This window comes from Apium graveolens, chromosome 10 (genome assembly GCF_009905375.1).
Source record: "Apium graveolens cultivar Ventura chromosome 10, ASM990537v1, whole genome shotgun sequence".
In the NCBI taxonomy this organism is placed as follows: Eukaryota; Viridiplantae; Streptophyta; class Magnoliopsida; order Apiales; family Apiaceae; genus Apium; species Apium graveolens.
The window spans coordinates 110,717,278-110,789,366 of NC_133656.1; the positions used below are offsets into that span (position 1 = coordinate 110,717,278).

At 35.7% G+C, this 72,089-nt stretch overlaps 2 protein-coding genes and 1 non-coding gene across 18 annotated transcripts; 1 reads left to right on the forward strand and 2 right to left on the reverse strand.

Annotated features, from left to right (window-relative positions):
• Positions 1-15,162: 15,162 nt before the first annotated feature.
• LOC141694593 (small nucleolar RNA R71) lies at positions 15,163-15,269 on the forward strand. Its single transcript, XR_012563883.1, has one exon. It is a non-coding gene; the product is annotated as a small nucleolar RNA R71 (small nucleolar RNA).
• Positions 15,270-17,171: 1,902 nt separating this feature from the next.
• Positions 17,172-22,120, reverse strand: LOC141692326 (uncharacterized). Of its 16 annotated transcripts, none has more exons than XR_012562800.1 (10): positions 21,579-22,113; positions 20,856-20,925; positions 20,668-20,759; positions 20,282-20,562; positions 19,717-19,810; positions 19,548-19,617; positions 19,021-19,069; positions 18,779-18,912; positions 17,791-18,137; positions 17,172-17,596 (listed from the first exon to the last, which is right to left on the reverse strand). XR_012562800.1 is itself a non-coding variant. In XM_074497112.1 (9 exons), exons 3-6 carry the CDS (start codon positions 20,904-20,906, stop codon positions 19,467-19,469), a joined length of 354 nt encoding a protein of 117 aa, XP_074353213.1. In that variant the 5' UTR covers positions 20,907-20,925; positions 21,579-21,690; positions 21,832-22,120; the 3' UTR covers positions 17,172-17,596; positions 17,791-18,137; positions 18,779-18,912; positions 19,021-19,466. The 16 variants fall into 16 exon arrangements, 11 of the variants coding, with proteins under 11 accessions (XP_074353213.1, XP_074353212.1, XP_074353221.1 ...); XR_012562802.1 differs by having other exon boundaries at positions 20,482-20,562; positions 21,579-22,111; XR_012562801.1 differs by lacking the exon at positions 20,282-20,562 and having other exon boundaries at positions 21,579-22,110.
• Positions 22,121-57,792: 35,672 nt separating this feature from the next.
• LOC141690855 (secreted RxLR effector protein 161-like) lies at positions 57,793-59,645 on the reverse strand. Its single transcript, XM_074495611.1, has 2 exons — positions 59,146-59,645; positions 57,793-57,883 (listed from the first exon to the last, which is right to left on the reverse strand). Exons 1-2 carry the CDS (start codon positions 59,643-59,645, stop codon positions 57,793-57,795), a joined length of 591 nt encoding a protein of 196 aa, XP_074351712.1.
• Between the last annotated feature and the right edge of the window lie 12,444 nt (positions 59,646-72,089).

Here is a 72,089-nt window from a genome sequence, read left to right on the forward strand (position 1 = left end):
ATTGTTGCCTAGACTTATCGACAACTCTGAGTTCTCTAGTGAATTTTGGTGTATCGATAACTCAGAGTTCTCTAATGGACTTTGGCTTATCGATAACTCAGAGTTCTCTAATGAATGTATACTTGTCGATATCTCTGAGTTCTCGACAGACAATTCCTGAGTTCTATATACGCAGTGGATGTTGTTTATCCATCGAGTAGTGATGGTTTATCCGTCGAGTAGACATTTCTCATCCGGCGAGTGGATATTGTTCATAGGTCGGGTAGATGTTACTCATCCATCGGTACTCTCTGGAGTTTAAATGACTTCTCGATAAGTCATTCTGGAGTTCTCGAATGATTTCTCTATAATACTAATTTTGTGACTTGTAGAGATCTTGACTTAAAATGTTTTACACCAAACAGATTTATTCAACTCCAAGCTTCTTCATAATTCTTCTGAGGCATGATCTTCTTGATCTTCTTCCAGATAAAATTTTTAGGCTTGACACTGTTTAGAGAAAAATGCTCCAGTCTGCTCCATTTACATTTTACAGACATTAAGTGTTACAAGTATGAATTACAGATTAAGGTTACAATACAACTAATCTTAGGGTTGTCAGTATGACTTAGTCTTGTTATGATACAGGCATGTCTTGCACAACAATAAGTCCTCGAATGAATATTCAAATAATATTCATTTATAATATAAAACTATCGAATAAACATTATTCGTTTAATAGTTTTGAAAACTATATATATATATAATATACTCGGGAACATCGCCTCCCGGTTTAGGAAAATGTTCAACTCTGGGTCCCCTATACTAAGGGTATACGCAAGTATTGCTTATCTCTAGCATTGGTATTATGCAGTTTATAAACAATTGAATCAATAACAAGATATCAAGATTACAAAACAGGCATGCATATATATATATATATATCATATCAACTTGCTCCAATATATCGTAAGACTTTGCTAATAATAATCATGCACTTATCACAAGATAATGTATATATATACATTACAACAACAGTTATATGGGTAGAAAACTTGCCTGAGTGTTCGGGGATAGACTTAAGCTTAGAGTGGGTCCAGTAACCTATGAACAATAACATAATCCGGCATTAGACCACGGTCGCTTAAGAAACTAGTCAAAACTCACTCATACCCTAACGGTCGCTTACGGTCGCTTACACGCTTAACGATTTACGTTAATCGCTTGTGTACCCTCGGCTCCACCAATTTTAATAAATTAACCATTACGAATTTTAAGACGACTCTTTCGCGAATACTCTACCAACTAACCTGCCTTACATAATTGTTTTGTAATCCAATTAGTCTTTTAAGGGCCTTAAACAAGGTCTCAAAGTAAAGCGAGGGGTAAAGGTTCGTTCGCGAAACGCCGTTACTTAAAACGGTCATTTCTCCTAAACCGTACATCGGAACCAAGCGATCCATATATCAAAACAAAGCTTACGACACGCTCTAGATAAAATGGCAATGTTACAGATTGGTTGTTGAGTTTTCTGTCCTGAATACTAAGAACAAGCAGTTGAATAAAAATGGGCATTACGACAGCTATGTTTACGCGATTACCAATGTTTAAACTACTCCAATTAACCACCAACCAACTCATAACCATCAATACAATAAAACTTCACCTAAATCGTACCACATCAGTCTATAATCTCCAAGGTTTTCAACTCAAACAACCATAATCAATACCTATGAACTATAATCAAGCTTCAATTACCAAACCACTTCCAAATCAAACCAAACTACTAATAATCACAATCCATGCTTCTCATTTCACAAAACCAACCATTAAACTTACTAACAAATAAAGTAAAGGCTAGGGTTTGAAGTTTATACCTTCCTTGGTAGGTGTTAAGTTGCTAGGAAGCCTTAGGAAGCCTTAAACTAACCTCCTACAAGCTTGATCTTTCCAAAGAAATCAAGAACACAAAGTTAGGTTTTGAAGTTTCTAAAAGTCTGATTGAAATGACTGTAAAACTGAGGGTCTTAACCTGCTTATTTGGACGAGACTTGTGAACAAGAGTTGTAGGCCATCGCAATACCTTTCCAACGAGCTATAGAACACAACATTTGAGTGAGTATTGAAGGCGATATGGCAGTTTGAAGTTGCTGGTATTGTTTTGGCCGAGAGCTTTTGTTCTTGGAACCAAAAGTCAACTTCTAATTTTTTTGTTTTATGATATTTGCTTGGTTGCTTTTCCTTTTTGTCGTGGCAAATTTTTTAGCTTTTTACCATGGTCAAGTTTACATGGCCCAAAATCAACCAACAAAACAAAACCCCTTGTCATGCTTATGTCATCCTTCTTGTGTCATCGATTTGCCACATATCTTTGTCTTGTGGTTTGATGATGTCATAATATCTTGGATTCTTGTACAAGCTTATCTCTTGGTTGCGTATTTGTTTTACGGTTCGCGTAACTTTTGTTCTCGTTCGCCGTTTGAGGGATCATATCCGGGATCTTATTACTTGGGTTCCCCTAAACCTTTCTCAATATTTTATGTTCTTTTTATGATCCTCTCTTATAATCCTTGAATTTAAATCATTTTAATCATGTTACCTTATACTCAATTCTTTCGATATCTGGTGGATTTTCGGAAAAAATCAAAGTGTTCGAATTTTGATTTTGACGATCTTTACATACACCCATTTACTTTATGGAATGCTAAGAACGATCTTAGAATTTCCATAACAGTACTCCTATATAGCATGGTCTGATAATTTTCCTTAATCAGCATCATCTACAAAAAGTTACTATTCATCAGTGTTTCAAAAATTCCAAAAATTGGGGTTATTACATGAAGCATTTAAATTTTGACTTGTCAACCATGTTTCTGTTTGGCTTGGATGCTCCAAAATTCTTCTTGAATTTGAGCTCGGCAAACCTTCTGGATAGAAAAGCTAAATGCTCATCTATGGCATCCATATCATCTTGACTCAGATGGACTTCATGTTCAGCTACTAACCCTTTTCCTTTGCCTTCACAAACACTAGGGTTTTGTGCAGAGTCAACAGCTTCAAACTTTATCTCCTTCTCTTTCTCTTGCTCAGCAACTAATGCAATGGATCCTCCTTTATTTCTTCCTTTCTCTACCTTCTCATCTTGCTCTATTTCAAGATCATAGGTCTTTAGTGTAGCGCCCTCCAAACCCGGGTCAAAAGTTTGGGGTCTACAACACACATACACACCATATATATACCTGTTTCTGAAATAATATGTATGCAATTACCCTACTTACCATAATCCATGGATCACAACAGTTTAAAGTATGCCCACAAGCCACAACCTTATTTTATTACAACGTACCAAATCCCAATTTTTTTATCTTACAACTGAAGTATAACTTTATTACAAACTTCCAACACAAACTAAGTCAAATATCTTCTGCTAGCTTATTCTATCTCAACCTGGAAACCTAGCTCGCACACTTGTCTGGGGATCCTCGCTACCACCAATTTCCTATATAATTGGAAAAGAACATAAACAAATTTTGCAAGGGTGAGCTAACAAGCTCAGCAAGTCATAATGACAACACTAAGATTAAACAATGATCAACTGAAATGATATAATGAATCAAGTTTCCTGATAAACAATGATTAGAATTGGATATTCACTTTCATTTTTAAAAACCAAGGTTATGTTGTTGATCAGTCACGCACTAACCCCGAGCAAGGCTCACAACTTTGCTCTATATATTGGATCCAAGGCACACATTGGTCTATCATGACCACGAATTTGGTCCGACCACGAATCTGGCTCATATTTAAAAACAATACAATTCTATAATAACAACATGATAAAAATGTAAATCAAAAAGTTGAACCATAAATAATATTGATTTTGAAACATAAGGTGACTCATAATACCATGAAGGTATAACAAGGTAATCATAAAGATTGACTTTCAATCAAGGAAAGAATCAGGAAAGAGAAGACCAAGGGTTCAATGGTTACAAGGATTGGTGTTCTGTCATACAAGGCATAAAGGTTCGTATGTTAAGCAATTCCATATCAAGAATCAGTATGTGGTATATATGTATTTGTGGAGTAGTATCGTATATGTGCGGTTCCTATCTGAGAATTCAACAATCAATGATTTATGAAAAATAAGGCTTATGGCTCAAGATCAATAACAATAATCAAGGTTTAGGGTTAAGTACTTCAAAGTACTTGCAATATAGAACAAGAACTAATTAGAATACTTGCAATTATACTACAAGGAAGAGCAGAAGCACTTGGCTTATCAATTCACTTTTACTTTACTTGCACCTGTCAATTAGTTCTCACTCACTGACCACTGCTTTCCATTTCTATGTCTTGCTTCCTCTGTTAAACATCACATATATTTGTCAATACTCATTCCCATCTCGTTCTATTTGTTACTAGCTTTTATCTACCCTTCGTTTCACCCAAATCCAACGTACGGATTGAAAGTTACCATAAAAATCGTCAAACAACACACATACAAGAATATTATACTTGAATCAGATCACATATAGCACGTAGCACGTAGGATATTCAATCAACATAATTAGTCAAAGAAGATTCGAGGTTAAAATGATTTTCCAAGTATTTGATACAAATTTTTGAATATTTTTCGGAATTAAAACGGGATTTTCGAATTATTTTATAATTAAATATTAGGGTTCGAACACCCAAATCTGACTTTAAAATAATTTAATAATAATTATCGAGCCTTAAAAATATTTAAAATAATATTTTAAAACTCGAAACTATTTTTCAGAAATTTTAAATCAAAATAAATAATTAAATCTAATTATTAAATCAATTAAAATCAATTAATAATTAATAAAATTAATTAATCAATTAATATTAAATTAATTGATTAATTAAAATAATTAAAATAATTAAAATTAATTAAAATTAATTAATAAAATAAATCAGATTTATTTGTAAATAAATAAATAATTAAAAATAATTTTTGAAATGATATTAAAATAGATAAATAAACATTTTTCTGATTTTTAAAATAATAAATAAATCATTTTTAAAATAATTTTAAACAACAGGGGTCAAACTGCAAGTTTTTAAAACTAAAATAATGAAAATGCAAAGTTTGCAAAAATTAGGGGACTAAACTGTAAATGTTACATTCGTCTCCCCTGTTCGCTAGAGAAGCCATGGACGCTGTCCTGAAGCTTTTCCGGCGACCTGATATCAGCCCAGAAACATGCCAAAATAACAGCGTATGATCCCCTTGCCATCAAGAACAAATCTGCAATCTCAAAACAATCAAACACTTATTGAATCGAGCGGAAAATCAATCTGAAAATCCCGCCGCCGTTTCGACCCGTTTACTGATCATCCTCTTCTAGTTATCGTTTGTTCATTATGTATATACCATTCGAATTGTCTCTGGACGATCTACAAGTTGGTAACATCAATTTTATCTAATAACCCCTAACAAAGAAACGCCTAATTTTCAATAAGAACATTCAAACACATAAATCCTAATTTTAATATTTCGAGAATTAAACCCCTTTTTCTACATGTTATTGAACTCCAAATTCGTCATATAATATATCAAAATGACTAGAACAAAATTATCTACAAGATTAAGCCCTCAAATCACACAAACAACATCAACATCAAAAATTCATATTTTAATCATTAATTAATTCGAAATAAAATAAATAATTAAGATATTAACCTTGATTTCTGCACTGAAATTGAAGATTGATTCTGATAGAACTTTTCGAGAGTTTCGATTCGGTATATGGAACGCTTGATTCCGAGTTCGATAACGATTTCGTTTTAAAGTGTGATTCTCGAGAACGCAAAGATTTTACGGGTTTTTCTCTTAAATTCTAGGGTTTAACTGTTCGATTATGATTATACGAATAACATGAAGTAAGAAAAAGGCTATTTCTATTTATATAATATTAATACTCGTTGAATCGTATTGGATCGAAAAATATGTTACTTAGCCGCTAAGTAACTGCAAAAATGATCCAATTTGGATAATTATCAAAACCGGGCTTCTTACAAAATATGTTATACGAAAATAATGTAATATTATCCCGTCTTCCGAGAATACGGGTTTTGTTAATTTATCGAAATGATTATCGAATCGAAAATTTTGCGCCCCGACTCGTACGGGTCAAACCGTACTCCGGATAGAAAAAGTCAAAACACAAAAAATGTCTGGAATAATCAGATTAGGTTAGTGTTCGCTGTAATTTTAACGCGAAAATACATGCAAGCGTACGCGATCACAAGTAGTATTAGATGTAAGTCAAGTTTGTTCCCACATGGACTGGTTTAGGTTAAGTTCAGATTATGCACTTATGCAACAATGTATGGTTATCGTTCAATACTCAGATAAATAGCAAATCAATTTTTGATTTAACTAAGAGATTATACTGAATAACATTAACTAAGAGAATTAAGATTAAATTACTTATATGAAATAAACATGAGATTCTAACTTCATTAAATACTTAATTCAAAGTTATGTTCTTTTACCCTAGCATGTGATGGTGATGACAACTAATAAGATAACACGAAACTAGTATACGCTAACTTTCGTTATACATATACCCTACTATCAAACATCCACAATTAAGATAGAAGTTGAATAAACACCAATTATGCTTAGTCCCTATATGTCTATAAAGATTGAAAACATAATGGTTTAAGAACAAGTTATCTATCATGATTACATAGGCTGAATAAAATGGTTAAAATTACCCACGAATTATGCATGTCAATTCATACATAAACCTATGCTAGCATGGAAAGTTTTAAACCTTTATATTCAATGTCGCTTCAATAGAGATTAACAAACAATCTTAGATGTTAGTTACGCATCAAAGACGAATAAGCACAACCAAACTAGGAAATCATAAATCACCACACACAAAAGATTTATAAAATAATTAACTATTGAAATATATAAATAAATCCGTTAGAACCCCATGACAACGATTAGTTTATAATCGAACTCATCGTCACCATGGGTTCCAATGAAAACATGATAATAAACAATAAAAGAATACTAGGGCTCAAAGACAAATCGAAAACAAGCATCCGAAGTATCAACTATATTGAAGAATATAAAAGTCTTTTTCTCCGTAGCCATCTTATGTTCTCTAGGTCTTCTCAATGCTCTCCATTGGCTCCTTGTAATTAAAATGAATTATTATTGGCTTATATATGCTTCTGGATGACCCGAGCCCTTAAAATCATCAAATTCAAGTCAAATCAGGATTCTGGTTCAGGACTCTGGTGCAGCCGCCACACAATCCGCGCGGGCACGCGGCCTTTCTGTCAATCTGGAGCAGCGGCGCCACTTCCCGTGCGAGCGCGCCGTGCCTCTGAATTTTTCTTTATTTTCTTGTTTCTGCTGTAACTTGAGCTCCGTTCATCCAATTTCAGCGAATCAATAGTCCACGCGAAGCTATCGAGATGCTCTTCAACATGAACATGGCCTAGGCTTTCAATTCTGATCTCTTTTCAGTATATTTCTTTGAAAAGCTCTTTTATTCATCCAACTAAAGCCTATAATGCAAAAACACAAATATACATCAAAAATACCAATAACTTGAGTCCAAAACACCAACTTAAGCCTGTAATGAAGCATTCCAAGAAGATATGAAATCCACTTATCACACCCCCAAACTTGAATCGATGCTTGTCCTCAAGCATAAACAAACTCAAAAACTATAAAACATCCTTATGCATGAATACAACTACGTGAATGCAACTAAAAGATAATGCAATTGATCCCCTCAGAATAACCATAACCAACCAACAAGCCAATGCCTCTAAGAATGCAATGACTCTAAACAGAGTTCAACCAAATCCCACAAACTAACTTACAACCCAGAAATGTGCCTGTGTGGATGCTTAACAGATATACTCTCGATACTAGATCAATAACATAACTTATCTATCATCAAAACAATCACAAGTTTATAAACAAAATACACGTTAAACGCATAATGACTCACAACACCTCCTTTCTACTAGAGTTATACAAGGATTCATGCTATTATTGAAAACATAACAAAGATGCTTATTTGACCTTGCAATGAATGAGGTCTCACAAGACTTATACAATAATACCCATATAGCGAGCGTTAGGTTAGCAGATCTCAGACTAAAAAAGCCTTAGGTCACTAGGCACAAAGTCCCCTAGAACTTAATAACTCGAGTATTAAAGAGTTCACTCTTAATCAATTATGCATAAACACATACTTTTTTTCTCTTTTTTCAATAATTTCTGAATGAGCGTGTTTCGCTCCATCTCATTCAACCCTAGACTACTCATAAAAATATGAGCTGGCTACTAGCCATTTGACGCCTAGCCTTATTCACAACTAGCAATGAAATCCTAGCTTTTCTCTAGATTAAAATTCAGCATTCTTTTTCCATTAAGATAATACCAAAAATTCTAAATACAACCAAGTGATTAAATCTCAACAAATAAACAAGTATGATCATGATATAGATCAAAAGCAATTTTATAAGACTTGTGGATTTTTTTTCTGGGCATGCAAATTAATTTATTAGGACTTAAACATCCCTCTATTTGTCATCACTACACTCAAATGACCATCAACTTATCAATCAGAAATAGCTCAACCTAAGGGATCATGTTATATGCATGCAGATGCACTATATGAACTTACATAAAAACACAAACAATATGTCCTATATGAACAATCATTCAAAAATATGAATGAAATACAACTAAACATGCAACATGAATCACCCTCCTCGGGTGGAGTATTAGGTGGCGGATACACAAAATCAGCACCAAACACCGGCCAATCAACCTCAACACCAGTGGCTCGGAAAGTAGCGCCCAAAACTTGTGTCAAGTCGGCCATAAAATGACTGTGCATATCGTGCATCGCATCCATTCGTCTGGTCAATCTCTTGAACTGCGTATCGCCAAGCCCAGAACCATGCCCTTCCTCCTGCTGAGCATGCGAAGAAGTAGCCTATACACGAGCGGCTCTCCAAGCTACACACCTAGTCGGAGAAGATCCACTAGCATATGTCTGATCGGCAGGCTGGCCACCGGGCAAATGATCATAACTGTAACCCAGACCCTTCTTATCAGCCTTTCCACCATACCATTCCTGCATGACTGAGATCGTCGAGCTACCAATAGGAGCACTCGGCATCTGCAACTGCTCCAACTCGGGCCAAAGAACACCCACCGAAACACAAAGCTTCGTCATAATAGAGGCATGATGAATCACCTCCGATGTCCTACTTTGCAAAAATTGCAGCATATTCTGATATATCACCTAGCCGAGATCCACATACTCCTCATTTAAGATCCCCCAAAGTAAAATAGCATGATCAACAGTAACATCATGTTGATACGAAGAAGGAATAATATTTGCACACATAAAAGCATTCCATGCCCGAGCAAACCTATTTATGCATACTGCCGGAAAAGTGAGTGGCTCATTTGTGCCCCTCTTGTACTTCCACTGTGTTCCCGGAACACACAACTCAGCCACAATATAATCAAGATCAAACTCCTCCCTGACTTGTTCACCCATTCCTCCTGCGTCTGCTTTCTCGCGGGTTGATTAATAACCCTACGAATAGCCACCGACGTGTAATCCACCGTCAAACCACGTACCACAGAAAACGCATTCTTATCGGCCCTTGCATTCGCATAAAACTCCCGAACAGTGCTCCTCGGGACTGCGGTGGGTACCTCGCATAAAGTCTACCAACCCATCCCCGTAATCATCTCCAAGAGCTTTCCATCCCTCGCCGTGGGTAAGAAACCCCTCTCATTCACAATTAATTTGGACATCAATCGATTAAACTCAGCTTGTGCATCCGGAGAAGAAAATGTAGCCACCGTGCCACCAGCACTCGAATCCGACGTGGGACTAGAGCTGCTACTCACCATGACTCTCGATCTTTTGGGTGCCATTAGAACAATAGAGATTTTGTATGTATGTAGTGTATAGGAGAAGCTAGGGTTTTGGAATTAGAATAGATGTGATAGAGATGTATGTAGGATGTATATATATATTGAATAGAGATGGGTTTGGGTTAGGAGTGTTTAGGAATAGGAATTAGGGTAGAAAAAGGGTTAAAAATGGGCTGGGTTTTTGTTTTTGTTTTGTTTTTTTCCTTTTCTCCAGAACTACCGCACGGCCGCCCCGCATCTTCGCGCGGCCGCGCCAACTTTCTGCCAACCGCGCACGACCGCCCCGCTTCTGGCGCGGGCGCGCCGTGCTCCTGGAAAATCAGAATTTTTTTTGTTTTTTCATTTTTTTTCTTGACAAACCTACTATACAACAAACATGGGTTGCCTCCCACGAAGCACTTTGTTTACGTCGCTAGCTTGACGTGAATCTTCGAATCAAGTTGTTGATAGAATGGTGCTCACCACCTCGCGGTTCACCGTATCTCCATAGTAATGCTTCAATCTCTGCCCATTCACCTTGAACGCTTGAGCTGGGTGCGTATCAAAAATCTCTAGAGCTCCATTTGGAAACACAATTTTGACCGTGAATGGCCCTGACCACCTGGACTTAAGTTTTCCAGGAAAAATTTGGATACGAGAGTTGTATAATGGAACCTTTTGACCGGGCACAAAAGACTTGCGCACTTATCTCCAATCATGCCATCTCTTGACTTTCTCCTTGTACACTTTGTTATTCTCATAAGCTTGTAGTCGAAACTCCTCGAGCTCATTTAGTTAAAGCATTCTTTTCTCTTCAGCAGATTCCATGTCAAGAATTAGCTTCTTCAAAGTCCAATATATTTTATGCTCTAATTTCGCAGGCAAATGACACACATTTTCATACATGAACTGGAAAGGAGACATACCAAGAGGAGTCTGGAATGCTGTTCTATATGCCCAAAAAGCTTCATCTAGCTTTAAAGACCAATGTTTTCTTGATGGACTCGCCACTTTCTCCAAGATACGTTTAATCTCCCGATTAGACACTTCAGCTTGCCCATTAGTTTGAGGATGGTAAGCTGTGGCAATACGATGATTCATGTTATACTTTTCGATCACTACAGTGAACTTACGATTCAATAAATGCGATCCCTCATCACTGATTATGACTCTTAGAGTACCGAAACACGTGAATATCTGCTTATGAAGGAAGTTAATCACCACCTTAGCATCATTGGTTGGTAACGCTTTCACCTCAACCCATTTGGACACATAATCAACCGCCAACAGAATATACTAATTGTTGCAGGATGAGACAAATGGCCTCATAAAGTCGATTCCCCTAACATCAAAAATCTCAACTTCGAGCATCACATTAAGATGCATCTCGTCTCTCTTGGATATATTACCAACTCGTTGGCAGCGATCATATCTCGAAATGAACTGATGAGCATCCTTAAACAAAATAGGCCAGGAGAATCCTGCTTGAAGGATATGAACAGCTGTCTTCTCTCCACCATAATGTCCACCATACACAGTAGAATGACACTCATAAGATTCCCTCAGTCTCACTATACGGAATGCATCTTCTGATAATCTGGTCAGCTCCCTGTCTAAATAAGAAAGGCTCATCCCATTGATACCACTTCACCTCATATAGAAACTTCTTCCTTTGAGCATGAGAGAGTTCTAAGGGAATGATATTACTCACAAAATAGTTTACAATATCTGCAAACCATGGTTCTTCTTCTTGCAACACAAAAAGTTGCTCATCAAGAAAAGATTCATTGATCAATATCTTGTTCAGTGAAGCTTTGCCTTAATCTTGCAAGCGTGATAGATGATCTGCTACTTGATTTTCTGTACCTTTCCTATCCTTGATTTTCAACTCGAATTCCTGAAGTAAGAGAATCCATCGAATCACCGAGGTTTTGAATCTTTCTTCAAAACCAGATATCGAATAGCAGAATGATCTGTGTAAACTGTCACCTTTGTCCCAAGCAAATAAGATCGAAATTTCTCAAAACCATAGACAATTTCCAGAAACTCCTTCTCTGTAGTAGTGTAATTCAGCTGAGCACCATTAGGGGTCTTACTAGCATAGTAAACCACATGGAAAATGTTTTGCTTCCTCTGGCCAAGAACTGCTCCAACTGCATAGTCACTAGAATCATACATCATCTCGAAGGGCTCATTCCAATCAAGTGCAGTAATCACAGGTGCTGTAGTCAAACTCTTTTTCAAGATCTTAAAAGAAGCTAGACATTCTTCATCTAAATTGAAGAGAACATCCTTTTCCAGCAAATTGCACAAAGGCTTAGAGATTTTGGAGAAATCTTTAATGAATCGCCTATAAAAACCCGCATGACCAAGAAAACTGCGGACTCCTTTAACTGAGATTGGCGGAAGAAGATTTTCAATGACCCCCACATTGGCCTTATCCACCTCCAGACCCTTGCTAGATACCTTGTGCCCAAGAATGATACCATGTTGCACCATGAATTGACATTTTTCCCAACTGAGCACCAGATTGGTCTCAACACATCTTTTCAGCACCAACCCAAGATTTTGCAAATCATAAGAAGTACCGAACATAAAAAAGTCATTCATGAACACCTCCACATTAGTGCCAATCATGTATGAGAAAATGGCCATCATGCATCTCTGAAAAGTAGCATGCACACCACAAAGTCCGAATGAGACTAGACGGAAAGCAAAAGTGCCAAATAGACAAGTAAACATGGTCTTCTCTTGCTCTTCTAGAGCAATACAAATCTGATTATATCTCAAATATTCATCTAGAAGACAATGGTACTCATGATCAGCCAACCTGTCAAGCATCTGATCAGTGAATGGAAGCGGGAAGTGATATTTCCTTGTGGCTTTATTCAACTTTCGATAATCCATGCAAACTCTCCATCCGGTGACTGTCTGAGTAGGGATGAGCTCATTCTTCTCATTAGTTACAACGGTCATGCCTCCTTTCTTAGGCACACACTGCACCGGGCTCACCCACGAACTGTCAGATTAGGATAAATGATTCCTGCATCTATCCATTTAAGAAATTCCTTCTTCACAACCTCATTCATGATAGGATTTAGCCTTCTTTGTTGCTCAACAGTTGGCTTACTTTCTTCCTCAAGCAAAATTTTATACATGCAATAAGAAGGGATGATTCCCTTAATATCTGCTATAATCCATCCAATTGCTGATTAAACTCTCTCAAAATTCTCAAGCGCTTATCTTCATCACTTCCTGAAAGGTCAGATGGAATAATAACAGGCAAAGTAGATGCATCACCTAAAAATGCATACCTCAAGTGATCAGGCAGTGGCTTGAGCTCAAGTGTAGGAGCTTCTTCAATAGATGGCTTGAGACGCTTTGGAGAATTTTTTAGCTCTTTCAATCCAAGAGACTCGATCCGTAAATCCAACTTCCTCTTCTATGGGAATGCATTCAAATTATGCATCTGCTCTTCCCCTTCTTCATCTTCACTATCAGATTCCCCTGTTAAGGCTCTTTCTAAAGCGTCAGTCCTTAGCAATTGATCAAGCTCTGAAGTCACTACGGAATCGACCAACTCCACTTTAAAGCACTTTTCTTCATCAGTGGAGAATTTCATTACATTGAAGATATTGAACGTGACATCCTAACCTTGAACTCTCATGGTTAGTTCACCATTTTGCACATCGATAAGAGTTTGGCCCGTAGCTAAGAATGGTCTTCCCAAGATAGTGGGAATCTTTTTATCTTCCTCAAAGTCTAGAATGATGAAATCAGCAGGGAAGATGAGATTATCCACCTTAACCAATAAATCCTCCACTACTCCTCGTAGATAAGTGATAGAACAATCAACCAACTACAATGACATGTTCACGGGTTTTGGATCAGGTAGACCAAGTTTCATGAAAACGGATAAGGGCATCAGATTGATGCTAGCTCCCAAGTCACACAAATACTTGTCGAACGACAGATTGCCAATGGTGCAAGGTATCATGAAGCTTCCTGGATCTTTAAGCTTAGGAGGTAGTTTCTGTTGCAGCACAGCACTGCACTCTTCCGTTAGAGCAACGGTTTCCAACTCCTCAAGTTTTAACTTCCGAGATAGAATACCCTTCATAAACTTAGCATAGCTCGACATCTGTTCTAGAGCTTCACCAAAAGGTATGTTAATGTGCAACTTCTTGAAAACCTCCAAAAACTTGGCAAACTGCTTATCAAACTTCTGCTTTTGAAGTCTTTTAGGATATGGCGGAGGTGGGTAGACTTGTTTATCCCCTGTATTACCCTCAGGAGGATTGCTTTCAACAGCTTTCTTCTTTGGTTCCACCTCGGCATCGTTCTGCATCACGTTTTCAGCTTCAATCTCATTTTTTGGAATTGGAAAAGGTGCAGATGCACCTACATTCTGAACAGATTCTTCAGACTCTTCATCTTGCTAAATTTGGGGGCTCGTGACCTTTCTCGACCTCAATATGATTTCCTTCAACTGCTCCTTTACTTCCATCTTGCCTGGATTAGCTTCTGTATCATTAGGAAGAGTTCCTGGTTGATGGTTCAACAAAGCATTGGCAATTTGCTCTATTTGATTCTCCAAAGTCTTGATAGAAACCGCTTGGCTTTTGCACATAAGCCTCAACTCCTCCAATTCAGATTTTTCATTAGTAGATTGACATGCACTTCCATGCGGTTATTGTTTTTTTCTTGGTACATACTGTTGTTGAAAACCAGGAGGCTTGAATTGCTTTGCTCCAAATTGTTGATAAGGTTGTTGCACCACATTCTGATTGTTGCTCCAGCTGAAGTTAGGATGATTACGGTTGTTAGGATGATAAGTGGCAGGAACTGGTTGCTGCAACCTCTGAAAGTTGTTCACGAACTGAGATGATTCACTAGATATAGCACAATGCTCCGTTTCGTGTGCACCTGCACAAAGCTCACAAACACTAATGATCTGATTAACTCCGTAATTAGCCAAAGAATCGACTTTCATCGTTAACGCCTTTAGCTGAGCAGCTATAGCCGTAGCTGTATCCACCTCAAGAATTCCTGCTACCTTACCTTGAGGTAGTCTCTGAGTTAGTTTCTGATATTCATTAGCAGCCATCAATTTAATTAGCTCATGAGCTTCTTCATAACTCTTAGCCCATAAGGATCCACCTGATGATGCATCGAGCATGGATCTTGACTGTGCTCCTAAACCATTATAAAAGTAATTGATGATCATACAATCAGGCATTCCATAATGAGGACACTTCCTAAGCATCTCCTTGTAGCGCTCCCAAGATTCACATAAAGATTCTCCTGATTGCTGCGCAAATTGAGTAAGATCATTTCTGATTGCAGCTGTCTTCTCCATAGGGAAGAATTTAGTAAGAAACTTTTGAGCAAGATCCTCCCAAGTAGTGAAGGAACCTAGTGGTAGAGAATGCAACCATCACTTAGCTTTATCCCTCAGAGAGAATGGGAAAAGCCTTAGCTTCACATCATCTTCAGAAATATTGTTGAACTTGAAAGTATCGCGGATCTCTATGAAATCTCTAATATGCATGTTGGGATCTTCCGTTGAAGAACCCCCAAACTGGACTAAATTCTACACCATCTAAATCATGCTAGACTTGATTTCAAAAGTATTAGCCGCAATGGCTGGTCTGACAATGCTAGACTGAATGTCATTGATCTTCGGTTGAGAGTAATCCATCAAAGCTTTCAGATTTGCTATTGGTTCTCCCATTGCAATAATAATTTCTTCTTCAACTTTCTCAACTTCTTCAAAAACTTCTTCAACTACTTCAATTTCATCCAATGTTACCTTATGAGATTAAGAATGCGTTCGCATACACGCTTCCTAGAGTACCTGAAACACCAACAAAGTAAACAAATAAGTAAAATATCTAAGTCAGTGAACTTTAACGACCAATGATGTCAAGTACATAAACTAAATTTAACACCGATTTCCCCGGAAGCGGCGCCAAAAACTTATTCGCTGTAATTCTAACACGAAAATACACACAAGCGTAAGCGATCACAAGTATTATAAGATGTAAGTCAAGTTCGTTCCCACAAGGACTAGTTTAGGTTAAGTTTAGATTATGCACTTATGCGACAATGAATGGTTATCGTTCAAAGCTAAGACAAATAACAAACTGAGTTTTGATTTAACTAAGAGATTATACTAAATAACATTAACTAAGAGAATTAAGATTGAATTACTTATACGAGAATAAATATGGGATTCTAACTTCATTAAATACTTCATTCAAAGTTATGTTCTTTTACCCTTGCATGTGATGGTGATGACAACTAATCAGATAACACGAAACTAGTATATGCTAACTTTCGTTATACGTATACCCTACTATCAAACATCCACAATTAAGATAGAAGTTGAGTAGACACCAACTATGCTTAGTCCCTATATGTCTATAAAGATTGAAAACATAATGGTTGAAGAAGAAGTTATCTATCATGATTACATAGGGTGAATAAGATGGTTAAAATTACCCACGAATTATGCATGTCAATTCATACATAAACCTATACTAGCATGGCAAGTTCTAAACCTCTATATTCATTGTCGCTTCAATAGAGATTAACAAACAATCTTAGATGTTAGCTACGCATCAAAGACGAATAAGCACAACTAAACTAGGAAATCATAAATCACCACACACAAAGGATTATAAGACAATTAACTATTGAAATCCATAAATAAATCCGTTGGAATCCCATGACAACGATTAATTCATAATCGAACTCATCATCACCATGGGTTCCAATGAAAACATGTTAATAAACAATATAAGAGTACTAGGCACTACGCCATAGATTGGATTCTGCAACCCCAAGAAACCATTACTAAAGGCCAAAAAAGCGTTGCTAAAGGCCAAAAAAAGGCTATGATGACTCTTTTTCGGGGTTGCAATTTTAGACTTTGCAATAGAGTTTTTTGCAACCCGGTAACACCCTATTACAACCCTTGGTTATCCGTTACAGAAACGTGCTATTGTAACACCAATGGGGTTGCAATAGGTCTTAAAAAGTGTTATAGTAGATTTTGAGCTATCAGTGTAATATTTGTGGGCCTATAATGGGGCTCACATGTGGGATATTGATGCAACCTTTTTGCAACGGTTTTTAGTGTTTTTTGCAATGATTTTAGTGTTTTTTACAATATTTTACACTGATTATTAGCAACACTATAAAGACATATTGCAACACTTTTACAAAAAAAAATGCTAGGAACTATTTGTAAATTAGCATGCCCATAAATAAGACATTGTCTTAAAACCAACACAATCCACAAACCATAACATCAATCCACCAACCATAACATCAGTTACCCCATAATACCACTACCTTCACCATCACCATACTACCATCCTTATATAAATAAACTTAAACCAATAAGACTACATTTTGCCTTTTGATAGGATTATTATAATGCTATATGAACATTCTCATGCAGCTGTTTATATTTGCTCCCAATATCCCCAAAAAATTCATTTACTTCTTCTTCAGCTAGGTAACACAATGAGGCAGAGCAATGTATAAAGCTTTGTTAACCAGATGCACCAGCTGCATTCCTTTTCTCATCTGTTTTATCATCTTCGCCATGCTCATCTTTTGAGAACTGATCTCCAAATGAGAAAGAATTCCTTGTTTTGATCCCTACAGAAGTACATCAAGTCAGAAAATTCCTTGTTTTGATCCCTACAGAAGTACATCAATTTAGAAAGTTACACAAACAAGATGCAGTGACTGCCATATGAACATAGGCATTCCATACGAACATAGGCATGCGGTAGGTATAGAAATATATAAAGTGAGGAACCAAATATACCAATTACATTATGTATATCTACCTCATCCACACTATACAAGTCCAATTCCAGGGACACGGACCAGTCCTAAACTTGGACCAAGACCAAGAATCCATGCCATTGAAACTTTACTATACATTTCAAACTCATAACATTTTACTGTACCATAGTGCCAGACATACATCACCAAAAGGAAGGTTGCTGCAATCACGAGCGGAACCAACCCCCCTGATCAACCTTCAGAAGTACAGCTGAAAAATAAGTTAACTCCACCAGCAGAGAGAAAACTGTATATACAAGGACAAGAATCCAGTGGCACCGCCATAGTAATAACATAATTAAAGTCATGAGAAATGTGGTTTCCTGCATGATAATTACAACTGCCATTCCTGTCGAAAGACGAGATTTAATCATATTAGAGATTTGAGAAAAAGAGTCTCCAGTGATAGTCATACTTGATGGGAGAAATATCTAAATCAACCTGCTAATAAAATTTGAGTCCTTGCTTACTGATTAAAGGAATCACAAGAAGGCAACACTATCACAAGAAGCTGGTTGATTCATAGCCAACACTAGACATACATTCAGTTTAACTCAGATCTATTTCAGTCCTTCCAAGCTGGTTGATTTATAACCAACACAAGACATAAATTTAGTTCAACTCAAATCTATTTTAGTCCTTGCATGTTAATTATGAAATGGAAAACACTTTTGCTTGATCAAAGTCAAGATTATCTAGCCTCAAAATAACTACATGGATTATACATAATGAAATTTATTGTAAAGTCAACAGCTCGACACTCTCAAGTTTGTCAAGTATTCTATTTTCATTTTATACAAAATCCAAGAGTTTTCCTACCATAATCTTCAACTGACCACTCATCGTATTAGATATTGCACTTATCCTTTAGGATATATGCAAAGGGATATGAAATTACGTATTAACATTGATTTCTTAGTAATCTACACTTCTCAGGTAAAAAACATGCAAACTCTGTTTGCTGAAAAAATATGATAGTGATATGCTCACCATAGGCATTTCCAATCTGACTTTAATTTTGGAATCCAACTGTAACAGCAATGCAAAGGACCATCAGGATCCAATTAATATCTGGAATGTATATCTGTCCGAGAAACTTCTTTGATGTATGTACAACCTTGACTCTAGGGAAACAACCAAATGCAAAGGATCATACACTAGTGTAATTGTTCGAATATTTTACATGATTCTGGATAAGAATATTAAAATAGAAGTTGAACGCAAGATTGAACCTAGAATAGAATGATAGAAGGCGTCCCTGACATGCTCCAATTAATGCTCCTGAAGTAATATGAAAACATAGTCTTTAGTTACATCATATGACTTGATATACTTGGTGAGGCTGACCATTTTGATTCGTCCCTGACATGCTCCAATTAATGCTACTAAGTTGCCTTCACTTTTTAAAGATATAATATTACTTAATGTGAGGCATAAGTACAATTCACGAATTACTGTGGATAACATCTCATTCAGGGACTAAGGTTTCACCTCTTTCCTCTGCAGAATCTTGGATTAGTAAGAAACAAGATTTTAAAGTGAAGTTCTCCCTTCATATAAAATATAATAAAATAAAGGTGAATCCTGTATTCATTGGTTGGCTATTGAAAAGGCTCCTTTCCCCTACCCCCATGACTCCATGACCAAGGTTATGTTTTCAATTACACTACCCCCTCCCTCAATATTTATAACTAATATAACGAAAAATATATAATATGCCCCCAAAAAGGAAGAAAATAATTAAGGTGAAGCATACTACCTGTCTTGATAGCCTCCTGATTTCTTGATTAAGGATTATATTCAAAAGATTTAGATCTTCACTACTTGTCCTACTCAGAGATTAAAGTATAATTAGACAGATAACAGCAAGGAAACCAGGCAAGGAAGTATAATATGTACGAAAGATAGGTAGATGTACAAGCAATTACCTATTTATAAACTTCAGTTTCACTTCATCAGCTGTCCCAAAAATAGATTTCCGGAATAATCTAAGAATAAGAGACAATTTAGTAAGACCAGTTCCTGAGATAATTCAAAAATGAAAACACTTTAAACTGAAGTTAAATACTTACAAACACTAAAAGAATTCCAATAATAGACCTATATATCAAGTATAATTAGGAACAACAACCTAAAGAAACCTTTTTAGTCTTTCAACAATTGTTAGTTGTTCTACACTTCTACATAATCAACTTTACTACCAAATCTCACAAGAAATGATAAATAGATAGAACATAAATGCAACAATAATTAGGTTTGCTAATGTGTGATATTACCATCCTCAATTAGTAAAGATATTCTTGTTTAGCCTGAATTGCATTAAAGTACGCTGTGAACAGTGAAGAGATCTGGAATATTACTTAATAGTAAAGATTAGATCAAATTTCCTTTTGTATCACAGTTAGCTTTTTCAACTTTTTTTGAAGGGGGGGAACCCAAAGCACAAAGAATAGTATCCATAAATGCAGTATATGCTATAGCACTTATACTCACTTGGCATCGCAGAATAAAAGGTCAGAAGCAAAGGGATTTTTCGTGTGAAAGACCATGACAAAGCGAAACAAATCAGAATATTTTAAGAGAGAATTACAATCCCAAATATTCTCAACTATTCAGCATGAAGCTTTTTCAAGGGTCTACGGATAAAAATTGACAGTTTTTAGTTACAAAAATAACTTTATCCTCGTGCCAACCATTTCGCCGATTCATACCAAAGGTCTTCCAGTCTAGTGGTATCTCCCTCACTTCTTTTACAGAAGGTTGAAGGTTCAAACCTTGTCAAAGACAAGGTGGGCGTGTGAGTGTGTTGATTATCCAATAATAAATGAATTACTAATTCATAACCTATATCAATTCGCAACTTAGAAACATGAGTTCACCTATCATCCCATCGAGCCAGGCGGCTGGCTAGCTGTGCAGTAACTCCATGTGCTGTTCTCGGTATATTATTACCGCCAACAAAAAGAAGTTCCTATAACAGAGTATGACAATAATTATTGCAAAACAAGCAGAAGCAGAAATCTAGTAATTCGGACTACTTAAATAACTTATCTGGCTATGAGCAAACCTGAACTTCTGTAATGCCCATTACATTTACGTTTGATGCAGATCTTTTCATATGTACTGAAGATCCTGAACTGTCAAAAGTACAAGGGCTTATTACTGTAGTGTAAACCTTACAAAAAGAAATTGTAACTTTAATAAGACAATGAAATAATATATAACTGCACATTTTTAATCAACATGCAACTTGAGTAGAGTTAAAAATAAGATTCTCATACAATTTGATATAATGTAAGATGGAAGATGCAATATATAGTCATATATCAAAGACGGAGTCAGACTTTAACTCTGAAAGACGGAGTGATATGAAGATTACAAAATAACTCTGAAAATTAAACTAAACGACCAAATCCCTCCGACGAAATCATTATGACTAACTCGAAAAAAATATTAGGAGAAAACACTGATCCAGTTTAGAGGCAATATCGCATTTGGAGATGAATAATCTTACCTCAATATGCTTAAAAGAGTAAAACAATAAGGAAAAGTTGAAAATCGAAGAGACATACACTCACACAAAACATTATTTTCCAGCAATATAAACAAAGATATATATTATAACAACACAACTACATACCCAAAATTAGATTAGCATCAAATGGAAGTGTAATATAATGCACAACCAAAAATTTAATGAACATTACAAAAATAGAACACAACTTAAAATAAAGCCAGATGTTAATTAACTTAAAAGACAAATAGAATTAAGAGAGAAGAAAGTGATTACTGTAATAAAACTGAGAAAAACAGAGCTGGCGGTGTGGCTTTGTAGTTTGGCGGCGAGACAAACTACATATATTATTTTTGGAAGGCTGGAGCTGGAAGTCTCAAAAGCACACCTGAATTACACAATCAAACAACAAACCAAATTAGAGAGAGAGAGAGAGAGAGAGCGTAACTGAAATATAATCAAATACTAGAAACCCAAATAAAGAATCTATAAATAATAGCGCAATAAAGCCTGGTAAGATTAAAACTGCCCTAATTCAACTCGATTTGTAAAACTCAATTGATTCGAAACCCCCAATCAACCCCTAATTAATAATGCTCACAAATATTGAACCACCAAAGCTTGAAGCCATATAATTTCTTGAAGAACCCAGTTTTGAAAACCCCTAAATTTTAAAGAAGCATCGAATGTATGTTTCAGAGAGAGCGATGTGTCGTGTTTTTGGAAGGAAAAGAGTGAAGCCGCTGTGTGTGTTTCTTTTCTGAATTTTGTTAAAGTCCAGCTCCAAAAACAAAGCGGCAATTTTCCCTCTTCACCAAATTTTCAATGTCCACCTTTTTTATATTATTTTTACATATATATATATATATATTGATATTAAAATTGTCTAAAATATAGTTTTCATAAATTCTATCCTTTCCAATTTAAATTATCAAAAATAAATTACTTTTGCTATCATTAATCACTCCGTCAATAAATTATTAATTTTTAGAAATTATAATATTTTTTCCCATTATATATTCATTTTTTGTAAAATAATTTTTAATTTATAAAATTTTATTATAATTCATTATTATTGAATTTAATAACATATTATCAAGTTCAACAAAGTTAAATAAATAATATCTTGATTATTAATTCATTTTTATGAAAATAATTATTTATTTAAATTATAAAATATATAAATTCATCTTTTTAGTATGCTACGGTAACATATTATGACTATACCGCAACATCAAAAAAGAGGGGTTGCGATAGACATTTGTTTAGAAGGCTACTATTACACTTTTCTTTGCAACCCAGGATGAAGGGTTGTAGCATGCAATTTATGGCGTACTGAGGGTTCAAAGACAAATCGAAAACAAGCATCCGAAGTATCAACTATATTGAAGAATACAAAAGTCTTCTTCTCCGTAGCCGTCTTGTGCACTCTAGGTCTTCTCAATGCTCTATCTTGGCTCCTTGTTATTAAAAATGAATTATTATTGGCTTATATATGCTTTGGAAGACCCGGGCCCTCAAAATCATCAAATTCAAGTCAAATCAGGATTCTGGCTCAGGACTCTAGCGCGGCCGCCCCACAGTCGGTGCGGCCGCGCGGCCTTTCTGTCAATCTGGCGCAGCCGCCCCGCTTCCCGCGCGGACGCGCCGTGCCTCTGGATTTCTCTTCATTTTCTTATTTCTGCTGTAACTTGAGCTCCGTTCATCCAATTTCAGCGAATCAATAGTCCACGCGAAGTTATCGAGATGCTCTTCAACATGAACATGGCCTAGGCTTTCAATTCTGATCTCTTTTCAACATATTTCTTTGAAAAGCTATTTTATTCATCCAACTAAAGCCTGTAATACAAAAACACAAAAATACATCAAAAATACCAATAACTTGAGTCCAAAACACCAACTTAAGCCTGTAATGAGGCGTTCCAAGTAGATATGAAATCCACTTATCAGTTAGGAATGAGTTTTCGGAAGAGTTTCGGGTTATAAAAATGCAAAAACGGTTGAAGTTGGACGGTACCCGGTTTTATAAAACAGTTTTGTAATTATACAGAAAATAATTAACAAATTCATAAATCATTTTAAAATCATATAAAAATCCAAAAATTACTAGAAAATATCACAATTATCTATATAATATTCTAGACATATTACAATTAGAATACTTATCATATATACACATTTAGATATCAACATCAAACATCATATAATTCACCAAAATTCATATAATAATCACATAATAATCATTTATGGATAAAAATAATTACACGCTATATCCCGGATATTACATCCCCCCTTAAAAGGATTTCGTCCTCAAAATCTCCTAAGTAAACAAATGAGGGTACTTTTCTCACATATCACTTTCTAGTTCCCAGGTTGACTCTTCAACCTTTAGGTTTCTCCAGAGTACTCTTACTAAATTTACAACTTTATTCCTTAATACCTTCTTTTTCTTTTCTAGAATCTCTATTGGATTCTCTACATACGATAAATCTGCCTAAAGTTCTATTGGCTCATACTTGATTACATGCCTAGTGTATGGATTGTACTTCTTAAGCATTGATACGTGAAATACATTATAATTTTTTCTCTATATGCGGAGGTAATTCCAATTCGTATGCTACCTTACCGACATGTTTCAAGATCTCAAAAGGTCCAACATATCTAGGACTCAGCTTTCCTTTTTTTCCGAATCTTGACAATCCTTTCCATGGTGACACTTTTAGTAACACTAGATCTCCTTCTTTGAATTCTATATCCTTTTTGGATTGATCTGCATATTTCCTTTGACGATCTTGTATTGCAATTAATCTTTTCTGAATGACCTCAACAACTTCTTTTGTCTGTTGCACCAATTCGGGTCCAAGTATCTTACGTTCTCCGACTTCGTCCCAATATACTGGTGATCAACATTTGTGTCCATAAAGAGCTTCGTAGGAAGGCATTCTGATACTGGCGTGATAATTGTTATTGTAAGCAAACTCCACTAAGGGAAAATGTTCATCCCAATTTTCTTTGAAATCAATGACACAAACATGTAACATATCTTCAATTGCTTGGATCATTCTTTCACTTTGACCGTCAGTCTGTGGATGATAAGTTGTACTCATGTTCAACTTGATTCCCAAACATTCCTGAAAACTTCTCCAAAATTTTAAATTGAATTGTGGATCTTGATCTGATACAATAGACATAGGCACTCTATGATGAACTACTATTTCCTTCAAATACATGTGAACCAACTTGTCCAATGAAAATCTTTCATTAATAGGCAGGAAATGAACTGATTTAGTTAGTCTGTCCACTATAACCCATATGGCATCGTGGTTCGCTTTCATCCTTGGTAATAAGAATATAAAATCCATTGCAATGTGCTCCCACTTCCATTCTAGAATCTCTAGTTGCTGTAACAATCTGTTTGGTCTCTGGTGCTCTACCTTAACTCTTTGACACGTATAACATTTGTTAACCCATTCAACAATTTCTCTTTTCATGTCTAGCCACGAGTAATTTTCTTTTAAATCTCTGTACATCTTGGTACTTCCTGGATGGATGGAATACTTTGAGTTGTGAGCTTCCGGTAGAATTTCATTTTTCAACTCTGTTACTGGTGGAATCCAAATTCTGGAAGAAAATCTGAGGATACCTTGATTATCCTTTTGAGTGCATAATTCTTCTCCTACTAAATGGTTGATATCCTGATCCATTATTTCCTCTTGGCATTTTCTTATTTTCTTTAACAATTCTGGCTGAAAAGTCATACTATACATCTTTGCTTCATTAGGCTTACAAATTCTGACTTCCAATTCCAATTTCTGAAATATCTTGTATAACTCTTCTGGTATTGTTAACGCGTTCAGTCTTTCCTTTCTGCTTAACGTATCTGCCACCATATTTGCTTTTCCTGGGTGATAGTTAATCATGCAATCATAGTCTTTGATCAGTTCTAACCATCTTCTCTGTCTCATATTGAGTTCCTTTTGCGTGAATATGTATTTTAAACTCTTGTGATTCGTATATATCTCACATTTTTCTTCATATAGATAATGTCACCAAATTTTCAAGGCGAATACTATTGCTGCTAATTCTAAGTCATGAGTAGGATAATTCTTCTCACAAGGTTTCAATTATCTAGACGCATATGTAATAACTTTATCATACTGCATCAAAACACAACCTAATTCCTTATGAGAAGCTTCACTATAGATTATAAAATTTCCTTGATCATCTGGAAGTGACAAAATAGGTGTCGTGATCAATTTCTTCTTCAATTCCTAGAAACTTTCTTCACATTTCTCGTTCCTTATAAACTTCTCATTTTCCTGGTAAGCTTCGTCAAAGGCGTCGTAATATTTGAGAAATCTTTAACAAATCTTTGATAGTATCCTGCCAATGTTAAGAAACTTCTTACTTCTATTATTGTTTTTGGCCTTTCCCAATTCATAAAAGCTTCAATCTTTGTTGGGTCTACTTTGATTCCTTCATTACTGACTACATGCCCTAAAAATTGAACTTCTTGTAACCAAAACTCACACTTTGAAAACTTGGCATACAATTTCTCTTTTCTCAAAATTTCTAAAGATATCCTTAAATGCTCCGCATGGTCTTCCGTTCTCTTGGAGTAGATCAAAATATCATCGATAAATACAATGACAAACTTGTCCAAATATTCCTAAAAAATTCTGTTCATCAAGTCCATAGATGTTGCTAGGGCATGGGTCAATCCAAAAGACTTCACCAAAAATTCATAATGACCGTACCTTGTTCTAAAAGCTGTCTTTGGTATATCTTCAGGTTTGATCTTCAATTGGTGATATCCAAATCTCAAATCAAACTTAGAGAAATACTTGGCTCCTTTCAGTTGATCAAACAAATCATCGAATCGAGGTAATGGGTACTTGTTCTTGATCGTAAGCTTATTGATTTCTCGATAGTCGATGCATAACCTCATGCTTCCATCCTTTTTCTTAACAAATAGTACCGGTGCACCCCATGGGGATATATTGGGCCTAATCACTCCTTTTTCCAATAACTCTTGTAATTGTTTTGCTAGTTCCTTCATTTTGACTGGCGCCATTCTGTACGGGGCCTTAGATACTGGTTCCGTTCCAGGTGCTAAGTCGATCAAAACTCAATTTCTTTAGTCCTGGTAATTCATCTAGAAACATGTCTGGAAATTCATTTACCATATGAATGTCTTGTAGTTTTGTTGGCTCCTGACTTCTATCTGTCACATAAGCAATCAAATGCTCGCATCCTTGTCGTAGTAACTTCTTGACTTGAATCATCATCAAGAACTTCTTTGCTTGTTTCTGACCTTTAAACGTTACCAGTTTCTCGTTTGGCATCTTCAAAATTACCTTTTTGTTATGACAGTCTATCTGAGCATCATGCTTAGATAGCCAGTCCAATCCTAAAATAACGTCAAACTCTCCTAAGTTAAATGGTATCAAGTCAGCCCCAAACTTAATACCAGAAATCTCAATCTCACAATTCGTACACATTTGATTAACAGATACATGATCTTGATTTGCTAATTCTAATGTCATAATCTCACTTAGCAGTTCAATTAGACAATTCAACTTATCAACAAAATCTTGAGAAATAAACGATCGAGTTGCTCTCGAATCTAATAGCACTTTAGCACATAAATAATTCACAGTAAGCGTACCTGCCACAACATCAGTGTCCATGATAGTATCCTTCACAGACATATCATAAACTCTAGCTCTGGGAGGTTCATTCACTGTTGGAGTAACTCCCATGATTCTCAGCGTATTATTTACTGGAGTTGGTGTCTTGCAATTTCTTGCTGTATACTGGCTTTCCACACTTGAAACATGTAAACCCAATTACTGAACTTTACCTTCCTGATTCCTGGTAGGCTGATCCTTGTTTGTTGGCTCTCTGGCTGGTTGGTTATAGCACTCCCTTGAATAGTGCCCCTCTGGTTGCATCTATAACAAACCACATTCAACTTGTTGCAAACTCCACCATGTTTCTTTCCACATACTTGGCAGTCTGGTAGAGATGATCTCTGCAGGGTTGGCTGGTTTCCAGTGGTTAGACGGTTGACTTGTCCTCCATTTCCTGCATTCTTCCTTCTAAAATCAAGATTTCTGCCGGGCTAAAACTTGTCTTTCCTCTGATTAAAATTTGGAAACTTCCCTGCTTGGGACTGTCCTTCACTTCCCTCAAATTTCCTCTTCTTACTATCTTTCTCCATCTGAGACATTTCACTCTCTGTCTCCGCAATCATTGTTTTCTACACAACTCCCGCATACGTATCCAATTCAAGTATGGCCATTTTCCCTCAGATCCAAGGCTTAAGATCTTGATGAAACCTCTTAGCTTTCTTTCTATCAGTGTCCACATATGATGGTACAAACCTGAACAATTCCTCAAACTTACTTTCATAATCTGCCACTGACATATTTCCCAGTTTTAACTCCAGAAACTTCAATTCCATTTGATCCTGAACAAACTGAGGGAAATACTTCTCTAAAAACAACTCTTTGAATCTATCCCACGCAACATAATCTGAACCTGATAAGTGGCATTTTATACCACTTAGAACGTCTTTTAATGGCTTGAATTGATGTCTTGAAATCAGGTATTTTGTGTATTTGATGCGTTTTTCTAGTCTTTTTGCATTTCAGGGTATAACTTGCGTATGTAGGAAGAATTCATCAGAAATAAGCCTAGGGAAGTGTGTGGCATTGGTTGTGGAAAGTTGGGGGCAGAACGCAGCAAAATCAGGAGCAGAATTCAAAATTTTCCAGAAGGTGCTTGGGCGCCCACTCAGGATGCTGGGCGGCCGCTTGGGAGCTTGGGCACCCGCTCAGGAATCTGGGGCGGCCGCTCAGGGATGAGAATTTTAATACTGAATTTTATAATCCTTATTCTCATGGACTTCTGAGACGGCTGGTTCTTGTGGGCTTCTATATAAGTAGTTCTCAGAGACGTTTCACAAAAAGGGTGGTATCAAACAAGGAGCAAGGAGAGAAGGAAGAAGACCGTTTTAGCACATCACAACGAAGAAGAGGAAGCATACATTTTCTTGTGATTCTTTTATTCGTTGTAACAGTGGATGCTAGTTTTTTTTACTTTGAACCTTATTACTCTTGTGACGTACTCTGGTTTTAATAAGTATTTTTATTAGTTTATATTATGTGTTATTATCATGTTTTCATATGAACCCATGGTGACGATGAGTTCTATCATGGGCTAATCGTGATCATGGGGTCATAACAGATTTACTATGGATTTCTTTAGTTAGTTGTTTAATACCTTTGTGTGTGATGATTGTATGATATCTAGCATATGTTGTGTTTATTCGTCTTATGTGTGTCACGAATATATAAGATAGTCTGTTAATCTCCTGTAAAGCGACGGTGGATCTTGAGGTTTAAAACTTGCCATGCTAGAATAGGTTCATGTATGTGTATGCATGATTAGTGGGTAACTCTAACCGTTTTACTTGCCCTCTGTAATCATAAAGAACAACTTGTGCTTAAATCATTATGTTGTCAAATTCTGTAGACATATGGCATCTCAACATAGTTGATGCCTATTCAACTTCTATCTTGATTGTGGATGTTTGGTAGAATGGTATTAGTACAACGAAAGTTGGCTTTTATCAGTTTCGTGTTGTTCGATTAATATTATTACCGTTATATGCTAAGGGTAATAACGATAACTATTGAATGAAGTAGTAATGAAGTTATGATCTCATGTGTGTTTAATATTGTTAATTCAAGTGTCAATTAAGTGTTGAATTCTCGTAGTTAATTGTAGTTAATAATTAGTTAATCAAATTTAAGTGTTATTGCCTTGACATTGAGAAGTAATAATACATTGGTGAGTAAGTGTTAATTGAACATAATTAGTATGAGTCTCTGTGGGAACGAACTAGAATTTATTCTATATTACTTGCAAACGCGTATACTTGCGTGAATTATTAGCGTGTATTTTGTGCCCTAACAAGTTTTTGGCGCCGTTGCCGGGGACTCGGCGTATTTGTTTAGTTTATGTACTTGCCATCAGTGGTCATTAGGACTCATTGATTAAAATGTGTTACTTATTGTTTCCGGTTGTGTTTCAGGTACTCTAGCGAGCGTTTATGCAAACATGTTCTCGCACTCGCAAGAGAACTTTAGATACGGCTGAGGAGACATACTCAGTTCTTGATATTCCGGAGAAGATAGATTTTGAAGATTCGGATAAAGAGAGTGAGCAGAAAGAACCAGTAATCATGGGTGATCGTATAGTTCCAGCAGCAGATCCAGCTCTTATGGACTTTTCTCGGCCTAAAATTGATGACATTCAGTCAAGCATCCTTCATCCGGCTATTCAGGCTAATACTTATAAATCAAGTCGGGCACTATTCAGATGGTGCAGAATTATGTTTCTTTCGGAGGTGCTGCGACTGAAGACCCCAACAGGCATATCAGGAATTTTGTCGAGATCTATAGTACTTTCAAATATAATGGTGTGACTGATGAGGCTATCAAGCTGAGGCTTTTCCCATTCTCTCTGAGGGATAAAGCCAAGGACTGGTTACATTATGAACCAGCTGGGTCCATCACTACTTGGCAAGATCTTGCGCAAAAGTTTCTGGTAAAGTTCTACCCAATGGCGAAGACTGCATCTATGAGGAGTGCTCTTACTCAGTTTGCGCAGCAACCAACAGAATCTATGTGCGAAGCTTGGGAGCGCTACAAGGAGATGTTGAGAAAGTGTCCACATCATGGTATGCCTGACTGGATAGTGATCACTGGTTTCTATAAGGGGGGGGGCCAATCTCGGCCCATGCTCGATGCAGCAGCTGGAGGCGCCTTGTGAGCCAAAAGTAATACTGAGGCTTATAATCTTATTGAAACTATGGCTGCAAATGAGCATCAAAATCCAACTCAAAGGATGATGCCTGGGAAGGTAGCAGGTATTCTGGAAGTCGACGCAGCTACAGCTATTGCAGCGCAGCTCCAAGCGCTGTCTTTGAAGGTCGATTTTTTAGCCAACTACGGAGTCAAACATATAGCTATGGTATGTGTGCTTTGTGCAGGCTCTCATGCTACGGATCAGTGTTCTCTTGTGAATGAATCTGTTCAGTATGTGAACAATTATCAGCGACCGCAACAGCCTGTGCCAGCTACTTATCATCCTAACAACAGAAATCATCCAAATTTCAGCTGGAGCAGTAATCAGAATGTTGTTCAGCAACCATATCAGCAGCCTATCAGTAAGCAGTTTAATCCACCTGGATCCCAGCAACCATAACATTATGCTCAAAGGCAATCATATCCTCAACAAGGAGGTGCTGCTCCACCTTCTAGTGTTGATTTCGAGGAGCTCAAGCTGTTGTGCAAAAGTCAGGCTATTTCTATCAAGACCTTGGAGAATCAAATTGGTCAATTAGCCAATGTTGTGCTCCATCGTTAACCTGGCACACTTCCCAGCGATACTGAAATGCCAGGAAGGAAGGAAGCTAAGGAGCAAGTAAAGGCTGTCACCTTAAGGTCTGGAAAAGTTGATGATGCTAAAAAAGCGAAAGATGGAGAAGCTGAAGTTATGGATGAAGAAGAGAAGCAAAAGGAGAAAGCGGCGAAACCAAGGAAGACTACTGTTGAACACACTCTGCCTGAGGGTAATACAGGGGAGAAACAACTCTATCCTCCACCACCTTTCCCTAAGATATTGCAACAACAAAAGCTGGATAAGTAGTTCAGTAAGTTTCTGGAGGTGTTCAAGAAACTTCACATCAACATACCTTTCGCTGAGGCTCTGGAGCAAATGCCTTGTTATGCGAAATTTATGAAGAGTATTCTTTTGAGGAAGGTGAAACTAGATGACCTTGATACCGTTGCTCTAACGGAAGAGGGTAGTGCTGTGCTGCAACAAAAATTACCTCCAAAGCTTAAAGATCCAGGTAGCTTCACTATTCTTTGAACCATCGGCAAGTTGTCTTTCGACAAATGCCTGTACGATTTGGGAGCAAGCATCAATCTGATGCCATTGTCTATCTTCAAAAAGTTAAATTTTCCTGATCCAAAGCCCACCTACATGTCTCTACAATTGGCTGATCGTTCTATTACATACCCATGAGGCATCATGGACGATGTGTTAGTAAAGGTGGATAAGCTCTTCTTCCCTGTAGACTTTGTCATTTTGGATTTCGAGGAAGATAAGAAGATTCCCATAATCTTGGGAAGACCTTTCTTGGCTACAGGCCATACCTTGATAGATGTGTAGAAAGGTGAACTTACTATGAGGGTGCAGGATCAGGATGTGACATTCAATGTATTTAAGGTGATGAAATTCCCTACAGAAGACGAGGAGTGCTTAAAGGTGGATTTGATTGATTTTTTTGATAACTTCAGAACTTGATCACATGCTAATGTCTGATGCCTTAGAGAAAGCCTTAGTGGGGGAATTTGACAGTGACGATGAGGATGGCAATGAGCAACTACAATATCTAAATGCTTCTCCTTGGAGGCGAAAGCTAGACATGTCATTTGAATCTCTTGGTAACACTGATCTCAAGAATGCTGAAGGAAAGCTCAAACCATCTATTGAGGAAGCACCTACTTCGGAGCTTAAACAATTGCCTGAACACTTGAGGTATGCTTTTTTAGGTGAAGCATCTACTTTACCTGTTATTATTGCATCTGACCTTTTAGGTAGTGAGGAGGACAAGCTCTTGAGGATTTTGAGAGAATTCAAATCGACCATCGGATGGACTATAGCAGATATAAAAAGGGATCAGCTCTTCGTACTGTATGCATAAAATTTGCGGAGGAAGGTAGTAAGCTGACTGTTGAGAAACAACGAAGACTTAATCCTATCATGAAAGAAGTGGTGAAGAAAGAAATTCTGAAGTGGCTGGATGCAGGAATCATATATCCTATTTCTGACAGTTGTTGGGTGAGCCCCGTGCAATGTGTACCTAAGAAAGAAGGTATAACTGTGGTAGCAAATGAGAAGAACGAGCTCATCCCCACTCGAACAGTCACAGGATGGAGGGTATGAATGGATTACAGAAAGTTGAACAAAGCCACGAGAAAGGATCACTTCCCTATTCCATTTATTGATCAGATGCTTGACAGGTTGGCTGGTCATGAGTATTATTATCTTCTGGATGGCTATTCGGGGTATAATCAGATTTGCATTGCACCAGAAGATCAAGAAAAGACTACCTTCACTTGTCTATTTGGCACGTTTGCTTTTCACAGAGTTTCATTTGGCTTATGTGGTCTGGACCTTTTATTGTCAAAACTGTGTTTCCAAATGGAGCGGTGGAGATTTTTGAGAATGACCTGGACCAAGCATTCAAGGTTAATGGTCAGCGATTGAAGCATTACTATGGGGACACGGCAAACCGGGAAGTGGTTAGTGTCATTTTATTGTCAACTTGATCGGAGTACTCTACGTCAAGCTAATGACGTAAAGAAGCGCTTCTTGGGAGGCAACCCAAGACTTTAACCTTTAGGAACCTTTAGAAGTTAGTACCATATCCAAAAAACACAAAAAAATCAGAAAATTGGGCAGAAAAAAAAGTTTTTCCCAACAACCCCTTGGGCGCCCGCTCAAGAATCTTGGGCGGCCGCTCGGAGTCTGGGGCGCCCGCCTGGAAATCCTGGGCGGCCGCTCAGGACCCTACTGTTAGAATTTTTTGCCTTATAAAAAAAATAAAAAAATCAGAAAAAACCAAAAATAAAATACAAACTCACAGCCCACGATTTCTCTCCCACAATTCCACGTTTTCTCTCCCACAAACCCTACTCCTACTCTAATTCTAACCCTAAATCTTACCCTATATATACACACAACTCCTCCATATACACTCCCATATACTTTCAACTTTAAAACTCTCTCTTACACTCAAAACTCAACTCTTAAACACTTTTTCTCAGTTTCAGTGACACCCAAGAGATCCCGAACTATTGATAGCAGTAGCACAGTTCCAACTGCTGTTTCTTCGAGGGGAACTGCTGCGAGACCCCGTTTGATGGATAAGGCTGCTGAGGAGGAGTATACTAGGCTTCTGACTAAGCCGATTTTGAAGGAGAGGGGATTTTTACCATCGGGGAGGGATGGTGAGTTGTTACCGATGATTGCGGAGAAAGGGTGGATTTCTTTTTATGAGTCGCCAGAGGCGGTTCCAATGAATGTGGTTCGCGAATTTTATGCGAACGCCAAGGCTAAAAAAGAATGGGTTTACTGTTGTTCGAGGGCTTACTATGGATTATCAGCCGGAGGCAATTCACCGTGTTATTGGGCAGCGACAACAGAAGCCCACGAGGAGAATTAGAATGAGAAGACCCCCGAGGATTTTGATTTTGATTTGATTGTGGCTACCCTCTGTCAGCCGGGCACGGTGTGGAAGTTTAAGACGGGATCTAACGAGTATCGTTCTTTTCCGGCGGTTGCGATGAATAGGTATGCCCGTGCATGGAATGCCTTTATTTGTGCTAATAGTTTGCCTACTTCACATGCACATGAGGTTACAGTTGAGAGAGTAAGGTTGTTAATGGGGATCTTGAATGAGGAGTATTATGTGGACCTTGGTAAGTTCATCTACCAAGGGATTTTGAAGTTTTTGAGGGGGGCGAAACACAGCAACATCCCTTATGCATCTACTGTCACGAAGCTGTGCAGAGCAGTGAGAGTTCATTGGCCTTCTCATGAGCAGCTGCAGATGCCAGCTACTCCTATTGACTCAGCGACTCTGAATGCGATGCAGGAGTGGACGGGTGGAGAGCTCGAGGAGCATGGTTTGAAATATCGTCTTCCAGGAGGACGTCCGGCAGCTGATGCTACCATGGCTAGGCCCAGTTAGGTTCGTGATGAGGCAGGCTCTTCTAGAGCCCAGGAAGGTGCTGGGATGGCTAATGCCCAGTATAGGAGGCTGTCGAGGAGGATGGATGCGATGTATGAGTCACATAGTAGGTTCGCTCAAGAGCTCACCCTTGCACTCGGGAATGCTTTTAGAGGCCTTGGAGCTGACATCCAGTGGCCCATTTTTGGTGAGGACTCTGCTTATCCGCCTCCTGGCACTCCACCCTCTAAGGGTGATGATGATGATTTCTCCGAGTAGGTATACCCTGTGTTCCTTTCTACTACCTTCACCGGGGACAGTGAAGATTTTAAGTTTGGGGTGGTAGTTAAGAAATATTTTTGTGTGTGTGTCATGTAGTTACATATTCATGATAGTTTAGTTCATATAGTTGCATATTTCTACCATATATAGTTTTTTTTTATTTTATTTTATAGCTTTATTTATCATGTAATTTTGCTCATACATATACCATGATCCCTTTTGCGTTGCTTTACCGATTGATTTGTGATATTGATACAAGTGTAGTGATAGCGTTAGAGTGATGATTGACTCTTGTAGGTTGACATACATGCTAGAAACACTTGTAATCTCACTAAGTCTTAGAGTATGCTTAAGGACTAGATGTTTGTCATGGTTTGATGGTTTTTGAGGTTAATCTATTGATTATGATTAGAATTTATGATAGGCTCTTAATGATAAAAGGCATGAAAAGAAAAAAATTGGAGTAAAAATTGGAATTCATTGCTAATTGTGGCTAGGCGTCAAATGGTTAGTAGCCGGCTCGTATTTTTATGCGAGTAGTCTAGAGTTGAGCAAGATGGAGCGAAATGCACTTGCTCAGAAATTTGAAAAAAAAAGAAAAATAAAAAAAAAGAAAAAAAGAAAAAAAGGGAAAAAATGAAGAGTTAATGCATAATTGATCACGAGTGGGCTCTTTGGTATTCGAGTTATTAAGTTCTTAGGGGACTTTATGCCTAGTGACCTAAGGCTTTTATAGTCTGGGATCCGCTAACCTAACGCTCGCTAAATGGATGCCATTGCATAAGTCTTTTGTGGACCTCACTCATTGCACGGTCAAATAAGCATTTGTTGTTTTGTTGAATAAAAGCATGATTCCGTAATAAGCTCCAGTGATCTTGAAGTGTTATAAGTCATTGTATATCTAGAATTTATTCTTCATATAATCATGTGATTGCCTTGAGGATAATCGAGTTATGATAATTGATCTAGTTTCGAAGCATATCTGTTAAGCATCCGCACACACCACGTTTCTGGTTGTATGTTAGTTTGCATGATTTGATTGATCTTTATTCGTCTAATTGCATTTGTTGAGATGTCATGAGTTGGTTGGTTTAGTCAATGTGAGGGGGATTGCTGCATTTCATGTAGATTGCATTCATGCATGTTTTTGTTTTGTTTTTGAGTCTGTGACGCTTGAGGACAAGCATCGATTTAAGTTTGGAGGTGTGATAAGTGGCATTTTATAACACTTAGAACGTCTTTTAATGGCTTGAATTGATGTCTTGAAATAAGGTATTTTGTGTATTTGATACATTTTTCTAGTGGTTTTGCATTTCAGGGTATAACTTGCGTATGTAGGAAGAATTCATCAGAAATAAGCCTAGGGAAGTGCGTGGCATTGGTTATGGAAAGTTGGGGGCAGAACGCAGCAAAATCAGGAGCAGAATTCAGAATTTTCCAGAAGGTGCTTGGGCGCCCACTCAGGATGCTAGGCGGCCGCTTGGGAGCTTGGGCGCCCGCTCAAGGACGAGAATTTTAATACTGAATTTTATAATCCTTATTCTGATGGACTTCTGAGATGGCTGGTTCTTGTGGGCTTCTATATAAGTAGTTCTCAGAGACGTTTCACAAAAAAAGGTGGTAACAACAAGGAGCAAGGAGAGAAGGAAGAAGACAGTTTTAACACATCACAACGAAGAAGAGGAAGCATACGTTTTCTTGTGATTCTTTTATTCGTTGTAATATTGGATGCTAGTTTTCTTTACTTTGAACCTTATTACTCTTGTGACGTACTCTGGTTTTAATAAGTATTTTTATTAGGTTATATTGTGTGTTATTATCATGTTTTCATATGAACCCATGGTGACGATGAGTTCTATCATGGGCTAATCGTGATCATGGGGTCATAACGGATTCACTATGGATTACTTTAGTTAGTTGTTTAATACATTAGTGTGTGATGATTGTATGATATCTAGCATAGGTTGTGCTTATTCTTCTTATGTGCGTCACGAACATATAAGATAGGTTCATGTATGTGTATGCATGATTAGTGGGTAACTCTAACTGTTTTACTTTCCCTGTGTAATCATAAAGAACAACTTATGCTTAAATCATTATGTTGTCAAATTCTGTAGACATATAGGATCTCAACATAGTTGATGCATATTCAACTTCTATCTTGATTGTGGATGTTTGGTAGAATGGTATCAGTACAACGAAAGTTGGCTTTTATCAGTTTTGTGTTGTTTGATTAATATCATTACTGTTACATGCTAAGGGTAATAACGATAACTATGAATGAAGTAGTAATGAAGTTATGATCTCATGTGTGTTTAATATTGTTAATTCAAGTGTCAATTAAGTGTTTAATTCTCATAGTTAATTGTAGTTAATAATTAGTTAATCAAATTTAAGTGTTATTGCCTTGATATTGAGAAGTAATCATACATTGGTGAGTAAGTGTTAATTGAACATAATTAGTCTGAGTCTCTATGGGATGAACTAGAATTTATTCTATATTACTTGTGAACGCGTATACTTGCGTGAATTATTAGCGCGTGTTTTGTGCCTTAACAGTACCTTGCAATGTTTTAACAGTTTCCCACCAATAGGTGGCTTCATTCTTCAGATAGTAACTTGCAAACTCGATTTTCTGCTCCTCTCTCGCCTTGACTAAGGAAAATGCCTTTTCAATTTCCTTCAACCAGACTCTTGCCTCAATAGGATCTATAGAACCTTTAAATTCTGGTGGATTCACCGCCTGAAAAGTATTAAAGGTTACCTGAGGATTAGTATGCATCTGCTATTGTTGAGTCAGGTGGACTGTCTGTTGGGCCAAGATCTGAAGAATATGGGATACAGTTGGGTCTATGGGACCTGGATTCACTATCTGGTTATTGTTGTCTTGGTTGTTGTTATTTTCTTCATTCTGGTTGGTAGAACGAGTATTTCTTCTGGGAGGCATTTTTTGTAAAGAATCAAACAACTTATTTAGCCTTTAAATCAAAACCCATTTTATGAAAAGTTTTTATAAACAGGAATATCTTTTTTTGAAAACATTTTCAATCGTTGAACTAAGTAAATTGCATGCTTCTTTACAAAATGTAAGCAATTAAGGGAAAAGGGTACATGTTATTACAAGAGTTTATAACAGGCGTAGTAAGTAAAAATAAAACATGTACAGTAAGGTAGATGGCAATGCTGGAAAAGAAAAGATATATATCAAAATTTGGTAGTACAAGCGCGAAACGTTTTATTAAAGGAAAAGATACAACATGTCTATCCATTATTCAACAAGTCTAGTTTATTTATATACCCACCAAAATTCTGATAGTACACACTACATAATATTATACATATATCAGTTGTCACATCATTTCTATCGTCTAGTTTCAAGGAAACTCTGGTCCACCAAGCCTCTCGAAATCCTCCATTACCTCTCTGGCCTACCCCATAAGAGCATCTTGGGATGCATACTCATAGGTAGCTCCATGAAGTCTAGCCTCAAGTATTCTCCGGGTCACCTAAATCTCATTCTGAAGCACCCTCACATTCATGTCAACATCTATAGTCCTTATAATGTGATGTAGCTCCTGAATCTGAGCCAACAGGGTTTCTCGCTCCAAAAGAAGAGCCTCATACTTATAGTATGGAACAGGGTATGGATTAAACTGGAATGATGCACCCGCCACCAAATGTCCGATAGAGTCAGAATCAGCAGGTGGGGGTCCTCGAATAAGTGGTCTCACACCCGGAGGTGGAATAGCTCACAGTGGTGCAACTGTCACGACTGGTATTATAGCTGACACTGGTGGAAGAGCAGGACTTGGATCAGATGATGGTCTTTCGATTAAAGGCTCTGAATTATCAAATTATATCGGGACAAAGGAATCTGCCATCGCCGCTATCTGAAATTCACGTTGCTAGATAAGAATCTTGAATCTCATCATGAATCGTACTAAAACCTACTATTTAGTCATACTCAACTTCTCAATATCCTATTTTTCTATTTCTTTATCCTAATCTTAACCCTCTACCCATTCCCGACAATGTAGGCTTGGTGCAGTGACTTTTAAACTATAGCTCTAATGCCAAACCTGTAGTGCCCTCCAAACCCGGGTCAGAAGTTTGGGGTCCACAATACACACACACTATATATAAACTTGTTTATAAAATAATATGTATGCAATGACCCTACTTATCTTAATCCATGGATCGCAACAGTTTAAAGTATGCCCACAAGCCACAACCTTATTTATATTACAATGTACCAAATCCCAATTTATTTATCTTACAACTGAAGTAAAACTTTATTACAAACTTTCAACACAAACTAAGGCAAACATCTTCTGCTAGCTTATTCCATCTCAACATGGAAACCTAGCTCACACACTTGTCTGGGGATCCTCGTTACCACCAATTTCCTTTTTAACTGGAAAAGAACTTAAACATATTTTTCAAGAGTGGGCTAACTATCTCAACAAGTCATAATGACAACACTGAGATTAAATAATGATCAACTGAAATGATAAAATGAATCAAGTTTCTTGATACACAATGATTAGAATTGGATATTCACTTTCATTTTTAAAAACCAAGGTTAGGCTGCTGATGAGTCACGCACTAACCCCGAGTAAGGCTCACAGCTTTGCTCTATATACTGGATCCAAGTCATACATTGGCCTATCATGACCACGAATCTGGTCCGACCACGAATCTGGCCTATATTTAAAAATAATACAATTGTATAATAACAATATGATAAACAATGTAAATCAATTAGCTGAACCATAAACAACATTGATTTTGAAGCATAGGGTGACTCGTAATACCATGAAGGTATAACAAGGTAATCATAAAGATTGGCTTTCAATCAGGGAAAGAATCATAAAGGAGAAGACCAAGGATTTAATGGTTACAAGGATTGGTCTTCTGTCATACAAGGCATAAACATTCTTATGTTAAGAAATTCCATATCAAGAATCAGTATGTGGTATATATGTATTTATGGAGTAATATCGTATATGTGCGGTTCGTATCTGAGAATTCAACAAGGTTTACGAAGAATAAGGCTTATGGCTCAAGATCAATAACAATAATCAGGGTTTAGGGTTAAGTACTTCAAAGTACTTGAAATATAGAATAAGAACTATTTAGAATACTTGCAATTATACTACAAGGAAGAGCAGAAGCACTTGCCTTATCAATCCGCTTTTACTTTACTTGCACCCGTCAATTGGTACTCACTCACTGACCACTTGATTTCTCTTTTTACTTCTTGCTTCCACTTTTAAACATCACATTTATTTATTAATACTCATTCTCATCTCATTCTATTCGTTAAAAGCTTTTATCTACCCTTTGTTTCACCCAAATCCGACGTACGGATTGAAAGTTACGATAAAAACCGTCAAACAAGGCACATACAAGAATATTAAACTTCAATCAGATCATATATAGCACGTAGCACGTAAGATATTCAATCAACATAAATATTCAGAGAAGATTCGGGGTTAAAATGATTTTTAGGTATTTGATACGAATTTTTGAACATTTTTCGGAATTAAAACGGGTCTCTAAATCATTCTATAATTAAATATTAGGGTTCGAACACCCCAATCTGACTTTAAAATTATTTTATAATAATTTTCAAGACTTGAAAATAAATTAGAATAATATTTTAAAGCTCGAAACTATTTTTCACAATTTTTAAATCAAAATAAATAATTAAATCTAATTAATAAATCAATTAAAATCAATTAATAATTAATTAAATTAATTAATCAATTAATATTAAATTAATTGAATAATTAAAATAATTAAAAACTAATTAAAATTAATTAATGAAATAAATCAGATTTATTTTTAAATAAATAAATAATTAAAAACAATTTTTGAAATTAAAATAGATAAATAAACATTTTTCTGATTTTTAAAATAATAAACAAATCATTTTTAAAATAATTTTAAACAACAGGGGTCAAACTGCAAGTTTTTAAAACTAAAATATTGAAAATGCAAAGTTTGCAAAACTCGGGGGACTAACTGTAAATGTTACAATTGTCTCCCCCGTTCGCTGGAGAAGCCATGGACGCCGTCTTGAAGCTTTTACGGTGACCTGATTTCATCCCAGAAACATACCAAAATAACAGCGTATGATCCCCTTGTCATCAGGAACAAATCTGCAATCTCAAAACAATCAAACACTTACTGAATCGACCGGAAAATCAATCTGAAAATCCCGCCGCCGTTTCGACCCGTTTTTCGATCATCCTCTTCCTGTTATCATTTGTTCATTACGTATATACCATTCGAATCGTCTCTGGACGATCTATGAGTTGGTAACATCAATTTTATCTAATAACCCCTAACAAAGAAACGCCTAATTTCCAATTAAGAACATTCAAACACGAAAATCTTAATTTTAATATTTCGAGAATCAAACCCCTTTTTCTACATGTTATTGAACTCCAAATTCGTCATATAATATATCAGAATGACCAGAACAAAATTATCTACAAGATTAAGCCATCAAAATACACAAGCAACATCAATATCAAAAATTACTATTTTAATCATTAATTAATTCGAAATAATATAAATAAAAAAAGATATTAACCTTGATTTCTGCACTAAAATTGAAGATTGATTCTGATAGAACTATTCGAGAGCTTCGATTCAGTATATGGCATGCTTGATTTTGAGTTCGATAACACTTTCGTTTTTAAGTTTGATTCTCAAGAATGCAACAGTTTTACGGGTTTTTCTCTGTAAATTCTAGGGTTTAACTATTCGATTATGATTATACGAATAGAATGAAGTGTTGAAGAGCTGGTTCTCCAACTTGTGAGCTGTAAACACAGTTTTCTGGAAAATGTAAAGCCTATCGAACAGTTGACAATGTAACCAAGTGTTCATCTTCTCCTGTTGTAAATATGATGCTTGGGGACCCATTTGCACCACCATCATCATAAACACCACTCCTGCAAAACTTCAGTACTTGAGTTCCCGAGAGTGCTTCTGGTTGGGTCAAAGCATACTCAATCTCACTTCGAAATAGAAAATCTTGGATGAAGTGAAGTTCTGATGGAGCTTCATCCTTAGAAAAAATAGCCATGTAGTTATTCGGAACAAACTTGGCTCCATCATAAATCAGATCTTTTGGTGCCATTTCTGTAGAGAAATAATTTAGAAAATGTATGTTTGCATAGTGTTTGATAAAATGCCTGTGAAAAATAGAGCTTCAGAGAATATTAGAAAGAGAGATAGAATAATAGAGATAATAAAAGAATTAGAAAGTAGGTAAAAGATTGTAAAATCTTTTAACTCCCATATATATACTCTCTCCACTCAACAGCTCTTTTTGGAAGTAAAACAGACACTTTACACCTGCCAGCCAGTAAATAGTTAAAGCAGTAGTTGGTGGGCACGAGAAATAAGCAGTAATTATTGTGCACATGCAGTTGTCAAGGCAAACACATTTCCCTCTAACCAAATGATTATGACTGTTTTTATCTCACTTAATTATTTTCTGATAAATATGACCGTTACAGCAAAACCACAAATAAGTCAAGTAAATAAATAATGCCACGTAAGCATCAGAGTTTCCATCAGGATTTGCATCAGAACTTGACTATTATCAGAATTTAACGGTCATCAGAATATGGCTTCTGTACTCAAAAAGTGAATGTATGTTTTTGTGATCCTTCATACAAATACTGACTAGTTTCTTCAGAGTTTAATCATTAGAACTTTCAACAAAACTTGTCCTCATAATTTATGCAAATAATACTTAACTGTTTGTCAAAAACAACTTAATCACCACAGTAATTTTCATCATTCATATGGAGTGAGAGTGTGTGCATTTGCAAATAAATAGATAAAGATTAAATTCTGATAAACTTCAGTATATCTTAGAAATAAGGCATTACTAAGAAAAGTGCTTAAAATCTGTCTTTAATTATGAAGTCTACTATAGAATAAATTTATGCAAGAGTCCACCTCAACTATTTATGCTCATTTTATGCATCTTTTGACATTCTGTTTACAGTGGCTTCTCAGTGTAAGTGAGTCACAACTGCTATCAGAATTTATGCTACTATCATAGTATTTCTCCAGTAATCAGAGAATGTGAAAAGTCACCAAGAAAAATTTATTTGCTTTTCTAATGCATATAACTTACTACCAGCAATGCACTTGGGTCTTCCCTTTCACATATTTACTCTAGATCTCAAAGGAGTACCTGACTTCAATTTCTTTTCTTTTCTTTTCTTCAGATAAGTGAGGCTTATCAAGCATGTAGTTCATCCTTAAGATTTACTGACATCAGAATTTGACAGATAAGAAGCAAGAATCTGGTTTGTGACTTAGTAGTAAGATACACAAATTAAATTGGACTAAGCTCAAAATTAGAATTTACTTGTGTTAATGAATTTACACATAAACAACTAATTCAAACATGGGATTTCTAGTATGTTAAAGACTACTAGGTCAGCATCTAGCACAGTAATCCTCATTGGATTGAATAGTCACAGAACAATCAAAACACTATCAGAGTATATAGAGTCACATCAGATAACAATCAGTATTTAATATATTACAGTTTGAGCACAGATTACATGGAGATAAGACAATCTGTAAACACTGATCATAAAGTTTGATGCATGAGAACAAAAACTAAGCAGATTTTGAGAAAGAACCTGAAACCATTCCAAGTTCATTTACCAGTCTTGTAAAAGTAGCTTCACATAGTGGTTTTGTGAAGATATCTGCTAGTTGTTGATCTGTTGGAACAAAATGTAATTCCACTGTACCTTCCATCACATGTTCCCTTATGAAATGGTACCTAATGCTGATGTGCTTTGTCATTGAGTGTTGAACTGGATTACCTTTCATAGCAATAGCACTTTGAATATCACAGTAAATGGGTATTTTAGAAAATTCTAACCCATAGTCCAGTAACTAATTCTTCATCCAAAGAATCTGTGCACAACAGCTTCCTGCAGCAATATATTCTGCTTCTGCAGTTGATGTGGAAATTGATTTCTGTTTCTCGCTAAACCAAGAAACCAATCTGCCTCTAAAAAATTGACAGCTTCCACTAGTGTTTTTCCTGTCTATTTTGCATCCTGCAAAATCTGCATCTGAGTAACCTATTAGCTTAAAATCTGATTCTCTAGGATACCACAATCCTAGATCAGTTGTACCCTTGTGGTACTTGAAAAATCTTTTCACAACTATTAGATGAGGTTCTCTTGGATCATCCTGAAATCTTGCACAAAGACAGGTAGCATACATGATATCAGGTCTACTAGCAGTTAAATAGAGTAAAGAGCCAATTATACCTCTGTAGTTAGTAATATCTACTGGTTCTCCAGTATCTTTATTTAACTTGGTTGCAGTGGCCATGAGAGTGGATGCAGCTGAACAGTCTTGCATTCCAAATTTCTTGAGTAAATTTCTGGTGTACTTGGATTGATTTATGAAAGTACCTTCTTCATTTTGCTTGACTTGAAGTCCCAGAAAATAACTAAGTTCTCCCATCATACTCATTTGATATCTTGACTGTATTAGTTTTGCAAACCTTTCACAGAGTTTGGCATTTGTAGAACTTAAGATGATATCATCAACATATATTTGTACCAAAAGTAAGTCCTTTCCATGGTTGAGGTAGAACAGTGTTTTATCAATTGTACCTCTGTTAAATCCACTTTCCAGAAGGAATTGAGCTAGAGTCTCATACCATGCTCTTGGAGCTTGCTTAAGGCCATAAAGTGCTTTATCAAGTCCGTAGACATGATTAGGAAATTTTGGATCTACAAATCCTGGAGGTTGTTCAACATATACCTCTTCTTCCAATTCTCCGTTGAGAAAAGCACTTTTCACATCCATTTGAAAGACTTTAAACTTCTTGTGAGCAGCATAAGCCAAAAAGATTCTAATGGCTTCCAATCTAGAAACTGGTGCAAATGTTTCATCATAATCAGTACCCTCCTATTGAGAGTAGCCTTTAGCAACCAACCTTGCTTTGTTTCTTGTTTCTTGTAATTATGCCATCACTGTCAGTTTTGTTTCTGAACACCCATTTTGTGCCAACAATTGATCTGTTCTTTGGTCCTAGCACTAGGGTCCAGACTTTATTTCTTTCAAATTCATTTAACCCTTCCTGTATTGCTTGCACCCAATTAGCATCTTGAAGAGCTTCTTCCACTTTCTTTGGTTCAGTCTGAGATAGAAAGGAATGATAGAGACATTAATTTGATGTTGTTGTTCTAGTTCTGACACCTGCTTCAGGATCTCCAATTATTAAGTCAGGTGTATGTGATTTGGTCTACTTCCTTGCAGATGGAAGTTGATTTCTAGAAATGGATCCTCCCCCATGATCCATGTTGTCTCCATCAGCATTTTCTGATGCTCCCCTGTAGTTATGCTCTATGAGACTTCAGAATTTAAGTTGGATCCTTCAGGATTTGAAGAATCAGAGTTTTTAAAATTATCAGAATTTGGCTCATCAGAACTTGATGAATCAGAACTTGAAGAGTCAGTGACAGGTTCTAATGCTTCTTGAGAGTCTTGAGTTGTGGTAGGATCTTCAGCTTGCTCCCCCTGAATAGGTGCATTTTCCCTTGAAGTAGTTACCACAGTTTCAATGACATCAGAATTTAACTCGTCAGAACTTACAGGATCAGGATTTAAGCCATAAGAATTTACAGAATCAGAATTAAAATCTTCATTTTCAAATCTCAGTTGACCATGATCATTGAAATCTTCAAGTCCAGTAATCTTTTTATCATCAAAAGATACATTGATAGATTCCATGACAACCCTTATTCTTAAATTGTAGACTCTGAAGGCTTTTGTGGAAAGTGGATATCCAACAAAAATTCCTTCATCATCTTTTAGATCAAATTTTGACAGCTGTTCAGGATGAGTCTTAAGAACAAAACACTTACATCCAAATACATGAAAGTATTTCAGATTTGGCTTCTTTTTCTTCACCATCTCATATGGTGTTTTTCCATGCTTGTTTATGAGTGTAGCATTCTGTGTAAAACAAGCAGTCTGCACAGCTTCAGCCCACAAGTAGGTTAGTAGCTTTGCTTCATCAAGCATAGTTCATGTAGCTTCAATGAGAGTCTGTTCTTTCTTTCTACAACTCAATTTTGCTGTGGAGTTCTAGGTGCAGAAAATTCCTGCTTTATTCCATGCTCTTTGCAGAACTCTTCCATAATTGAATTCTTGAACTCAGTGCCATTATCACTTCTTATTATTTTAACGGAATCTTTGAACAACTTATCCAGCTGTCTGACATGATCAGTTAGAGTAGATGCAGTTCCATTCTTTTTGTGCAAGAAATACACCCAAGTGTATCTTATGAACTCATCCACTATAACCATAGCATATTTCTTCTTTGCAATAGACATGACATTGACTGGACCAAATAGATCAACATGCAGTAGGTGATAAGGCTCAAGAATTGAGGATTCAGTTTTGCTCTTGAATGAAGATTTTCTTTGTTTTGCCTTTTGACATGAATCACAAAGGCCATCAAGAGCAAATATTGATTTTGGCAGTCCTCTCACAAGATCTTTCTTTACTAGCTCATTTATGTTGTTGAAATTTAAATGAGAGAGTCTCTTGTGCCAATTCTAGTTTTCTTCAATTGATATTGCTCTACTCAACAGGCAGATTGCAGAACCATCAGAGTTTGTTGAAATCTGGCTTCATAAATATTACCATGTCTGTAACCTTTCAGAACTACTTTTCCTGTAGAATTACTTATAACTTCACAGTGTTTTTCAAAGAAATCCACATGATAACCTCTATCACAGATTTGACTGACACTTAGCAGATTGTGTTTAACTCTCGAGACAAGAGCTACTGTTTTAATGATGACATTCCCAAGATTGATATTGCCATATCCCAGAGTCTTTCCCATGTTGCCATCTTCATAAGAAACTCCTAGGTTAGCTTTCTCCACAAAGTCTGATAGCAGGGCTTTATTTCCAGTCATAAGTCCTGAACATCTACTGTCCAGAACTAGGATGTTTTTCCTGTTGCCCTGCAATCATAAAGTCCAATATTGGTTAGTTTTAAGGACCCAAACTTGTTTGGATCCTTTGGCCTTTTAAGTTTGTTAGCATTTGCAGCGGATTTAATTTCAGAGTTTATGCTAACATGCTGTTTATTAGACTTTATATCAGACTTTGCATCAGAATTTACACTAGAAGGAATTACACTATCTTTCTTCAAAGAAGGTTTTATTTGATAATAATCATAGTACAAACTATGATATTCCTTACAAGTATAAATGGAATGCCATAAACTACCACAATGAAAACAAGGATTTTATGGTTTAAACCTAATAGACTGACTCTTAACTCCTGATTTAGGAGGTAAAGAGTTTATATCTTTATTTTTCCTGCAAAATGAAGCAAGATGGTTAGAGTTTCCACAGTTATAACATTTCTTTCTAGGAGCATTAGGAACAGGCATATAATTATTGCTTTTATTCATACCTTCCTTTCCATTCCTATTTTTCCTAGCTTCCTTTACCTTATTCATATTTTTAATCTCTTTCAGCTTATGCTTAAGCTGCTTCTTAGTCATTAAGCCTATATTTACTTCAGCTGGTTTATCCTGTTTTAATTTGTCAGAAGTTGACTTTTCTTTTACTTCTGTCTTAGAATCTTTCATCCTTTCAGAATCAGACTTAACAGTTTTTGCTACAAATTTAACAGGATTTACCTTTGGCTTAGCAGTTTGTTTAACAACAATTGGCTCAATTTGCACAGTTCCTTTCTCACTTTTATCATCTCCATAACCTAAGCCCTCTTTCCAGTTTCCACTACTTAGTATATTCTGAGTTGTTCTACCAGAGTTAGTCCAAGTTCTGATGATCTCTCTTTCCTTTTCTAAATCAGTTTTTAGAGATTCATTCAATTTTAGCACTTCATCTCTAACATACAAAGCCTCATCACTTTCTTTCTTATTTTGATGAAGAAAAACTAACTCCTTTTCTAAATAGTCATTTCTGTTTTTAAGAGCAAGAATTTCAGATGTTAATCTTTCGTCTGATCTCTAAAACTAATGAACATGGTTTTAAGGTATAATCTTAACTCAGTAATATCATCAGTATGAAAAGCAAAGGTTGTTTGAGGTACCTTCAATTCACCAGTGTCAGTACTGCTATCAGCATTTGCCATCAAGGCATAGTTCACCTCATCTTCAGAATCTGAAGTGCCTGTCCATCTTTTCTTCTTTGTGACAAGTGCCTTGCCTTTATCACTTTTCCTTTCTTGTAGTCAGGAGATATGTGGCCTCTTTCACCAAAATTGTAGCATTTGACATTTGAGTTGCCTCCTCTATCAGACTTTCCTCCTTTGCCTTCAGACTTTCTGAACCCTTTCTTATCAGAACTCCACCTTTCCTGGAAAACTTCTTGCCCTTTTTGAATTTCTTGTAGGCTATCTTTGTGTTACCCTTCACCATAAGAGCACACAGTTGCATCATCTCTGCATCAACACCAACTTCAGATAAACTTTCAGTTTCTGAATCATCATCATCTGAATATGATGACTCTGAATCAGACTTTATGATGAGAGCCTTTCCTTTTCCCTTCTTTGAGATAACAAATTTAGGAGACTCCTTCTCAGCTTTAAGAGCAACCGTCCTTGACTTTCTTCCATGCCTCTTGCTCCTTTGATCCATCTCAAGTTCATAAGTCTTGAGCATACCATAAATTTCATCAAGAATAGTTTCAGTAAGGTCATAGTTGTCTCTTATGGTAGTAGACTTCAAATCCCAATTTTCAGGAAGAGCTAAAAGGAATTTTATATTTAAATCTTCAAGATCATATTCCTTGTCCACCAGTGACAGATCATTCAAGAGTTTGACAAACCTGTCATATAAATCAGTTAATGACTCATCAGCTTTTGAGTCAAAGTGCTCATACTCTTGAGTGAGTATAGTCCTCCTGTTCTTTTTGATTGTATGAGTTCCCTGGCATCTTGTCTCCAAAGCATCACTTATCTCCTTTGCAGTCTGGCATCCAATTACCCTATTTGACATGACAATATCAATTGCACTATACAGCAAATGTCTTACCCTTGCATCCTTGGCAATAGATGAGATATCTTCAGGTGTGTATTCACCTCTCTCCTTTGGTATGGTCTTTGCTGGTTGATCAGCAACTGCAACAGAGAGCTTGGTAGGCTTATATGGTCCTTCATTAATTCTATCAAGGTATTCTGGATCTGTAGCTTCCAGAAATATAGCCATCTTCACTTTCCATATGAGATACTCAGAAGGTCTGAGTATGGGAACCCTAATAGTCTCATATCGACTGTGGATTTGAGTGTTTTGAGTTTCTTGAGTTTTGGGGGGCTTAGTTGGGGTTTGTGTTTCTTCAGACATGATTGTTTGGATCTTTACTGTATGTGTGTTAACAGAAAAGCTCTGATACCACTCGTTAGGTCACACAACAGTATAGAAGGGGGTTTAATATAGTGTTTATACAATCAAATCGATTTCAGCACAAGTATGTAACAAAGATCAAGTATATTCAAATAAACTCTATTACAATAGAACTGTTGTTCTCTCTCAGTGATGAACAATATCACTAAGGGCTGCTAGGTTACTATGTATAATCTTCTCGATAATTATAAAACTTATAGTGTAAACCCTAAGCTGTGTTTATATAGTATACAGTTACCCGATATCTTCTAATTGACATGGAATATAATTCTGTCTCCTAAAAGATATCAATCAGATATCTTCTACAAGTCCTCTAGTCATATCTTATTTTGTTTTAGTCCAGATATTCTCCTGTAAATCAGCCGCATTCCTTATCTGAAGTCTTTCCGCACTTAAGTTCTGATATATATCTTCTGACGCCTTAAGTTCTGATATTAAGTTCTGACTTCAGTAAGTTCTGATTTTAGTAAGTCCTGATAAGTCCTGTTGTTAAGTTCTGAAAACTAAACACAAATCAGATTAGACATGACATCTCAAATATATCTAACATGAAGTAAGAAAAAGGCTATTTAGATTTATAAAATATTAATACCCGTTGGATCGTATTAGATCGAAAAATAAGTTACTTAGCTGCTAAGTAATTGCAAAAATGATCCGATTTGATACCCGTTTTGGATAATTATCAAAATCGGGCTTCTTATAAAATACGTATACAAAAATAATGTAATATTATCTCATTTTTCGAGAATACGGGTTTTGTTGATCAAGAGTTGCATTTTCTTTTCCCTTAACTGCCCAGTTCCATCACATATAACTTGAATTATATCCCAAACATCCTTAGCAATTTTGCAGTTTATGATGTTGTCAAACATGTCACCATCAACACCATTAAACAAAATATCCATGGACTTCTTATCCTTAAGGACTTGCTCAATATCTGGATCAGACCATTTTTCCCTAGGCTTTGGGATAGATGGCTCATTTCCTGTAGCAGCTCTTATGGGAACATGTGGACCTTTCTGAATATAGTCCACATATCCTTCATCTTGAGAAAGAAGATATTGGTGCATTTTCACCTTCCAGTGGTGATAATTGTCTTTGTCCAGAAATGGAATCTTTACTCCCACATCTTTTCAGTTCATCTTGCTAGTTGTTGTGATCTTTAAACTCTTTATACATCAAGAGCTTGCTCTGATACCAATTGTTATTCCCAAACAATCTAACAAAGAATTACAGAAGGGAGGTTGAATGTAATTCCGGCTACTTTTTCAATTTTAAGAACTTTTCTATTTGAATATATAATTGTGTTTGATTTAGCTAAAGTGCGGAATGGAAGTATTGAAGAAATCAAACACAAAGTAATCAAATACAAGTATTTAAAAAATTTCTGGTGGATTGAACTTTTCCACCAGAGATATATATTAATTTGAGAACTCTGTGATGCAAAGTTTGCACACAGCTGCTTACAAGTTGAACTTTTCAAGAACAAAGAAATTCTTTACAGATATGGCTTTATCTATTTCTCTAGTAATTGCTTACTTACTTGGATAATGTTCTACTTGCTACACTTGGTTTATATATCACCAAGTTACATGATAAAAAGATAAATAGATATGATAAAAATGTTTCTAGTCTAATTTCATGCTCCTTCATTTCTCAATCCAGCATCTTTGAATATCTTCAGTTTAGCATGGAAATGGAAATGGAAATGCTTCTTTGTTCTCTAAAACCTGTAAATAGGCTGCCACATTCCATTTACATACAATCAACGCATGTAACTGTCAAGTCACTATCAACTTCTCTTTTGAATTTGTTCATCCGTTGAAACTCAGTTAGATCATCCGTTGAGACTATGTTGCATCATCCGTTGAGAGTCTGGTTAAACATCTGTTAACACTTTAGGTGATCATCCGTTGAAGCCTTGTGGAACATCTGTTGAGACTTTCTTCATAGCAGTTAACTCCATTTTATTTATACTGGATTACAAGGCATCTAATCTTTACAATTAGCCAACCTTTCTTGCATATCAATCTAGTAGTCAACATGACTTAAAAACATTCAACAACATCTAGTTTTTTAAGGCATTACAATATGCAGAATTGTGTTACTAAACTTATTAATACATAATTTACTCTTTCAACGGATGTTAAGGTGATTATCCATTGAAGCTACAAATTCACTAAATTTAATCTACTAAGTTGTTTTTTAAGTTATCATCAAGTACACAACATATTCCTAACAAAATATATAAAGGTTGTATATGTTAATCTGTCAGTTTTTATGTAATTAATTGTAGCTTAGGGTTAGTCTTGTTATCAAGCATGAATTTGTGTTAAGAAACCTCCTCACAAATTGGGGGAGATTGTTGTGCAAGACATGTCTGCATTATAAGAAGAGTAAGTCATATTGACAACCCTGAGATTTAAATGTTTGATAATCAATTTTGAATTTTGCTTGAGTCTATAAAAAGGTTAGAAGATTAGATTGGTGTACTTTTCTGTAAACAGATTCAAGCTAAGGAATAAACTCGGGAAGAAGATCAAACCATGATTATGCCTCAGAGAAAAGTGAAGAAGCTTGGAGATGAATAAAACTGTTTTATGAAAACTGTTCTAAGTCAAGATATCAACAAGTAATAGATCAAGCAATATCGAGAAGTCATTCGAGAAGTCCAGAATGACTTATCGAGAAGTCCAAATGGCTTATAGATAAGTCTCAGACATATCGACAAGTCAAATAAAGATGTGAAGATTGGAGATATCGACAAGTCATTTCTACATGTAGAGAACTCAGAGATATCGACAAGTCAAATGAAGATGTGAAGATTGGAGATATCGACAAGTCAATTTCACATTAAAGATCAAAGAGATATCGACAATTTAAAATGTGTATGTAGAGATCTCATAGATATCGACAAGTCATTTCTAAATGTAGAGATCTCAGACATCTCGACAAGTCAGTTCCCATAAAAGTATCAAGAGACCTCGACAAGTCAAATATACCTATAGAGAACTCAGAGATCTCGATAAGTCATTATACTTATCGAGATGTCACTTCTCCACAGAACAAACTGGAGATCTCGATATGCCTCTCAAATACAGAATGCAGACAAGTTAAATATTCAAGATTATCAGTCAACAAATGATCTATCAACTAGATTGAAAAGTGTACAAAGTAGCTAGAGAGAATACAAGATCAAGGGCCAAGATTAACTAGACAAAGGATGGTCACAGACCTGCAAGATTCTGCACAGATTTGCTAAGCTATAAATGGAAATAGAAAAAGGTTGCTTTAGAAAAAAATTTAGTACATTTTAGTTCAAGTTTTGTAAACATGTGCTGCTAGTGTATAAAGCATGCACTGGTCATTTAGTTTAGTAGTAACAAACAGATTCATATTTTCTTGTATTCTCTCAAGTAAGAAGCTGAGTTCTTATATTTTTAAGAACACAAAATTTGTAGCAAGATAAATTTAATTAATACAAATAAAGTGAGTTTTGAAATATTGTGCTTGATGTTTTATTTCAGTTAAACATAATATCTCTGCAAATTATAAACTGCTTTGTTCACCTAATATCCAACTTTTTAAAAAGGCTAAAAGTCCAAATAAACACATTCACCATCTCCGTGTTGTACTCAATATCTAACATATTATTTGTAACACCCCCAAATCCGGGATCCGGGATCCGGGTTGTCATGAGTTCCATTTCCCTTAATAACAATTAATCTTAATAAACAACCAACTACTGCGTACTATGACCCCACAATATACACACACACCACAAGTTATAGTCTCAGAGATGAATATCAAAAATAACACAAATCATTTTATTCCATAATTATAAATCATTACACCTTAAAAGGGTTTCCGAATAAATTTACATTTTCTTTTCCATTATTACAGTTCATAAATATACATAATTTTGGTACATCAACAGTTAAAACCTAGCCTATTGGTAGTTCCTACCTCTGCTACAGCGACATCAACGCCTACAGGAAACTGCAGAACATTTCCTATCCGCTCGCGAATTGGGAGCTTGGTCCTGTTCATCTTGTATAACTGTTGTTGTGTGATGAAAGAATAAAGCAAGGGTGAGCAACAAGCCCACTAAAATAACATGTATAATAATTACCAATATATGAGCATCTTCATAGTAATTATGAAAGTCTTGGTCAAGCAAAAATGAACCAAGTTTGATATCTTAACGCGACCAAGTCATAAAATATTAAGTATATATGTATATATACTTTTCAAAATCTTGGAAGTCCTCTTCCATGCATAATATACACAGAGATCTAGTTTATAACTGTATAAAACTATCGTTGCAAGGTGATCTCATATATCTAACCTTGTCTCAACGTTTTTCTGAAAATCTTTGTCATGCATAAGATAATCATTTACTAGATATAAGTTGAAAAGATGAAGTTACAAGATACTCCAATATATTTATATCTTTTCCGAATACTATTTGAACTACCACCATTCAAGTTATAATCAGTTTCAAAAGTTCACCACATAGATGAGACTACAAGATAAGACTTGAATAGAATCAACCATTAGAATATCATTCAAAAGAAATGAAGTTATGAGATACTTCATTAAGTCCCGATATATATATATATATACATATATATATCTCATACTTTCCTTGAAAATCTATGTTATGAACAGTATAAACAGAGTTGTAATACCCAATAAATTTGGAAAGAAGAAAACCTTGGCATAAACCTGATATCTTGCTGATCAGCCAAAGATACCAATTAAGTAACTTTTTGTACTAGTAGATGGATGAATCCCCCACCGGTCATCACCCTGGCCGTGTCAGGACCTTGTGCTGGACCGCCACCCGGCCTCTTATGCGTTGATGGACTGCCACCCAGCCACTTACACTTTGATAGACCGTACCCCGGCCTGTCGCTTATGCCGACTCATTTAGATGGACTTACTTCCCGAATGTTGGAAAAGTAATTAAAAGCTCTTTATTAAATCAGCAACTTCGTTGCGAATATAAAATACATCACAGAGCCGGGCCCCTTAGGTTTTGAGCTAGTATTTAAATTCCCCTTTGAAAGGAAGATCTTAAATTTAAAAATAAGTTTTGGGATCCGCTCTAACTTTTAAAATCATCCTGAAGACTCGAAAATATTTTTTTAGAATGTTTGGAGTAGTGCTGATTTAATAAAATAAATCAGTCCCGATATGTTGGAAAAATATCTAAATATTATTATTTAAATAATATTCCCATAAAGGATAATCTCTATAAAAATAAGTGAGGTAGAAGATTTAAAACTTATATATGAAACGTATAATAAATAAGAAAAGATATACTTATACGAAAGTAAGATCTTTATTTGAATAATCGAAAATAAGTTTGATTATTATTCAAAACTATCGGATATACTTATAGAAAACTATATAATATATACTCGGGAACCTCGTCTCCCGGTTTTAGAAAAATTGTTCAACTTTGGGCCTCATGTACTAGGGTTATACGCAAATAATGTATATCTCTATCATAGGTATTATGCAGTTTATAACAATTAAATCAATAAAAAGATAAGATTATGAAACAGGCATGCATATATATATATATCATATCAACATGCTCCAATATATCGCAAGACTTGCTAATAACAAATATTCACTTATCTAAAGATAATGCATCAATATATTTACATCACAATAACAGTATAACGGGTGGAAAACTTGTCTGAGTGTTCCGGGGTAGACTTAAGCTTAGAGTGGGTCCAGTAACCTATGAACAACAACATAATCCAGAATTATACCATGGTCGCTTAAGAAACTAGTCAAAACTCACTCATACCCTAACGGTCGCTTACGATCTCTTATACGCTTAACGATTTGCGTTAATCGCTCGCGTACCCTCGACTCCACCAATTTTAATAAATTAACCATTACGAATTTTCAGGCGACTCTTTCGTGAAAACTTTACTAACTGTCTTATTCACTTGACATAATTCTCTCATGTTTCGATTAATCATTTAAGGATCTCAATTATGGTCTCAAAGTAACTCGAGGTTTCGGGGTTCGCTCGTGAAACACCGTTACTTAAAACCGTCATTTCTCATCGCTCGTAACTCGGATTTAGGCGAAGGACATATTAAAACAAAGCTCGTAACATGAACTATCTAAACATGGAAAATGTCAGAATCTGACAGTGAGTTCACGGGTCCTAAAGTTAAGCACAAAAATAGTTAAGGAAAATTGGGCATTATGACGGCTAGAACTTAGCAATTTCTAATATTTTTACCACTCCAAATCAATCCCGTCCAACTACAATCCATCCACAACTTCAAGATTCAAACCTAGGCTACTTATCTTAGCCAAAACAAGCTCAAGATCCTCAATCCAATTCAATATTATACCATCTCCATAATCAACTAATCTACTTAACAATCAAAATTCAATTCAAACTTAATCATTCAAACAACTACTCATTCATCCAACCCATCCCAAAATTCAAACAAACAAACTTAGTACTTAAAGGTCCACAAGTTTTATACCTTTATTTGTTAGGGAAAGTTTCTAGGAAGCCTTAAAACCTTGATTAATCCTTATACAAGCTTGGATCACACAAACAATCAAGAAAACACAAAGTTAGGTTTTCAAGTTTCTAAAAGTCCGATTGAAAGAACTGTAAAAATGAGGGTTTTCCCATGCTTCTTTGGACGAAACTTGTGAACAAGAGTTGTAGGACATCTCAATACCTTTCCAAAGAGCTATAGAACATAATATTTGAATGGGTATTGAAGGAGATATGGCAGTTTGAAGTTACTGCTCTCGTTGTGGCCGAGAGCAAGAGAAGAAATGAAGAAATGAAAATGCTTCTTGTTTGTCTTGGAAAAATGAAATGAATTGCTTGGTTGCAAATTAACATGGGTAATTTAGGTGATAAAAACATGTGGATGGGAATTAATCTTGAACAAATATCTTCCTCCTTTGCATACATCATCTTGCTCACATCACTAGCTAGCCATTTGTCATTATCTTGTGGTTTGATGATGTCATAGTCCCTTAACTTCTTGAACAAGATTGTCTCTTAGTCGCTTATTTGTTTTACGGTTCGCTTAACTCTCGTTCTCGTTAATCGTTTGAGGGATCATATCCGGGATCTTGTTACTTAGGCTTCCATAAACCTTTTTTAATATTTTATACTTTTTTAATGATCCTCTCTTATAATCCTTGAATTTAAATCCTTTTAATCATGTTACCTTATACTTAATTTTTTCGGAATCTGGTGGATTTTCAGGAAAAATCAAAGTGTCCGGATTCGAATTTTATCGACCTTTACATACACTCATTGGCTTTATGGAATACTAATATGATCTCAGAATTTCCATAACAGTACTCATATATAGTGTCGTCTGATAATTTTCCTTAATCAGCATCGTCAGTAAAAAGTTACTATTCATCAGGATTTCAAAAATTTCCAAAAATTGGGGTTATTAAATTATTTTTCAATTTTGGTCCAAAATTCAATAACTTCAAATAACTAAGAAGATTTTTTTTGTCTCCAAGACTGAGGTCCTGCTGTACTAAAGAACACAAAATTAGGAGAAATTATAATTTTTCTCCTCCAGTTCAAAGTTGAATAACTTTGATTAACTTGAAAGATATTTTATCTTTTCTTGCCCGTAGACCGGGGGTCTATAGGAGTAAGGAGCCCGATACTAGGATAAAATATTGATTTACCCACTGTCGAGGCGCCGCAGATTTAGATTTTGAAACAAATGGGTTCAAGCTTTTATGGAAAGGGTCTACTCTTTTTGCTACTCTGACATATTAGTAATCAAGGGAGGTGTTTTTGGGCTTCGGGCCGGTGTTCTTGAAATGCTTGTTATTACTAAATCTGAAGGTACACATAGTTTTCAAGGGAGGCTTGTTACACATAGTTTGTCAACATCTAACAGTCAACAATATTATTAGATTCTCATCTAATATCGAGTATGTATTTCAGACTCTCTTAGATTTATTTAGGAATATGTTAGTTTATGTTCTTCGATTTTGTCCATAAGCTAATTCTTTTGTCCTACTTATCACTTAGTGGGTGATTTGTGTCGATTGCTAAGAATTTCAAACTCGAATCTACATACTTTATTCCATACTTTATTAGTTTGTATTATGTTGTGTCTAATGGTTCTTAAAATTTATTGATATTTTGTGCTTTTCATGAATTATGTGTTTGCTAGCTAAATTGATTTTCTACGCATTAATATGACATATGGTAAGTGTAATCACATTTACCCCACCTATTAAATTCAAATAGAAGAATTCTAGGTGGGAGTGTGCATGGGTTGCCAAAATCGATCAAACCAACTCAAATCACCCCCACTTTCGACCGATTAACCCGAACCGTTTCAACCTAAAATTAAGTTGGGTTTAAAAAAATATCAAACCGAATTTTATAGGTTGGGTATGGGTTTTAACCTTTTTTAACGGTTGTGTAAATTATGTACATGTCTATTCTATACTTATTGCATGTTTTATTTTATTGTTCAACTTCAAAATAAATTCATTATATTACTAGATACTTATAAGTGCTCCTTTTGATTTATATACTTTAAAGTTAGTGAATATCAAAAGTGCAAGACATGCACAGACCAACAAGCAGCAGGGAAACTTTAACCGTTATGCAGAATAATCTTAGTCAAATTAAAATGAACTACTTCAAGCTCTTGTAACATTTTTCAACTAAGTCAAGGCTAACACTAGAATTTAAGTTTACTTCCAATTAGTGTTTTGATTAGCTAGGTACGCCATAAACATATATTTTTATCTTAAATAATTATTAATAACCCGTTTAATCCAACCCAAATAAAACCGACATGCAATAAATAGGGTTAGGTTGCAATTTTTTTTATGAATCGGGTTAAAATATTCAAAACCGATTTAATTGGGTTGGGTTACTAAAATGGCTTAAACCGGGCCAATCCGACCCGTGTGCACCCCTAACTCTTGGCAATCAGAGAAGATGTTTTGCAGTAAATTATTAATAAATGTAGTTAATCTAATAACCAGTAACGTCTTTCACATCTTGTTAAAATTTTCAAACTTTTATTTATTATATTTAATGTGATTGATTGCTTATTTAATTTTTTCAGTTTTAAATTTAGAATGAATTATCTAATTATTATTTATATAATTTCAACATTTGCTTGTAAGGTTGGAATTTTTGAACTATAATCTTTTAGTGAAAAACTGCTTAAATGATAGTACTATCCTTAATCCTATATTTTGTATTGTTAGTAAAGTCTTAGTTGTCATATTTGATTTTGTTAATTTCTTTATTAATTTAAATTTAATGTGATTTGATGTCACTTTAGTGTGTCTGTTTAATATGCTTATAAGGAAACTTTCTAAGTGTTATTTTGGTTGTGGTTTTGAGTTAAAAACTAAATCAAAAATTACAATTAAGTTGACTATGTTATAAACATTTGTTATAAACCTTGACTGAAAATATGAGTTATGTTTTATGTAGAGGAAGTATAGGAGAATAGAAGGTGGAGAGAAAGTTGTGTTTTATTTCATTAGCTAAATGAGCTACTTATAGTAGTTGGTTTACAAGGCTTACTAAGTAAGCTATTCAAATCTTCTTCATTAAGTATTACAAAACTTCCTCAATAAGCTTTACAAGTCTTCCTCGATAAGCTTTACAAGTCTTCCTCGATAAGCTTTACAAGTCTTCCTCGGTAAGATTTGAGAGACTTCCTCAAGACGCTTTGACAATCACTTTATTTTTATTCAAATATTTTAACACTCCCCCTTGATTGTCAAATGCGAGTTATTGCAAAGATTGACTGCCTCGTTAAAACCTTGCAAGGAAAAACCCAGTGGGATAAAAACCTTGACAAAGAAAAAAGAGTACAGCCTCCCCTTGAATAAATGTCTCACATTTTGACATTTTGATGTAGCAAACTTTTTAACCTCCGCATACCCATATTATTTCTCAGCTTCTCAAATGTTGATGTAGGTAGTGACTTTGTAAGTATATCCGCCAGATTATCGCATGAGCGAACTTGTTGAACATCAATATCACCATTTTCTTGAAGTTCATGAGTGTAGAAGAATTTTGGTAATATGTGTTTTGTTCGATCCCTTTTAATATATCCTTCCTTAAGTTGTTTGATGCATGTCGAGTTATCCTCGAATAAAACTGTAGGACCTTCCTTAAGTTGTTTGATGCATGTCGAGTTATCCTCGAATAAAACTGTAGGACTGTCTGAAATACTTGATAATCTACATGATTCTCGAATAAGTGGAATGACCGACCTTAGCCAAATATATTCTCTACTGGCTTCATGAATTGCTAGTAACTCTGTGTGGTTTGATGAAGTTGTAGCCATAGTCTGTTTTGTAGACTTCCAAGAGATAGCAGTATCACAATATGTAAATAGGTAACCTGTTTGTGATCGCCCAAAATGAGGATCTGACATGTATCCAGCATCTGCATATCCAACTAGCCGTGATTTTGAATTGTTTGAGAAGAATAGTCCAAGATCGATTGTCCCTCGAAGATATCTGAATATATGTTTTATTCCATCCCAATGCCTTTTAGTAGGGTCAGAACTAAATCTTGCCAACAGGTTCACTACAAATGCAATATCAGGCCGTGTGTTGTTTGCAAGATACATGAGAGCGCCAATTGCACTGAGATATGGAACTTCAGGTTCAAGAGTCTCTTCATCTTGTTTTCTAGGACGGAAAGGATCTTTTTCAACCTCGAGTGATCGAACAACCATTGGTGTGCTTAGTGGATGAGCTTTGTCCATGTAGAACCAATCAAGAATCTTTTCAGTGTAGTTTGATTGATGAACAAATATTCCTGAAGATAAGTTCTCCACCTGTATACCTAAATAAAATCTTGTCCTTTCAAGATCTTTCATTTCAAACTCATTTTTCAAATAGTTAGCAACATTAGTAATATCTTCAGTAGTACCGATAATATTCAAATCATCCACATATACAGCAATAAAAACAAAAATAGTTGATGATCGTTTAATAAAAATGCAAGGACACACTTGATTATTAACATATCCATCATTCAATAAGTATTCACTAAGCCTGTTGTACCATATACGACCAGATTGTTTCAAACCATACAATGATCATTGTAATTTAACATAATATAAATGTTGAGGCTTAGTGTCCTTAATATTTAACCCTTCAGGAATTTTCATATAAATATCACTATCAAGTGATCCATATAGGTATGCTGTCACAACGTCCATCAAACGTGTTTCCAGTTTTTCCATACAAGCCATACCCATTAGAAAACGAAAAGTAACTCTATCCATCACAGGAGAGTATGTTTCCTAGTAATCAAAACCAGGTCTTTGAGAGAATTCCTGGGCTACTAACGGGGCCTTATATCTCACAATTTCATTTCTCTCATTTCGTTTCCGTACAAACACCCATTTATTCCCGACAGGGACTACACCAGCTGGTGTTTGGAGCGCAAGGATTGCAATTCTTCTTGAATCGCAATTTTCCATTTTGGCCAATCATCTCGGTGTCGACACTCTTTCAGACTTTATGGTTCAGGATCGGAGTTCATAATAATATCAGATGCCACGGAAAAAGCATATACATCATCAAACTCAATACTCCCACGATCCAGTAATTTTACGTTATGGACATAATTCATTGAGATCTCATAATTTTCAGGTACCTTTACTTTTGTGGAAGTATTTGCCACTTCTGGGGCATGTACCGCTTCTAGGGAAACATTCTCTTCTAGAGGTAATCCCACGTCTAGGAGTTTTGTTACAACCACTTCAGGGGCTTGAACCTCTTCAGGAGGAAATACCACTTCTGGGGTATTTTCTGAAATTTTTGCCACTTTTGGGGCAATTCCAATCAATTTCCGTTTTCTTGGTACAATATCGTTTGCACCAATAGGTCTACCACGCTTCTGGCGTGGTTTTGAATCACCAATCAATTCTTCAGGAATTGATTTCTTAGTAGGGATTTCAACTCGTGTCGGAGCATTAACAGCAGGTATATGTGACCTTATAATATGTCTAGAGTCACTAAAGGCATCCGGCATTTAATTAGCAATATTTTGCATATGAATAATTCTTTGAACTTCAGATTCACATTGATTAGTACGTGAATCAATAGAATTTAATCTTGATGCATTCCATGATATTTCGGAATTTAATTTATGCAAATCATTATCTCCCCCTAATTTAGGGAACATGGATTCATCAAAATGACAATCAACATAGCGAGCAGTAAAAATATCACCAGTTAATGGTTCCAGATATCTTATAATAGATGGAGAATCAAAACCAACATATATACCAATTCTTCTTTGAGGTCCCATTTTATTTCTTTGTGGTGGTGATATAGGAACATACACAGCACAACCAAATACTTTTAAATGAGATATATTAGGTACTTGACCAAGAACTAATTCTTGAGGGGATTGTTTGTGATAAGCAGAAGGCCTTATTCTAATTATATTTGTAGCATGAAGTATTGCATGACCCCAAACAGATATAGGTAACTTTGCCCTTAGGAGTAAGAGACGGGCAATAAGTTGAAGTCTTTTAATTAAGGATTCTGCTAAACCATTTTGTGTATGTACGTGAGCCACCGGGTGTTCGACTGAGATTCCTACTAACATACAATATTCATTAAAAGTTGTAGATGTAAATTCAGCAGCATTATCTAGTCGGATTGATTTAATGGGATGGTTAGGAAATTGAGCTCGAAGTTTAATTATTTGGGCAAGTAATTTGGCAAAGGCCGTATTTCGGGTTGTAAGTAGACATACATGAGACCATCGAGTTGACGCATCAATTAAAACCATAAAGTACCTAAATGGACCAGAAGATGGATGAATAGGACCACAAATATCACCTTGCATTCTTTCTAAGAATTTCGGGGACTCGGTTTGAAGCTTAACTGGGGATGGTCGGACAATCAGTTTTCCTAAGGAACATGCTGAACAATGAAATTCATCTTGGGATATTATCTTTTGAGTTTTAAGAGGATGTGCCACAGAATTTTCAACGATACGATGCATCATAGATACTCCTGGATGACCGAGTCTTTCGTGCCAAAGGGAAAGTAATTTTAGGTCTATGACTTTGGGGATGTTGATACTATGAGATTCAAGAACTCGTATACTCATAACATATAATCCTAAAGAAACCGAGTGGAATTTATCTAGGACCCTTTTATTGTCAACGGTGTTTGAGGTGATGAGAAGGTATTCTTTTTCATTCTCATTAGTAGTTTCAACGTGAAACCCGTTAAGACGGATATCTTTAAAACTCAGTAGGTTTCTAGTTGACTTGCTAGAGTATAAAGCCTCTTGTATGTGTATGTGTGTCTTATTTGGTAGAACAAAACTAGATTTCCCACAACCTTCTATTATATTTGATGTACCCGATACCGTCCAGACATGTGAGTTGGTTTTAGTTAACTGTGAGAAGTATTTCTGACTCTTTAAAATAGTGTGTGTGGATGCGCAGTCAACAATGCATATATCTTCCATCTCTCTTTTATGAAATAGTTTTAGTTGATAGGGACTCGTGGGTCAGAATAAGTCGTAGCTCTTTCGAGAATAAAGCTTCAGTTGGCAGAGACTCGTGCTGATAACGTGTTATAAACTTTTGTTATAAACCTTGACTGAAAATATAAATTATGTTTTATGTAGAGGAAGTATATGAGAATATAAGATGGAGAGAAAGTTGTGTTTTATTTCATTAGCTAAATGAGCTATTTATAGTAGTTGGTTTACAAGGCTTACTAAGTAAGCTATTCAAATCTTCTTCATTAAGTATTACAAAACTTCCTCAATAAGCTTTACAAGTCTTCCTCGATAAGCTTCACAAGTCTTCCTTGATAAGCTTTACAAGTCTTCCTCGATAAGATTTGAGAGACTTCTTCGATACGCTTTGACAATCACTTTACTTTTATTCAAAGATTTTAACAGATTAGAGTTTTTTGGTAGTTATCAATTTTTTATTCTCATTATGGTTATTTTAAGTTTTTGGTTCAATCTTCTGGGCGATGCATGTCTGTTTACAAAAGTTGTGATTCTTCTATGCTAATCATCTAGCCTTAAAAGAAGAGTGAGAAAGAATATATATTAAAAGGATAGGTATTCCAACTTTAAAACTGTAACTACGGCTTGGTTTAGATAATAAATAATGAGTTTAGTTGAAATTTGGATGACTTTATGCCTAATCTTATAGACCTGGGAACACTTTAAATTTTGTATTGAAATTTTGTAAGATATTGAGTACAACACGGAGGGGTGAATGTATATTCTTTATTTTTAGCCTTTTTAAAATTTGGATATTAGTTACACAAAACAGTTTCTAATTTCTAAAGATATTGTATTCAATAAAAATAAACCACAAGCACAATATTTCAAAACTCACTTAATTTGTATTAATTAAGTTTGTCTTGCTACAAATTCCTTGTTCTTAAAAATATAAGAACCATGTTTCTTCCTTGAGAGAGTACAAGAAAATGTGAATCTGTTTGTTACTACTAAACTAAGGACCAGTGCATGCTTTATACACTAGTAGCACATGTTTACAAAATTTGCACTAAAATGTACTAGACTCTTTTATAAAGCAACCTTTTTCTATTTCCATTTCTAGCTTAGCAAATCTGTGCAGAATCTTGCAGGTCTATGACCATCCTTTGTCTAGTTAATCTTAGCTCTTGATCTTGTATTCTCTCAACCTACTTTTTAGACTTTTTAATCTAGTTGATAGATCATTTGTTGACTGATAATCTTGCATCATCATTTGTTTGCATTATGTAATTAAGAGGCATATCAAGATCTCTTGTTTGTTCTATAGAGAAGTGACATCTCGATAAGTATAATGACTTATCGAGATCTCTGAGTTTTCTATAGGTATAATTGACTTGTTGAGGTCTCTTGATCTTTGCATGATAGATGACTTATCGATATGTCTGAGATCTCTACATGTAGAATTGACTTGTCGATATCTCAAAGATCTCTATATACATTTTGCCTTTTCGATATCTCTGAGATCTCTAATAAGAAATTGACTTGTCGCTATCTCCAATCTTCATATCTTCATTTTACTTGTCGAGATCTCCGAGTTCTCTATATGCAGAAATGACTTGTCGATATCTCCAATATTCACATCTTCATTTGACTTGTCAATATTTTTGAGACTTCTCTATAAGCCATTTTTGAATTCTCGATAAGTCATTCTGGACTTCTCGAATGACTTCTCTATATTTCTTGATCCGTGACTTGTCGATATCTTGACTTAGAACAATTTTTATAAAACAATTTTATTCAACTCCAAGCTTCTTCACTTGTCTCTGAGGCATGATCATGGCTTGATCTTCTTTCAGAGTTTATCCTTAGCTTGAATCTGTTTACAGAAAAATACTTCAATCTAATCTTCTAACCATTTTACAGACTTAAGTAATACAATACAAAACACAATGTTGATTATCAAACATCTAAATCTTAGGGTTGTCAATATGAATTATTTTTGTTATTATATAAGCATATCTTGCACAACAATCTCCCCCAATTTGTTAGAAAATTGCTTAACCCAAATTCATGCCTAATAACAAGACTAACCCTAAGCTACAAATAATTACATAAAACTGACAGATTAACAAATACAACTTTTATACATTGAGTGATTACATAAATTCAATAATTACAGCAATCACATGAATTTCTCATAGCCTGGTTGTTTCCTAATGAGGTCCTTTAGATTTACAAGCACGTGGAGTTCCTCTATAATTTTAGTCCTTCTTAGAGCTTCTACAAGCTTAAGCCAATCATCCAATGAGTAACCATTTAAGTAACCAACTCTGAATCTTGAGAATATGCCAAATTGTATGTTTAGAAAGTGTCCATCCTTTGATATTCTACTCAACCCCCTTGCCTTGAGCTCATTTGATCTTTGCTCAAATATCTCTATCTCTTTTGCATATTTTCTGTCCCTTTCCTCTTTTTCAGCCTTCAATCTTGCATGTCTTTTATTCCTTTCCCTCAACCTTTCAAACATCACAGCCTTCTACATTCTTGTACTTATATCCTTATCTTCATCAAGCTGATCACCCTCTTCAGTTCTATAGTTGAAAAAGTTTCCATTAATGTCCTGCTAAGCAAAATGAAGGAGCCATATTGGTAGTAGATTCTGACTTCTGCAAGCGATCCAACCCAGACTTTGACAATTTCTTTAGCTAATTATTGGAAAAAGTCATCATCTGTGAGGCACATGTTTAGAGGTAGAAAATCAGTTTGATTGAAGCAATTCCAGATGACCCCAACAACAACTTGCATTTTCTTTAGTTTTATTCCAACAGACTTGAAGTGAGTTATGGTTGGAGGCTTGAATGAAGGTAGGTTTGTGATTTTCTTTAGTATGATATGGCTGGATGTGATTGGTATTTTGAGTAAGGTGTTTGCAGTTTGTTTGTACAAGAAATTTGGATTTTTAAGGTAGGTTTGGCTAAGATAGTGTTTGGCTAGGCTTGGTGGTTTGAGTTTGTGAGATTTGGATTTTTAGGACATTTTTCTTGACACCTTCTTCTCCACCCTTTTTCCAACTTCTGCTTTCATCTCCTATTTTTCTATCGTCCCTCTTCTTCTCATCATGCTTCTTCTCTACTACTTTGCCGCCAGTTGCTTTAGAAGATTGACTTAGATTTGAGCCAGAAGGTTTTTGCTCATCATTATTCTGCTAATCATCCTTGTCATCTTTTGTGTTGAATTGAGTAGTTGGCAACATGGTTTCAGCACTCTGAAGGTATCTTCCCAACATCCTGATCATCTCCTCATCTTTAGCTGTTTTGCTTTTCTTGGTTTTGAGATCAGTCTCCAATATCATAATCAATATTATATTTCCCCTTACACGGTTTTTGGGAACTGTGAAGTATTTGCACTTCCTGGATTGTGGACAAATGTAGACTACCCCTTTGCTTGGATCGATATAGGCTTCAGGAAAAGCAGCTATCTAAGCTTTCTTGAGTTCATTAAGCAATTGGGTGTCCTCTGGAATAACTGGATTAACTCTATCAATTATTACATTAAGCTTAGATACTCTCATGGATTGAAAATTTGAGAGAGACACCTCTAGACACCTGCCTAAACCACAATCATTGACATTTGCAATTATTCTTTTCTCCAAGAAGGTTCCAACCTTTATAATCACCACTCTTAGAAAATTGATGTTATTGGCCAAAGCTCTCTTGTAGGTAATATAGTTGTCGTGAAGAGAAACTCTTAGAACTGGTAATAGCTCATTGAACTCCTTATCTTGACAAGGTCCTTCTATAGCTTTTTGAAGTCTGTCATTTCTAACATCTTGAGAGATTTTCACTTGTATAGAGCTTTGACAAGAGTGAGTTGTATTTTCCAGCTTCCTTTGATTTACCAACTTCTTTGGATTGTTGAATTATAGCTTCCATCTCTCCCTTAGTCTTGGTAGCAGGCAGGAGTAGTGGAGTTGGAATTTATAGCATCCTAGCTTCAGGTAGACCAGGTAATGGAACATTTAAGGCACCTATAATAGCTTCCAATGAGATAGAATTCTGCATTTGAAGGTGTTTGTGAGAGTCTACTAGGGTCCTGATGTCATTTTGTTGACTATGCACTATAGTAGTGAGAGCTGTGACCTGAGCTGTGAGTGAGTCATTGGAGGCTTGAAGATTGGAGACTTGTTGTTAAAGAGACCGAATTTGGAGGTTTGTTGAGGTGGAGATTGGTTGTTGTGAGCTTGTTGAGACAGGAGTACCGAATGTGTCTTGAATAGACTCATTGATTCCCTCCATCAATAATGTTGAGGGTTCATATCTAGATTGATATAGTTGATCCAATTTGACCCTTATGTCATTGTTATTTGTAATTTAATTTTGGACAACTTCATGCAGAGCCAGAAATAATTGCTTTAGGTTCTTGATGCTTTGCTCGATATTAGTGACATCAAACCTGGCCATTTGCTCAGTAAATTTATTGAATTTATTCTTAATTTCCACCTGAGTTGGCACAAAGTCATCTAGTTTGTCTTTCACCGATCTCTTGATTTTGTCTTGATGACTATTCAGAGTCTGTTGTAGTGTTTTACCAATAAGGTGAAAAGCTTTGAGTTGTGCCTTGTAGACTTCTGTGATAGCATCATAAACTTCCCTTGGACTGAGAGTCTTGGCATTACTTCCTAGAATAATGATATACTTTTCTCTGAACCTAGCCAAAACCTCATCCATTTCAAGACTGAAACCTTTATCTTGCTAAGCATCCACATTCCCATCCTGCTCAGCTTCATTGACAATCTTCTGTTACTTTTTTCAACATCTTCTTTGTAGGACAACAAGATTGTTTGATAATCCTGATTAAAGATATCAATTGTAAGTAACTATTGGGTAATATTAGCAAGGCCATAGAGTTGGTCCACAAGGAGGTCATTCATGGTTATTGGATGAGTTTGAGCATCCTATAGCCACTGTGAGATGAGGTTTGAAGGTTGTTGAGTGGGATTGGATATAGAAGGGATGTTTATTTGGTTTGAGGTGGAGGGTTGAGAGGTGATAGGTAACCCTGTGATTGGAATCACAGTTGAACTCGTAGTAGAAACTGTGGTTGTGACAGTTTGTTGTTCACCAAGAGTGGGAACCTACAATTGAGTTGGAGGGGATTTGACCAGGTTACTGTCATGTACCATGACCTCAAACCCTTGTTCTTCTTGTAAAAAACTGGCACCTGAATGTGCTTGACTTGTCTCCCCAATGGTTGGATCATTGACAGTTGGACTCCTAACTTCAATTGACAAAGCAATATCAGCCAGGGTTTTAAGGTGAGTTATCCCTACATGAGAAACCTCCAATTGAATTGGAGAGGGTTAGATAGCTCCCCCTCAGGAGTACTACCCTCAAACATGTCAATATCTGAAGATTGATTTGCACATAAAGTTGCATTTGATACTACCATAGGGTCTTCAGTAAAAACTGATGAAACCTCTGTGTTTTTGTTGGTGTCATCAAGGTATACCCCATAGTGTAGCATGTCCCCAACTGAATGTGGTTCCTGGGTGGTGAGCACAGTCTCTTGAACTGTGTCACTTGATTTTGACAACACTTGAGAATTGAATTCAAGTTTTTCATTATATGTTTGTGATTTGAGAATTGAGTGTTGGCAGCTCCCCCTGAATAGATGAGGGAGCTTCAAAAGATGTGCTCTCAATTTGTGTGCCATTCTTATTCCTCCTTTCATAAACTTGAATGTGTTCAAGTTGTAGTGCAGACTCTTTACAAGATGCACTAGGGAGAGTACTTTATTCCATAGAGACACCCTGTTGAGAGGATGCCGCTAGAGTCTGTTTCAATCCCTCTTTTACAACTGCATCCTTTTGGGAGGATACAGAGATAGCCAATTGAGTGGTTAACTCAGATTTTTTTACCTTCTTTGGTTTCTTGACCATGTTAGACTTTATTGGTATTTGGTCTTCACCACTCTCATTTATAACAGTTAAGGGTGCCTTATTTCTCTTCTTTTTACTCACTTCACCCTTTTGAGAGGATTAAGTGGTTGGTTTCCTAGCTTCTAATGGTAAAGAGAGAAGGGTCTCATTTTGGGAAGGCCCCTGTTGGTGTTGCTATGTTTGTTCTTCCACAGGCACATGAGCCATAACTATACTAGTTTGAACATTAGACCTCATATCAGGCATAGGGTAAGGGTAAGTCCTGAATCTCTCCAAAATAAATGGAGTGATTCTAAGACTTACAGGTACCTTATTCTTTGTAATAAGTGAACCAAATAGTATTCTGGATACCTGTTTATAATTGCCTATCGTTGTTCTACCAATACCATTAGGTAAATAAATGTCTTAAACTTTATGATTTAAAGTAGAAATTATAAATTTAGGAAGAAAAATTTCCTTACCTCGTGTGGCCAAAGGCATTGTGAGCCTTGTGCTGAGTTCCTCCAGAATTAAGAGCCCCACATTTATGTGTCTGTTGTGAGGAATAGAGAACACCAGATTCTGGACCACACTTGAAATGTTATCATACCCTGTCTTCCTGCCAGTAAAAACTCTCACAATAGAGTCAAATAGGAATGATCATTCCCTCCTAAAATATTTCTTGTTCAAGATGGAAAGGTTGATCCTTCCACTGTAATTGATGAACTCCATGAATTTAGCTAATTATTATTGAGTATGCACCTCCACCAAGTTGTCAGTAGGAATCCCCAAAGATTTGTTGACATAATTCTCATTGAATTTCACATGTTGCCCTTGGATTGGGCAGTTTACCACCAAAGATGCATCTTGGTTCTCATGCACAACTGTCCTAACCACAACTGTGTTCAATAAATCATTGAGAACATCCAGATACAGAATTGGATTTGCAGTTAGAGAACCTGTAAAGAATGTCTCAGATAGAAAGTTGACAAAGCTCTTTAAGCTATCAGGAGCTTGGTTAGAATCTATGAATGCAAGGTAGCTGGTGTCCTCCTTTGGGATAAAAGATCTAACATTTTTGGATGCCATTTGAAGTGTTTGAATTTGAGTGGGTAAGAAATTTGAGAGAGGAAGAGTTTGAAATGAGAGAGAACGGTTAAGATTTGCAAAAATTAGGTCACTTGAGATCTCGAAAGCATAAATAGGGGTTATGTCGAGATGTCTGGGTATTTATAGAAAAAGGTAAGTGGCTTGTTGACAGGTGGAAATAAACATTTGGGATTTGCTTATCGAGAAGTCACGTGTGAGAATAGATACATATCGATATGTCACCTTCCTAATTCTTATCGAGAACTAGATGTGACTTATCGAAGTGTCAAATAAATACCAAGTTTGTCCTAAATGGACTGAATTTTTCCCAAATTTTATTTGAATAAATCAAAATAAAATTAGAATGATTTTATATCAAAAGTCATTTACTAAAAAAATTTATTAATTTAAATTATTTCAGATCTAAGTTATCGAGAAGTCTAAATATATACTTATAGAGAACTTTATATATTAACATATATCAAGATCTCTACAATGACTTATCGAGAAGTCATAATAAGGCTTGTCGAGAAGTCCTTCGAGAAGTCTAGAAAAAGACTTATCGAGAACTCCATCGAGAAGTCTCAAAATGACTTATCGAGCAGTCAGTTAGACTTATAGTGAAAGTTACTTTATAACACCCCAAATCCAGGGTCAGGATTGGGTGTCACCAAATAACTTTAAATAATATAAACCTATATATTAAAATAAATACACAGATAACCCCTCAATTATGGATCGTTTACATCTTATGGTATGAAACAAGAATCTAATTTTCTAAAATTTATAACAACTAAATAAAATTCTATTACCTCTTTACTAACTTTCTCATCTTATTTACTCTGACATCTCCAACTTCCTGCAGGTGGGATCTCTCCAATTTTGATGTCTAATAAGAGCTATTCACTTTTATCCTCACTTGATACTAAAAGAAATAAGAATTCACAAGGAAAGAGTGAGCCAAAAATGTCCAACAATTATCATAATTGGTTTCTAGGTATTATGATCAAAAGGAACTCCCGGAAACAATCTTTAAATGATTTTATAAACATCTTTATTTCTTAAAACAGTTGAGCGAATAAAACATCGGCCCTTATTAGCCTTCAATCATGGATAAAGGAAAGCAGCGAACAGCTCCCTGATTCATTTCCTGAATCAATTCTTTATTCGGTTTTGTAATCATAAAACTTTTCAAGAAAGAATATCATTAATGGCGATCAATAATAAATTAGACTAGACACTAGAACTAACATATGCACTATACTCTGCTGATCAGTCAGAATATAGCACAAATCTATGCCCATCTGCATAGACCCACCATCACATCAGGTACCCAGGCCCATTCTGGCATTATATCAAAGGGTCCAGCCATCTTTGGCCCTTATCGTAACCATCCAGTCCGTAAAGTATTTTGATGTTAAATCATTTTGATTTAAAACATCATCATTCAGGGTTCGCAAATAACCCAGAATAATAGGTATTTGCTCAAAAGACCACTAATAATAATATGGAACAAGAACATAAGGTACTTGCATAACTAAGACTAATTGCAGCAAAACATAAAAACATTTAACTATTCTGAATTTAGAATAGGGAAGAAATACTTGCAATATATTACAAGGAGGTTCGGGAATACTTGACTCAATTGATCCGCTTTCTGGTTTTCAATCACCATTTTATGCTCACTTCTACTGTGTATCTACTCATCTCATTACCACACATAATCAAGCTTTACTTTTAAATCATTGTCCGGCTTTGAATGCCTTGAACTAGGTGTATCCATCATAAAAGATACAATTTTAATTAACCGACAATATATAATTGTCTACTATACGTTTATCCTTATCGTCTACCTACCCAATACTAACAGATAAGGATCACATTTAATAATAAGAAGTTTAATAGACACATGGACTCACAATTTACATAACACATAAGCACATAAGACACGTATCACATATTTCATATAACTTATAACTCAGTTCGTTAAAACATTCGACTCAATACGTTCAAAATTAAAATTAGGTCGAAATACCACATTTCGACGACTCAGAAATGTTTACAGAATCAAGCGACCTTTCGAAAAGAAAGAATTTATGATTTGAAAGTATTTTTAATAGAAGAAGAATATTTTTTTTGAGTCTAGACACGTTCGTTTCGTATTAAACAGACGAACGGTCTATTTATTATGAATAAATAAAGAAATAAATCAATTAATAATAATATTAATTGATTTTTAAACACCTAAATATATTTTTAAAAGCTCAAAATAATTTTTAGGGATTATTTGAATTAATAATAAATAATTATATTTTATTTAACTATTTATAAATAAAATTAATTGATTAAATGAATTAATCAATTAGTTAAATCAATAAATAATTAATTAAAATAAATTATAAATAATTAAATCAAAATTTAATTTTTGAAAATAATAAAAGAAACTAATTTTGAAATTAAAAATAATTTAGTTAATTATTTAAAATAATTAACTAAATTAATTTTGAAATTTAAAAACAATTTTTAGAATTAAAAATGAACTTTGATTTAAATAATAAAAAGAAAAACCAGAAACAGGTTTGGGGGATGAGTTTTGGGGGAAATTGGATCAAAACCGGGTAAATTTCGGGTTGAAATCCGGGTTATTGGGTCATCCAAGAATAAGAAACGATTTTAACTTCGATCTTCAATCGATTTTAATCATCAATC

Bases quoted from the DNA above. Each gene is read 5' to 3' on its own strand.
- LOC141692326 (XM_074497112.1), bottom strand. From the start codon at position 20,906: ATGAAAAGATCTGCATCAAACGTAAATGTAATGGGCATTACAGAAGTT. The intron at 20,760-20,855 runs GTTTGCTCATAG...ACTCTGTTATAG, and splicing joins TGGGCATTACAGAAGTTCAG to GAACTTCTTTTTGTTGGCGG. The intron at 19,618-19,716 runs GTAATTGCTTGT...ATCTCTGAGTAG, and splicing joins AAACTGAAGTTTATAAATAG to GACAAGTAGTGAAGATCTAA.
- LOC141690855 (XM_074495611.1), bottom strand. From the start codon at position 59,645: ATGGACAAAGCTCATCCACTAAGCACACCAATGGTTGTTCGATCACTC. The intron at 57,884-59,145 runs GTCGGTCATTCC...ACTGGTTATTAG, and splicing joins AGAGAATATATTTGGCTAAG to ATTAACTACATTTATTAATA.